We start from the raw sequence: 70,500 nt of genomic DNA, 5'->3' as shown, positions 1-70,500 counted from the left end.
ACATACTTCCCACCAAATTTATGCCTTTCTTTATTATTATTTATCCACAAAAAATATATATTTTTTATTTATAGCAATTAACATTTACTATTCAATATTATACTTATTTACAAAAATATCCCAACTACCTACACACTCAATTTATCGAGATTTTTTTACTTTATTAACTATACTTTTTAAAATATCTATACTTTGTGCCATAATCAACCAATATAATATTATATTTATTAAAACTCGTGTCCAATCCAAATGAACATATATTTAGCAATCCGAAGAAGTATTAATTAGGGTGTATTCTCTATCAAATTTTATCAAAATTTTACTATTCACCAAAAACCTTTTCCTCCAAAAATATTAAATCAAACACCTAATTTTTTATTTTTTTTAAAATTTTATACTAAAAATCATTTTTACATTCAAAATATAATATCAATACCTATTTATATCACAACATACATCTATTTAAATTTAAAAAATTTTACTATTCAAATCTCAAAACAAATCCAAACCTTCAAACAAATACACCCTTACAAAAAAAAAAAAAAAAAAAAAAAAAAAAAAGAAAGAAAAAGTGAAAGCACACACATGCGTATCTATAATAAACTCACAATAATTGGTATCAAACCAAGTCAGTGATTTGATGAGAAAAATAAATAAATAAATAAAACCATTGGTGCATGCATGTTGTGACAAGCAAATGAAAACATATGTGTTGTGGGCATGTATGTATTTATATGGAATTGCATTGACTTGTTCTAAAGCACTAAAGCAGACTACTACTTTTACATGGCCAATGAATTTGAAATATCCAAAAATCCAAATCAATTAAATCAAATTACAAGCATAGGTTTAAAAAGAAAATGACAAATGCAAGAATATAAAGCCAAAGGTGGATAAAAATAGACCCTTTTAATGTTATTTCCAACTGCTCTTCTTTTCAAGAAATTCAGCTGCTTTTACTTTTAATTTCTTTCTTTTTAGGACTTAGATATACTAAACTATAAAAGTAATTATTTTTGCTTGTTTTGATGTTTACAGGTAAAGGTGCAAAAGGGAACCAAAGTTTAGGCAAATTAAAGAAAAACCTATCAATGCCAGCTTCAAATTTGTTATCTTTTTTTTAAAAAAAATAAAAAATAAAAAATAAAAAAATAGATTCCACCCTATTCATCTCATCATTATTGTAATATATTGACTCACAATCAATAGCAGATTTATAATACATTCATCACTCTATACGCTAATTATATGTTTACTTTAATATATTATCTTGTTGTACCAAATGACTAATAGGTAGAATAATTTTATAATACAAAATAAACAAGTAGATATTTTAATTTTAATTTTTCCTATGCAATCATTACAATTTCCTATAAAAATGGGCTATTTCATCTTAAAGAACTTCACATTCGAACCACTATTCAAATAAAAAACTAAAATCAGAAAACAAAACCAAATTCCAAAAGAACACATATTCCTAGTAAAATAACCTTCTAAACCAAACTCATTTTTTCATCTTTCTAAAAGCATGCATTGGTTCTTGATTTCTTATCTTGTACAACAATGGCACTTTTACACTAGTGATAAAAAAGTCCCAAAAGAAAGAAAAAAGAAAAGAACTATAAACACTATGGCCAATTTATTTCCGGCAGCAAAATCCCAAACAATCTCTGAATTCTAAAATCATGCCAAGCACACATTAATAATAAGCAGCAAAGCCATTTTCTAGCAACTAAAGCAAAGAGCAAAATAAGGCAAAAATAAAAAAAGGGTTCTTGGAATAAGTTTAAACATGACTTGGCCCACCAATCAATCCCATGCACACCACCACCTCAAATAATCTTTTTCCCCCTCATTTTCTGGCTTTTAATTACAGAACAAAATGCACGTACGGAATGCAATAAAGTAGACTAATAGAGGTATAATTAATTGGCATTGGCAGATCAGTATGAAATTATTATCTACCAGCAGTAGTGTAGTGATTGGAGTGTATATTATAATGGCTAGTACCTACAGTTACTACCAAACAATCAGAAGAATCTTTCACTGTCAACAAGGAGTTCCCTCCAAAACTGTGCTCCCATTATTGGTTCCAAAGGAATATTACTACAACATTGCCATCAGAGATAAGTCCAATAGGGTCAAAAGTTAGTGGCCTCTATGGTTTTACAATTCTTTCAACTTATGATAATTGTCCTTTTCCTAGGTGGGTCTTCTAAATATTGATCTATGAAAGCAAAGAGTTCTTAACTTGAAGTCACATGAAGATTTCTATGGGCCTAAAACTGAAAATTGGGTTGCTGTTTCATCTGTCAGACAAGCTGCTTTTCAAAAGATTTCATGTGGGATCAAATGTCTAATCTTATTTCTTCAGTTAGAATATCTATTCAAATTATTTGAAATTTTAAAATTGAATTTTGAATCTAGCAGTAAATGGGTCCAAACTCAAAGGATGGTGTTTCCTTGTGAAACAGACACAATTTACAGGGAACTTTTAAAGAATTACAGCAGCATGTTTTTGGTTGTATTGGGACACAAGAACAGCCTATTTTACATGGGTAAGGGCACAAGATACAAACACTTTATTTAACAAGAGAAACATACCTTTTTTGCAGGCCTGGCTGAAACAGGATTGCGAAAATTCCAGATGTCTGGGATGAGCTAGGTTATTGTTGGATTGCAACATATACAATAGGATAGAATTATGGAGAATAGACTTGAATAAAGTAAAACGTACCGAGTTGGAGAATGGCCATACTCTAGCAGGTATCTCACTGCTCATTGCCACTGCAGCCAACAGCTCATCATGGAATTCGCAAAGTTCTCATTTCAAAGATCACTCATTTTGGCTATCTGACTCGGCCTCAGATGGTGGAAATGGAGCAGCAGCAACATTTTCGGCGCCTTCATTTGTATTACTGGATGGAGAGTCTACACTCTCGGAATCATTAGGGAGAAGAGGAGCTTCTCGCAGTTGTCCACTTAGCAAACCAAACATTAACTCGTGCATCTCATTTGCTGTCATAATATCAAATCTGTGCTCTGAGGTGTGCTGCTGATTAAACCGACCAGGAAGCTTAGAAGAGGTGGTGTAGCAATCTTTACAAAGGTCATAACCTATTTTGTCTGGACAATCCTTGCAATGGTATCTATCTCCAATCATAGGATACATCTGCAGGTATAGTTTCGAAGAATTAATGAATCCTGGTCTGTGAAAATAACTTGTAATGACTGCTAACTGTAAGGTGTGAAGGCTAATTCATGGTGAGAAAGCAAACAATGAACATCAAATGGTCCAAATATTGTAGAGTGGAAGAACCAGTCATTTTCTATCGCATGATGAGAATAAGAACCACACATATGCTCCTTTCACAGTACACCGAATTCCAAGATCCATGAGCCATACAGAAAAACAATCGGGCAGCCTTTTTGGCTCAAATTATAGCTTGGAAAAGAGTTTATATTTTGCAAAAATGAAGAAATATATACATATATATATATGCATGCATTAAGAGTTGAATGATGCATAAAAGAGAAAATATATGCGAACATCAATTATTTCAAGACGGATATTATGCACAAAGCCCCATAGGAAATAAGAAGGCAAACTCATCCAATTCAATAAAGGCACAATCTACTTATAGCTTAAGTAACATATATGAATTCCCCTGTCGTATCCAAGTACTCAAAAGTATCATCAACCAGGTATGGTTCCATGAACCATTACACCATGCAGAAAAGTGTTCCTAAGCATTTAAACATGATCTTATACAGTACTAGTATGATAATCGTAACTGGTCAGGGACTGACAAGAAAATGAATACGTCATTGTGGGATCACACATTCATTATGCAAAACCTCCTTTGTGGTACACTGTCATCATTTTGTCATTCAAGGGAACAAAAAGAAGAAAATGGGTGATCATGTAAACGTAAGATGTATGAATTTAAATATCCTTGAAGGTTCAATTTCAACAGAGTTGGCAATACTCATATACTTCTTACCTGTGAATAAATAATAAAGATGTGGGAAAACCATATTTAGAACTTAGCAACATACCCCACAAGAATCACACCCAACTCCAATATGGACCTTTGAGTTGGCATTCCACCATGGTAAGGGGTCCTCTCCCGATGAAAATGAAATTTGTAAACCCCTTTTAGAAGCAGCTGACAAACCAAAAAACCACAGTAAGAATTAGAAATGGCTGAGAAGAAATGCAGGGAATATTAGTAAAAAACCAGCCATTGAGCCCATAAACAATTGTGACAGATAGGCATAATACACACACAGCACACACACACACACAAACACATATATATATATAACAAGGAAAAGCAGAACAAGAAATCTCTGTCAGAATTGGCAACAGATACCAATTTTCTTGATAACATACATGTCTTTGAAGCTTCGTGATTGGATTTATCCTGTTTCATCAGTGAAGTGCTGCTTCTCAGCCCATATTCCTCAGGAAATTGTTCCTCCAGAAAATGATCAAACTCCAAGCATACTTTTGGAATGTCACCTGGATGTGGGGTCTCACAAACTTGACACTTCAAAACCTCATCTTTATTGATAACAATGCAGCAGGAACAGAATACTGGACAAGTTTCAATTCAAAGTTATTAACAAGGAAAAGAAAAAGGGTAATACTTAGAAACTGATCACAGTAGTAATTGTACAGAAAGAGGTGATTTGGATTTTTTACCATGACCACAATTGAGAATTGTCGGCCGGAAAAGCATGCGCTTGCAGGACTCACACAACACATCATCAATTTCAACCAGCTTGCAAGGTTCATTGCTTTGAGTCTGGTTTGAGTTTCTATCTTTCGGAAGGGAAACACTAGTTACAGCAGAATCTTTTAGGTGGTCTAAAGCAGCCAATACAAGTTCCTGCTGAACTGAACCAAACTGTATATGTCCCTTTGACCTCAAAGGCTTCTCTGCCATCAATACACATGGTTTTTGAGATGGATCTGCATCTGGCAAGCAGGGCAGTGATGCATCAGATGGCTTAGTTTCTGTTTTTTTTTGTTGTAATTGGTGAACAGGACCGTTGATCTGCGGGGAGAAGTAGCCCGTTTCCTTTTCCTCTTCTGTAAGGTAAAACCACCAAATGCGATAAGATGCACATGTGTAGGCACTAAACTATGGATCATCAGTTACCCAATGAGCTATAGATAAATGCTTTACCTAAAGTTTGTTCTTCCCTTCTCTTATAGGCACAGGGATACAATTTTAAGAGCAGCAAGTGGAGCTTCTGACATATACATGGAAAATGAAAATATTGATTCCTGCATATTGGACAACGGGACTTGTACAGCCCACTCATGGATTTATTAACACACCAGAAACACGAGATATGGCCACATGCTGCACCAGTGAAGCAAGAAAAATATAGTCGTAAAACATTATGTAATTCAGGTCTCCACCTATTCAGAATATATAAATTACCTAAAACAACAGGCTTGTAGAGCAGATCCCTGTAAAACAATAAGATGGCTCAACATCAAAAACCTTATTAGGCAATGAACACTAGAAATCAAAACAGAATTTAACGCTTAGGAATCAAACATAATTGTGATCATGTTGAGGATGATCCCTAACATATTGCCACAACAGGAAGAACAAAGTAAAAACAATATCCAAGTATCACAATATACAATTTGAAGATATATTTCCCAGGTGAGCTGCCTACGATAAGTGAAGCACAATCCACAACCTTCAACAAAGGTAACACGAAAAAGAAGGCAACAACCGCGTCGATAAGCGAACCCAACTTCCAATCCAACAAACATCCTTATAAAGTACCAAAAACTGTTCATATTCCTCAATAACAAATGAGCAGCAAACGAAGGGGGAGAAATTAAGCTAATGAATCTTCTGCGGAGGGAAATTATATTACCGACAAATGCAGCAAATAAATGCTTCGGAAATTTTCTCCGTTTCAACATCATCATCGTCTTCATCAGCTTTATCCATCATCATATCGCCAGATTTCTCTTGAACACCAATTCCTTCATCCATTTCGATTCGCCGGGGACCAAACGGCAAGAGAGGGATTGACGCCGAAGACTTAAAACGAACGATAGACACGCGAAATGAACATAGTTTATGTATATGGGCCCATTTATTGGGCCATAAGGCCCAATTACTTATATGGGCCCATTAAAATAAACATATGTAGGCCCAGTTTGTCTGATGGACTTCTACGGTTTTTTTTTTCTCTTTTTAGTTGTTTTATAATTGAATTTGGAAATTTGACAAGATTCCTTAGAATAAAATTTTAAGCTCAATATATGATTTTTTATTTTTTTAAAAATAAAATTACTGTTACAAAACTTCCAAAAGTATCTAGCAAATCCTTAGATTGAATCTTTCCATCTTTATATGCTATATTATAGTTATATTAACATAAATTTGTGCCAAACATATGATATGTGCAGTTTGTATGTTTGTTATGTTTTATCTATGTATATGTTTATTTGTCTTTATTACTCCATCCGTTCTGGATAAATTATCCAACGTTATTGTAAATACAAAAATTTAAGTAAAATATAATTAAAAAGTTTATTAATAAAAATAATTATAAGTTAACATTAAGATAACTAAATAATTTAATTAAAATTAAAAAAATTATAAATTATAAAATTTAAAATGCGATTCATATATATAATTATATTTCAAAAAAAAAATAACATTGGACGAACGAAAATAAAAAATATAAACAATTTATGTGGGATGGAGAAAATATTACATACGCTAGTCTAGTCAAATTAATATGTAAAATAGAGTTTATACTTGCTTAAAAGAATAATAAATATTTTAGTTAGACAGATAAAAAATTGAAAAAACAATTATTTTTAATATTACTCCCTTAGTTAATAATCTTATAAAAGTATATGTATTTTTTTCGCTATTATTACATTCTGTTTTACACAAATACACTCAGACTATACTTTTGAGACGGAGACAACCATATTAGTGAAAGTATATAAGAAATTTTGATAGCATAAAAATAATTGTACGTGTAATATATTCAAAAATGGTAAAAAAATAAATGTACTTCCGACTTCTCACATTATAGCTTCGAGAATACAAGATAATACCTCCTACTATGTTGTATAAATCCATAGTAATTTTTCCTTTACTGAAAACAAATACACATAATATTTCCTATATATATATATATAACTTATCTTGTATCCAAAAGAAGTTAAGGTCTAACATGACTGCAATTCTCCGGCAAAACATTGTTAAAAAGTCTAATGATGTTAGAGCAAACCTGAGGGAAAAAACTATCTGGCAATGTCTGAAAGGTCGTGGCGATCATCCCGATCGAGATTTACACTTTCCAGTTCGATATCAGCTCCTTCATTTGTGAAATGATCATCTGTAGGGATGTTAATGCCTGTGAAACCGAGCAGTATAGCAGCCCCTCCGATGCAATCCATGAGGTTCGGCGCATTCCCCTTCAACGTGTCCACAATCGCCGCTAACGGCACCTGAATTGAGAGACCTGCTGTTGCCACAGTAGTTGTTGTCAGGAGCACGGCCTTTGCCCACAAAAAATCGCTCAACACATTGTCGAACAACCCTGAAATGCAGTGAGTTAGTTATTGAAGGAATCTTTAGCATCGGGATCAGAAGTAAATTGAGATAAAATCAAGCGAAAAATTGAGCACTAGGGGCTCGCTGATCTTGCCAAGAGAAATTTTCATGTCCAAGAAAACAACATTTATGTTACGAGGCTAATGCAAGCTTGAGATAATCTATATTACTATACTAAAAGTTCTTCCCGATGACGATCTAATAAATTAAACCACGCAATATTAACTATTGTAAGAAAAGGACATTCCCATAACTTAGGTTGTGTTCTTTTGTGAATTTTACCACATGTTTTTACTATTCAAATTCTTTTTTTCCTCTAAAAATATCACATTAAACAATTACTCCCTCCGTGCGGCTCTAAGGGTCACAGTTATTTTTTGCGTAATGATCTTTGAATATTAATTATTATATCAAAACATAGTACAAATCAGAGCAAAATGACAAAAATACTTTTATTGGTGCCTTATAATACTGATATAATGATATTTGTACAAAAAATTATACAAATATAAGGATATTTTTAATGTTAGTACAATGACGCAAAATATAAATGAGACCTTAGAGCCGGACGAACGAAGTATTTTTTTTTATATACTCCATACTACAAATTTATTTTACATTCAAAACATCACATCAACCTCTATTTATATCATATCAAACAACTATTCAAATTTAACTTTTTACTATTCAAAAGTTCAAATCCAAAAACTAAAACCCACAAACTAACACACCCTTAGGCATCCACCAAAATAATACTGAAATCCATAGACTACTAGCATATAAATTCCTCAAGATCCAAAAATAATGGTAGGCCAAGAAGATTCGAAACAATGGGTAATCGAACTTAACAAAAAGAAATGCACATCGATTTAGTGATGACTTTCGAAAAAGGAGCTCTGGTACCATACCTTTACCAACAATTAGACTGATTTGCTTCCTGTTAACAGTGCTGAAGGGCTCAATCTTTGCAAAGTTAATTACAACGGCTACGGGGAGAAATAACAATACGTTGAACAAACCCAAGAATCCGAGAAATTGCGCCATGCTGACATGGCCTTGCACACTATCATCTTCATCTGGTAATTTCCTGCGAAGTAGGGTGACATATATAGCATAAAAAGCTGACGATAAAACAGCCAAAATATTTCCAAGAACAGGATTCGAGGCAACTGCAGTTGTTCCTGCTTCTGAATCTCCGAGGCTGACAACTACAGTTCCTCCCATGCAAAGCAACACACTGATCAGCTTAAGCCAAGTGAACTTCTCCCCCAAAAATATAAGAGCAACTAGAAAGCTGAACAAGCTCGATGAACTGCTTAGGATGGTATTCGACTGTGCATCAATAAAAAAGAAACTTCTTGTTACACCAGCTTTGACATGGTAATATAAATCGTATCAGATTTCAGTTCAAAATTTTACCGTCACCGTAGTGTATTTGAGAGATACATTAAAAGCCAGCTGCGCCAAGAAATAGAAAGGGCATATCGACAGGCTAGCTTTCGCAACTCTCCGGCGTGTCCAACGCCCTTTTGGATCCAATTCTTTACTGTAAAAACCCTCAGGAACTCGATTTTGGACCAAAATAGCATCCTTTTCAAGGTGATCAACATTGTCCTTTTGTGCAGGTGCATCTGGATTCAAATCCAATCCGTTAGCTAGAGCTACATTCTTGTCATTTTCAAGAAGAACAGCTCTCTCCATATCCCCTGTCTTTTGCAAACCAGTAACCTCCCGATTCCGACTCTTCCAGAACAATAAGCCTCCATGGTTATCTTCCAAATAACGACCAATTTCAACTAGAGGTATATACACTACAAACAATGCACTGCAAATGTATGTTACAAGAAACGGCGAAACTCCGGCATCTACAACTGATTGAACCACAAAACTAGCAGCAATCCATATCACTGCAACTGCAAATATGTAAATCAATCCTAAAATCCATTTCCATGCGTTACTTTTCATCAGTCCTATGTCCAAAACAATTTCAGAACTCAAATTCTAACGATATACAATCAAATAGGTCTTAATATTCCCTTCAGAACCTCAAAACCTGTCCAGACCCGATCGGAATAAAAGAACTCCAACAGCAAAGTAGAGAAAATCTGGAAAGAAGAAGGAAGCCAATGGTGTCACAGTACAATTTGGAAATCAACAAAAGACATCAAGATCAAAAGCAGAAGACACAAAACCGTTAATCGGAACCGCGTCCAAGTAAACCTAGAACTTTTAGATACTTAAATTACATCATGCATCCAAAATCTCGAACAGCAATCATCGATTGAAAAAGGGAAATTCACAAAATCACTAAACGACGAAGGAAAGAAACAAATGAATCTGAAAAAAGGCACACCAGTTGCGAATGTACAATCTGCCAACGCGTATGATCCTCCGTCCGGAAGCAGAATTTGGGGAAAATCTCCATGTGAAAGAGACCGAATAGGCAAAAGACGATCAATGGCAGATTCGGTTTGTCGCCCTACCCATTTAGAGTTAATGGACCATCCACCCGACGCTTGTTGCCCGACCCATTTAGAGTTAATGGACCATCCACCCAACCCATGTCCGGTTAATGGATCATCAAATGCCACACAGTGACACGGTCACACTTTTTTTTTACCTTAAATTTAAATTTAATGTTTTAAAAGTTGTTTGAGAATTATTAATTGATTCATGCTCTTTTAACTTATTTGATAAATCAAATAATTAATTTTTCAAAATATTTGATAATTAATTTTATAAATATACATTACCATTTTGCAATAATCTTTTTATTCTAATATTTTTTAAATTATTCTTAAACGCTAATCTTATTATGCACATAAATATTGATTAGATGGAAACACTAAAGGGTAACTACTATGAGTTCTATCTAAAAAGAAAAATTCATATTATTTACATACATATTAATATGAAAAATGTTAAATTATAAATATTTTTGTTCATTAAGAATACTAAATTTTTTAATAATCAGTATTCAAAAAAAAATGCATGGAAAAATTTAAAAGTTTGTATTTCAAACACAAATCAAATTATTCAGATTTTGGATAAAATATCTTGTTTTTTTTTTCTTCACAAATAAAAAATTAAATCAAAACCAAAAAACCCATTAAATGTGTTCTTTTAAAAAGAAATACATAGTTTTTCTAAAAAAATAATAATATATGACACATATTCATTATTTTTATATTCTGTACATAATTTTTCATATCTCAAAGTTAAAAAAATATTCATTCAAATTATGCAACCACCAAACACGCCCATTGTTTTTTATTGTTTACACAATATTCAAATAAAAATAAATTTATTCATATTTTTAACAATCACTAACAATAAAATTTTTACCAAATCGAGAATAATGTTGAATTAAAGCAAACATACTCATACCATTTTAAGAATGTATGTTAAATGTCAATTTTTATTCAAAGTTATATATATTATAAGTATTTTTAAAATACTTAAATAATAAATAATTAATTAGTGTATATGTATAGTAACATGGTTCGTACTTAATATGGTTAGTAGAATAATTACGTATGAAATTATAGTTATTTGGAATGAATGAATGATGTTGAATACTTTATTTTAGATACAGTATTAAATACTCTATCCGTCCAGCTAGAAAATATATATATTTTTATTTTAGGACGTCCAATTACAAAGTAAATATTTCATTAAATATCTCACTTTTTTTCTACAAATATCATTACTTTACATCACATCGTTATTTTTATAAAAAAAAACAAGAGCAAAAATGTCATTTTACTACTTTTAACTACCTATTATAATTAAAATACTATTATTTCTTAAATACCGCGCCAAAAGTAAATGTTTACTTTGTGTGTGCACGGAGGGAGTTTTTATATTTATATTTAACATAATTAATATATTTGCGTTATTATAATACTCCCTCCGTCCCATAAATATAGTTTTAATTGGGTTGAACACGAGATTCAATGAATATTGATATTACATCGGTAGTTGGCAAAAAGTATGAATAAAAGACTTTTTTGCCTTTGTGAGTGTATTAGTGTAAAAAGTAGTGGCAATTGTGTAATAAAAATGAAAAAAATAAGAATAGTTTATGGTGATATGATTATTTATGAAAACAAAACTATTGTTTTTTAGACGGACAAAAATGGTAGAGTAACTACTGTCGGAATCCTCTATGACGGTTGTATTAACGTCATTTAGGACCACTCTTTATTATTATTCTTAATTAGTTACTAATCCTCTAGAGTCTTCATTGTACATAAATTAATATTGAAGAGCTCTGGTAACAGATTAATTTCTTTTTATTATTATAAAATTAATCTATATTGAATAAAATAAAATACTAAATAGTTTAAATTACATAAAATATTAATTATATTATTAATTTAATATAATTCAAAATATAATGGTAATATATTTAACAATATTATTAAATTAGTGTAAATATATTAGGCAAAATTGTCCATAATTCTTTTATGGTTTCGAAACTCAGCGTAAATTCCTCCTCTACTTTAAAAATTACATGACGTCCCCTTATACTTAAAAAAATGTTGCATGAAACCACTTTGCGGTTTCGAAACTCAGCATAAATCACCATTTTACTTTAAAAAATTGCATGACACTCACTTATACTTTAAAAAATATTGCATAAAATCCCATGCTATGCAAACATATAGATAGGAAATCATCTTCTTATCACACGAAGAAAGTTTCATGGTGGTGGGGTTTCATGCAACGTTTTTTAAAGTGTAAAGGGTACCATACAATTTTTAAATTATATAGAAATTTTAAACTGAATTTCAAAACCACTTGGGAGTTATAAGCAATTTGACCAATATATTAAAGGCCATATATATAATAAGTTTGTTTTGTGTTTTGATTTGAAAAGATTAGTTTGATACAACGACCATGAAACTAGCCCTTGAGTTTTGAAGGGCAAAAAATATGAATTTATTCTAATAATTCAAAATTTTTTTTTTCTTTGGTGCAATGGTGTAAAGAAAAGGAAAAAAAAAAAAATACCGAGCAAAAATAATACTTCATCCCTAAATATCGTGCAATATTTTTTTTTGTATGTCCCAAACACCCTGTAATATTTCCAAAATAGGAAATAATTAATTATACTAAATCTCACTCCACGCTTTATCCTATCACATTATCCAAATAAAAAAATAAAATATATATTTCTCTCTCTATCATGTCACCTAATTTCTAAATTATCATACTTAATACTACCCACCTAAAAATCCGTGCCCAAAACAAATATTGCACCTTATTTGGAATTGAGAGAGTATATGTTTGGAGTAAAAAAAAAATTAATAATAACTATATAAATTTTATTCTTTTTTACAAAAAATAATTAAATATTAAAAGACAAATCAATAAAACTAATAAATTTCATTATTTTTTACAAAAAATAAAAATAAAATAAAATTTTGGAAGGGAGGGGGTAAATTACTAAAATACATTAAATTTATTGTTTTTAAACTAAAAAATACATTTTGGGGGGATATAATATATATATTATATTAACTTTTTGGAATAAATATATTAATTTATTTTAGAAAAGAATCAAACTCTTAATGAAATAATGAATTTAGTTTTAATTATAAATAATTTTCAATATCACACAATTATTAATAAAAATATAGTGTGTTCGCTTGGTTGTGTTTGTTTGAAAGTTTAAATTTTGAATTTGCATTTGCATTTTTAGTAATAAAAAACTAAATTGAAATAAAAATATAAATAGTTATTGATGTAATAAGTTAAATGAAAAATCAATTTATGATATAATAATATAAATAAAAAATAAAAAAATAAATATTTGATTAAATTCATTTGAAGAAAAAAATTTTTATTGAAAAATATAAAATTTATAAAAAAAAAATCAAGGAAAAAAAATTATTTTTAGTTACCATATAATAAAAATTCATGAATTTTGGTCCCAATATAAAATTTTTATCAATTTTGGTCCCAATATAATCAAAACTTATCGGTCCCAATATAAAATTTTTATCAATTTTAGTCTAACTATAATAAAAATTCATCATTTTTGTCCAAATATAATCAAATATTATCTTTTTTGGTCACACCATCAACAAACCGACGGAAAATGCTAACGTAGACTTATAAGATCGTGCAATTTCTTCAAATATAAATATAAGGTTTGATTTATTTTCACGTCAGCATTTTCCGTTGGTTTGTTGACAGTGAGACCAAAAAAGATAAAGTTTGATTATATTTGGACAAAAAATAATGAGTTTTTGTTATATTAGGACTAAAATTGATAAAAATTTTATATTTAGACCAAAAATAATGAGTTTTGGTTATATTAGGACCAAAATTGATTAAAATCTTATATTCGGACCATAATTGATAAATTTTGGTTATATTAGGATTAAAAATAATTTTTTCCCAAAAATCAAATATGATATACCTTAGGTTTCAAGTTCGAATTTCACTGTGCATAAGTCATTATTTAGAATTCTAAAAGATCTTTTACAGTGGTGGCAGTGGGCTGAAGTCCAATATAATAATTAGTGGGCCGAAGCCCAATTGATACAGAGGCCCAAGAAGCCATATTGGCCCAAAAGTGTGTATATATATATAGAGAATAAACTGTTTTTTTAGTCCCGTAATTGGACCCTCTTATCATTTTAGTTCCGTAAGTGGAGCCTGTCGCAAACTAGTCCCATAAATGAAGAATTTTCGCTGTTTTAGTCCTCCGGCGCCGGAGACGCCCGCGTAGCTCGCCGGAGGTGACGTGTTTGCCAGGTCAATGACACCTGGGCGACACGTGGATTTTTTTAATTTTTCTAAATTTTTTTATAACTTATTTTTAAATTTATTTGTATTTTTTTATTTTTTTTATTTGGTCTAATTAAAAAAAATTAAAAAACAATAAAAAAATGAAATAAATAAATAAATCCACGTGTCCGTCAGGTGTCGCTGAACACCTGGCGGACACGTCACCTCCGGCGAGCCACGCGGAGCGTCTCCGGCGCCGGAGGACTAAAACAATGAAAATTTTTCACTTATGGAACTAGTTTGCGACATACTCCATTTACGAGACTAAAATGATAAGGGGATCCAGTTATGAATTAAAAAAAATAGTTTACCCTATATATATATATTTAGCACAAAGATAACCTTTTTAAGTTTTTTCAAATTTCAATTAAAAATTACATATAATTAATAATAAAAATAGACTAATTCATTTAATGTATAAGACATCACATTAAACTTTTCTATAACACAAACTAAAACCACTTGCTTCATGAGTTCAAATCTCATTTCTTATAATTTAATTTACCTGGATGTGTTCACACAAAACATATAACATATATTATATTAACTAAAAAAAGAGTAAAATTAATAATTTAATACAAAATAATATTTATTTATTTTTTATGTATAAATCTTTGAATGATAATACATAATACAATTCAAGAGAAAAACAAAAATATTTTTATTAGCATTATATAATATAAATATAATCAATGCAAAAATACTTTTAATGTTAATATAATGATGAAAAATATATATATATATATATTGTTACGAGATGGGATAGTACTCCATCTTTCTCATATCTATATATATTTATTTGCTTTTTGCACGAAGTTTTAGAAATATTAGTATTATAATATAATAAAGTATAAATAAATGTAAAAAGATTAAATTAATCTTATTAGTATTGTATGATATAAAAGTAATGACATTTGTGTAATATATTGTAAATTGGAAGGATATTTGTAATGTTAGGTAGACAGTACAATTACTTATAAAAAAACAAATGAATACTTTATTATGGGACATACCAAAATGAAAAAAATAGATAAATTGTCAAAGGACAGATGAAGTATTTTTACAAATATTTTTACTTTAACGTCAAATTATTATTTTTACACAAAAAAAAATATTTAAATTATATTTATATTACTTTTAACTATTCATTACAATTATTTCCTAAGCTATTGTGCAAAAAAGTAAATATTTATTTTCAAAATTGCCTAAGAGAATAAAAAACTAGTAAAAATTTGTAAACAAACTCAATATAACTGTCATATATGATATATAATATATTATGCCTAAAATTTTTTTAATATTCAATATAAAATATTAGTTTTTAAATTATTAATAAGATTTTTTATACCTCATATAAAAAAATACTTCAAATCAAAATACTAAATAATATATTCAATATAATATATTAAATAATTTTAAATATTTTTTAAAGATAATTATTTCATGAATAGTTTTACAAATACATTTTTAAAATATAGATAGAACTAATTTGAATTATATTTTTAATTAATATATAAACTAAAAACTATAAAATTTGTTTCTATTAAAAATATAATCTATAAATTAAATTATCAAAAATATATAGGTATATATATATATATATATACTACTCTTACCTTATTTATTATGATTATTATTTTAATTTTGGATGTTATTTTTGTAACCTTTTAATATTTTTTAGTTATAACATTTAATCCTTATAATCCTAAATAAAACTTATAAAATTATTTTATACAAAAATTAAAGGTAAAATTATAAATAAAATAAAATAAAATCAATCAAAGTTATATTACAATACTTCAAACTAAAATTAACACAATAAATTATATTACAATACTTTTGGTCATTATCTATACATGAATTATATCCATATAAGGTTTTGTTTCCACAATTTATATAATATATTAAAATGTTATTGTTATTATCATATCAAATTACAATAATACACTATTGACATATATATAATTTTGGCACAATGGAACACGCACGTGTCTATATATTTATATATATATACATCTCTATGTCACTCTCACCATCTTCATCATCTTCTCCACACACAACAACAAATATACATATACGCTCATATACATACATACATATATATATATATTATATTGATCTGTAAAAAATGGCGATGAACAAACAAGCTCTCGTCCTCTTTCTCGTCACCATTTTGCTCATCGCATTTGGTTTGTATCTACTTTTATTGTTAAATTTATCAGACATAATTACTTATAATCTATTTGTAATTTAGAAAGTCTGCATAATTTTTTTCGTGATTTAAAAAACTTTGCAACCTTTCCTCATATTTACCGGTTCTAAATTATAAGGAAAAATCATATAATTTTTTAAAACCATAAGTAAATTATAAGTAAATTGATTTACTACCGTAATTTGTTTTATCATAATAGTTATTGATAATATATTTTTTTTATTGCAGCGGTCGATTCCGAAGAAATCAATGGACAAAGCATGAGAAATGATAATAATAATAATAATAATATATTTGCAAGTTCATGCAAAGTTGACAAAGATTGCGTGAAAGTGTGCGCAAAAAATTGTCAGAGCATCCAATGCCATGAAGGCATCTGTCTTTGTACTAACTGCATCAAGCCTAATTAATCGTCAATTATATGTACGCGTAATAATATTATATGAATTAATAATACGTGCATGCATGCATACGTGCTTTTATTTTGAAAAATAATTATTTTATCTTTAAAACATCATAACTAATAACAAAATATAGCATAGAGTAGACAAAATAACGAATCATATAGTCCTTGTCTCAACTAAAACCATTTTTTTTTTACAATTTTTATTTGTTACACAAAAAATATTTACTTATTTTTTATTATATTAAGATCAATTATACATTAATAAAAAAATACTATTAATTTTGACATAAATTATAAACATACTATTACAAATACACATAATATTATCTCGTAAGGGATGACGTGGTGGTGTGGGGGTAAACATGTGACCGTGAGGTCGTGAGTTCAAACCCCGACACCTTCAGGTCCATCAATGTACAATCATAATATAATTTTATTTTTATCAATTTTAGTGTCACTATAAACAATTTCAATCATTTTTTTTTAATATTATAAACAATTTCAATCAATTTTGGTCATATTATAAACTATTTCAATCAATTTTGCTCCCACCATAAAAAAAAACTAACGGAAATTGCTGACGTTGACGTTACAGAGTTGACGTAGAAACTACACGACCATGTACAATCATAATATAATTTTTTTTATCAATTTTATTGTCACTATAAACAATTTCAATCATTTTTGGTAATATTATAAACAATTTCAATTAATTTTGGTCATATTATAAACTATTTCAATCAATTTTGTTCCCACTGTAAAAAAAACTAACGAAAATTGCTGACGTTGACGTTGCAGAGTTGACGTAGAAACTACACGACCATCTACAATCATAATATAGTTTTATTTTTATGAATTTTAGTGTCACTATAAACAATTTCAATCATTTTTTGTAATATTAAAACAATTTCAATCAATTTTGGTCATATTATAAACTATTTTAATCAATTTTGCTCCCACCGTAAAAAAACTAACGAAAATTCCTGACGTTGACGTTACAGAGTTGACGTAGAAACTACACGACCATGTACAATTATACTTGGCCTTGTACCTCTATATTTTGCTCTAAAACTTTATTTTTTTTGTTATATATATATATATATATTGTTTAAAAATATTTTGTATTCAGAATAGTTGATATAGTTAAAATGGAAAATATCAAGAGTAATCCTATTATAAGTAAAATGTATCGATTTTAGTTCAAATATAAACCTTATCGAATATGTTATGTTAGAAGATTTTGCCTAAAATTTTACTATTCATCAAAATTTTTCTCAAACAAACATCTAATTAACAACTACTACTTTTCTTATCTTTTTATATTATATTACAATTTTATTTTAAATTTCAATAGAATTTCAAATAGTTTCAACATAGACATATATAATTATTTTGAAATGTAAAGTTAATTTGAATACTATAATAAAAAAATAAATAAAAGATAGTTGTGTAATTAAATATATTTAAGAGGAAAAATTTTGGTAAATACTAAAATTTAAGGCAAAATTTCCAAAAAACATATTCAATAAATTTTTATATTTGGACTAAATTTGATACATTTTAATTATATTAAAATTACTATTGATTTTTATCATTTTAACTATATCAACTATTTTAAATTTAAAATATTTTTTTAACTGTCATATATGATATATATTATATTATGCCTAAAAAAATTTTAATATTCAATATAAAATATTAGTTTTCAAATTATTAATAAGATTTTTTATTCCTCATATAAAAAATACTTCAAACTAAAATACTAAATAATATATTCAATATAATATATTAAATAATTTTAAATATTTTTTAAAGATAATTTTTTCATGAATAGTTTTACAAGCATATTTTTAAAATATAGATAGAACTAATTTGAATAATATTTTTAATTAATATATAAACTATAAACTATAAAATTTGTTTCTATTAAAATTATAATCTATAAATTAAATTATAAAAAATATATACGTTTCTATATATATATACTACTCTTACCTTATTTATTATTATTATTATTTTAATTTTGGATGTTATTTTTGTAATCTTTTAATATTTTTTAGTTATAACATTTAATCCTTACAATCCTAAATAAAATTTTAAAAATTATTTTATACAAAAATTAAAGGTAAAATTATAAATAAAATCAATCAAAGTTATATTACAAATACTTCTAACTAAAATTAACACAATAAATTATATTACAATACTTTGGTCATTATCTATACATGAATTATATCCATATAAAGTTTTGTTTCCACAATTTATATAATATATTAAAATGTTATTGTTATTATAATATCAAATTACAATAATACACTATTGACATATATATAATTTTGGCACAATGGGACACGCACGTGTCTATATATTTATATATATATATATATACATCTCTATGTCACTCTCACCATCTTCATCATCTTCTCCACACACAACAACAAATATACATATACGCTCATATACATACATACATACATATATATATATATATTATATTGATCTGTAAAAAATGGCGATGAACAAACAAGCTCTCGTCCTCTTTCTCGTCACCATTTTGCTCATCGCATTTGGTTTGTATCTACTTTTATTGTTAAATTTATCAGACATAATTACTTATAATCTATTTGTAATTTAGAAAGTCTGCATAATTTTTTTCGTGATTTAAAAAACTTTGCAACCTTTCCTCATATTTACCGGTTCTAAATTATAAGGAAAAATCATATAATTTTTTAAAACCATAAGTAAATTATAAGTAAATTGATTTACTACCGTAATTTGTTTTATCATAATAGTTATTGATAATATATTTTTTTTATTGCAGCGGTCGATTCCGAAGAAATCAATGGACAAAGCATGAGAAATGATAGTAATAATAATAATAATATATTTGCAAGTTCATGCAAAGTTGACAAAGATTGCGTGAAAGTGTGCGCAAAAAATTGTCAGAGCATCCAATGCCATGAAGGCATCTGTCTTTGTACTAACTGCGTCAAGCCTAATTAATCGTCAATTATATGTACGTGTAATAATATTATATGAATTAATAATACGTGCATGCAGGCATACGTGCTTTTATTTTGAAAAATAATTATTTTATCTTTAAAACATCATAACTAATAACAAAATATAACATAGAGTAGACAAAATAACGAATCATATATTCCTTGTCTCAACTAAAACCATTTTTTTTTTATCATTATTATTTGTGACACAAAAAGTATTTACTTATTTTTTATTATATTAAGATCAATTGTACATTAATAAAAAAATACTCTTAATTTTGACATAAATTATAAACATACTATTACAAATACACATAATATCATCTCGTAAGGGATGACGTGCCGGTGTAGGGGTAAACATGTGACCTACACATAGTTCGCCTAGATCAATTTTACTGTTGAAAGATTTTGTCTAAAATTTTACTATTCATTAAAATATTATTTTTTTTTCTCTCTTTTGATTTATTCTATTTATTTGTTGAGATATGTTAATCGAACAATTCGATTGCTACTGTAATTTATCTTTCATCCTATGTATTTTTATTTTTATTTTTTATTGTATTCACAAGGTTTGACGTTTTAGGAGATAGTGCAATCTGGATGCTGAAAATGTTCACGAATAGTCAGTTGTTGCGTCAATCATCAAATTCGTTAAGTTTTTTTTAAATTTTTTATATTTATATTTATTTTGATTTTGTAATTATAATTATTTTATAATATTTGGATAAGTGTTGTTAACTTATATAAATATGAATAAATTATTATATTAAATTTTATTGTTGATTTTAAATGTTTAATTATTTGGATAACTTTTTATAATATTCAGATATTTTGTGATAGTTAAAAATATTATATATATTAATTAAATATTCTTGAATTATTTTTATTTGTATACATATATTTGCGTATTTATTTTATTATTTATGTGTATTATTTTGTTAGTGTTAATGTTTTAATATTTTTGTTAATATTCTAATACTATATTTGGTAATTTTATAAATAAAATTTCACAATTTTTAGGCATACAGAAGGAAGAAAAAAAAATAGAAGATAAAAATGCAGCAGATCATATATACAATGCAGATAACAGTGCAAGAAACAAAAAAAATATCAAATAATAAGAACTTAATTTTTTATTTTAGTTTTAAATGTGTGTTGTTTGTTGTTTTTCGTGTTAATTTTCTAATAATTTTTTCACCTTATACTATTTTTGGTAAAAATGAAGATGAAAATATATTTTTTTTTTTGTACAAGATGCAAATATTAAATATGTGTGGTTTTTCAAATGTCATTGTTATAATATTTTTTTTCACAATTTTTAGACATAAACAATGTAAATATAATATTTTTATTATATTTCTTTTGATTTTTTTATATTTAATCTTATCATTTTTTTAGAAGATATCAATTATTATGAGTATTTGTTTATACTTTTTTACTTTTATTTTTTTTCTTATTATTGTGTATAAATAATTTTATATGAATTTATTTTAGTATATTTTATAATACTTCAATTGTCACATGTTCTGCAAATTAATCAAAAAGTGATTAATTATTTTTATTTTTTATTAAATTTTACAAATATTTTAATTGTTATTTGTTCCCTAGAGAAAATTTTGCAATTTTTTTATTTTTTATTTTTTTGTTGATTGTTGGCTTTTTTAAAAAAAATTTAAATTATATATTATTATATTATAAATTTTATAATTGTACCATACATAACAAGCTAGTTTGTTACTAATTTCATCAAACTTTTATGGGAATTTGTAATGTAAAAGCAAGGTTAAATTATCATTCTTTAGTCTCGATATATATTTTATTTATTTTGGACAGATTTTTTTTTTTAATTATATAATTTGATAGGTTTTTTCTTTTTAACCTCTTGTCGTTATTATTTTTTTAAATAAGTTTACAAATTATATTTAGACAAAATAAAAAATAAAAATAAAAATCCAGATACAAACAAAGTAAATGAAAATTGCAGAAATTTTAAAACATCTCAAATGAAAGATATATATAATAGTAAAAGATTGAAATATATTTAAATTTATTCAAATGTGTCTATATATAATATATAATAAATTAATTAATAAAGGGTCTGATGACAACCAGTACAAACGCAACCTCTTGCAATGCATTGGATATTCTTACATCCTTTAGGGCATTGTTTGATGCATTCTTTATCATTCAAGCAAGGTACACTTCCACTTCCACTTCCACTTGCTAATATTTCATTGCTATCTTTCAATTTCAAGCTTCTTCCATTAATCCCTTCTGAATTTGCTGTTACTGCAACATATATATACATATATATATATATATTTATATTAATCATCAAAAATAATTAATATTATTATATATATACACATAAATACAAACAAAGAAAAAAAAAGAGATAAAAAGATGATAAGTTTAATATTTTTGGAAAAAAAATATAATTATATATATATATAAATGATTTTTACACTAAAAACTAATGACTTGGCTTGAGGCCCATTAAAAATAAATAAATAAATATTAAAGTGTTATAAATAATACTTATTTTGTTCCTTATTAGTAAAAATAATTATAGATTAAAATTAAAATAACTAAATAATTTAATTAAAATTTTAAAAAAATAAATTTTATAATTAGATTTTTTTGAAGAAAATAACAAATTATATAAAATAGACAAAAATAAAAACGATGGACAAATAATGTGAAATGAAGAGAATATACATATATATATATATAAAACAGTTATAGTAAATTACTATACAAATGCAAAATACAAAGACAATACAATTCAAATTTATTAATAATTTTAAATTGAAATTAATAATATTTATCATATACACTTTTTAATAAAATAGATTATTTTTTAATAAAATATTGTATCAAAATATTATTTAAATAAAAATTCAAATCAATGTTGAATTTGAAATAATAACTAAACAAATCTAAGTGCGTACCGATTGCCACGAATAAAAGAGCTGCGAAGAGGAAGGCTACAGATTGTTTGTTCATTGCCATTTTTTATATATATATATTTTTTTTATATTTTTATATATTTTTATTTGTTGTGTGTACTTTGGTGATGGTGTATTTTTATAGACCATAGTGTTGGAAGGAAGAATGGGATTACTGTAATTATCAAATCATATATATATATAGTCTATTTATTATATTGTCTAAACCTTCAAATAGATTAAATGGATTAACTTATTATTATTATTATTATTGTTATTATTATTATTATTATTATTATTTTGCACAGTAAATCTCACTAATTACAACAATTCACTAATACATTGCCTTCAATAAAAATATATTGGTGAAATTTATGAATAATGACCCAAATTTGTGATGAATTTTTCAGCAAGATTATATGTACATATGAAAGTAGACGACTTTAAATAGGATTAGAATGAATCGAACACTAAATTAAATTCACAAAATCATAGGATATATATAATATTATTATATTTTGACTATATAATACTCTCCAATCCCAAATAATATGTTGATGTTACTATAGATATGAAAATGTAGGTAAAATATAATCAGTAAGTCGTTAAAAAATATATAAGTAACAATAATTATTGTATAATAAAAATAATTAAAATTAAAAAAATTATAAATTTTAAATGTAATTAAAATATACAATCATATTTCTTTTTTAAAAAAAATAATATGTAAAACGGAGGAGAGAGTATCATAGGTTAATTTAGAATTATTTTGAATAATTTTTAAAAAGCTATTCTATCTGTGCCAATTCAAAGAAATTATCTGAAATTTTATAGTAAATAAAAAATAATAATACTCTTTCATCCTTTTATCATTTTAATTTATCTAAATAAAAATTTATTGATCATTAATAATAAAAGTATTAAACAAATATACAACGTTACACACCTCAGATCATTTACTGTGGTGATATTTAGTGCTGAGGCATATGAAATTAGAAAATAGTTTGACGATATATATATATATATTATATGAGGTATAAAAAATTATGCATATAATATAAAAATAATAAATATATGTAATATATTAATTTGTTTTGAAAAGTGTATATATATATATATATTTTTATTTTATAAAAAAGAATATGTTCTCATTATTCTCAAATGATTTTCTGTTAGGGTGTGTTTGTTTAAGGTTTGGATTTTGAGTTGTATGATGTGATATAAATAGGTGTTGATGTGATATTTTGAATATAAAATTAATTTTTTGTATAATATAAAAAATAAAAAATAGTTGTTTGATTTGATATTTTTTGGGGAGAAAAAATTGAGATGAATAATGTATTTAAAATCCAATCCTCCAAACAAACATAAATTATTACTATTATTATTATTATTAATCAGTTCTCTAGAATATTGTAAAAAGGTTCTTCAGGCGTCCAACTCATCGCCGGCGAATTCACACTACGAACAGTATGAATTTACTCATGATCGATCGAATCTCTATCACAGAATTACAGAAACATCAGAGAGAGAGAGAGAGGCAGATAATTTCGATCGTGTTTAACTTTCCTTCGTTCTCCTGACCACAATACACAAGCTCCAACTAGGTTAAATTCAATTGGAGGTTTGCTTCACAAATTACTCAAATATGCAACAATAAACTCACATACACAGATATATATGGTTATATGGTATGCAATGCAGTTGTGCTTGTATAGGAAAATTGAGGAAGGAATAAATGCCTTTAGATATATATATTTGTGTGTTTGTTTGGGGGTTTGGATTTTGAGGTAGGATTTGAATAGTTGTATGATGTGATATAAATAGGGTTTGATGTGATGTTTTGAATGTAAAATTGATTTTTAGTATAATATAAAAAATGAAAAATAGGTGTTTGATTTGATGTTTTTGAGGGGAAAAAAATTGGATGAATAGTGAAAATCCATCAAAATCCTTCAAACAAACACACCCTTAAGAGGAGGATGTTGATGAGATACAGAGCAGAATGTAACAAACTTCACACAAAAGCAGAATTAATGGAGACTGACTGACTGACTACTGATGTATGTATATGTGATTTAACATTAACGATATTGATAACAACTCTAGGCGATATTCCTAATTTCTTCTTCCCCAATGACTGACCGATCACAACCGCCGGCGTCGATCTGCAACTATTTCATGAGTTATAATTAAAATTACCTGTTGCCAATAGGATTTGGTCCGCTCGGAATTTCACGATAGTATCTATCATCACCGACTGCAGAGTAACCAATATTTGCACCTCCATTTCCAATAGGTTGTTCCGACGAAAATGGATACGAATTAGACCGCCGTGGATTCATCGCCCTAGCGACCGCCTCGTCTGAGGAAACCGCGTCGGAATTCACGAGCAGGAAGGAGAGGAGGCAAAGCAAGAGAAGCAAACCGCAGAATCTTCTGGAGAATTCGCGAGCGGAGGAGGAGAGAAGTCTCGTCTGATTTTCCATGCGATCCGTAAGGAAAAAGCTTCCAATCTCCATTGATGAGAATGTGAATCTATTGAGAAAGAGAAAGGACCTTTATTTTTATTTTTATTTTTATTTTTTTAGATGACAAAAAGGAGGGTTTGGGTTTTCGTACACTTCATTGTATTTTTATTTTTATTTTTTTTGGATTTTTTGTTTTTTTATTCACTTTTTTAAAAAAAATATTAATGGACTGTGTGTTTATTTTTATTTTAAATAAAATATTACTACCTCCTTTCCAATTGTAGGAATTTAGGGTTTTTTTTATTGTTGATTTTTTAATATTAATTATTATATCAAAATATAATATAAATTAAAAAAAATTTGTAAAAATATTTTTATTAGTGTCTTATAATACCAATAGAAAGATATTTATACAAAAATTTATACAAATTTAACATGTACATTTTTATAAGAATATTATTTTCTTTTACAAAATATTATATCAAAAAAACTATTTAATTTAAAATTCAAAGAATATTTTATTTAAAATTAATTTTAAACTACAATTAAACCAACTCTTAGGTGTGTTTGTTTATGAGGTTTAAAAAGGTTTTACTATTTCAAAAAAATAATTCCTAGAGAAGTAATAAAATATACTCCATATAAATACATATTTATATAGCATAAAATAATTATTTTAATTCAAAATTTTATAATTTAAAACTTAAAATTCAAAATCCACCTACAAACACACCCTAACTAAAATTAGTGCTTCCTTAGTCTACTAAGAGTGTGTTTGTTTGGGGTATTTGATTGGATTTACACTACTCATTTAATTTTTTTCTCCCAAAAATATCAAATCAAACACCTATTTTTCATTTTTTATATTATACTAAAAATCAATTTTACATTCAAAACATCACATCAACACCTATTTATATCATATCATACAACTATTCAAATTCAAATTTTTTACTATTCAAATCTCAACTCAAAATTCAAACCCCCAAACAAAATCTCTATTTTTCTTTTTTTGTTTGTTCATTTTCTAACAATAATAAATAATTCTTGCATATTTATTAATTTATACGTATTTTAATATTATATTTATTTATAAATATATTACAATTACTTATAAATTAAATTATCAAAAAATTCTCTTTCTTTTATTAATTAACTCATAATCTCTTAAAATATACTTCCTCCGTCCCTTAACAATTTATTCATTTTTTATTTTGGTCAGTTCCATAATAAAGTATCAATTTTTTATTTTTTTTCGTAATTGTACTATCTAACTAACAATACAAATGCTCTTCCAATTTACAATATATTACACAAATGTCATTACATTTATATCATACAACACTAATAAAGTTAATTTAGTCTTTTTACTTTTATTTCTACTTTAGTCTAATATAATACTCCCTCCGTCCCACATAATTTGTTCCTATTTTCTATTTTCGCCCGTCCCACGTAACTTGTCTTTTCTATTTTTGAAAATATAATTATACACTTTAATCGCATTTTAAATTTTAAATTTTAAATTTTATAATTTTCTTAATTTTAATTAAACTATTTACTTATCTTAATCTATAATTACTTTTACTAAATAATAATTATTTTTATTAATACATTTCTTAATTACTTACTAATTATACTTTACATAAATTATCGTCTCTACAGTAATACACTCATATTACATGGGACGGAGGGAGTACTAATATTTCTAAAACTCCGTACAAAATGCAAATTGATACATAAATATTGGACCGATGAAGTATTTAATTTATATTATAATCAATCAATATAATACTATATTAATTAAAATTCATATCAATCTCAAATTATCATACATATTTGAAAATACTATTTAACACAGTTTTTAATTATTTTATTATAATTTTATAAAATATCGTATCAAAATATTATTTAAATTAAACTTTTATTATTATAAAAAATTAACCAAAGAAACCTTAAGTTCACAATTATAAATATATATTTTTCTAATAAAATATTTAATAAAAATAAATAAATATTTTATCAATATCTTTCAATTTAAAAAAAAACTCTTATTTTAAAGTTTTAATTTAATTAATAATTTATATTCTCTCCGTCCCATATAATTTATCTCTATTTTATATTTTTGTCCGTCCCATATAACTTGTCCTTTCTTTTTTTGGAAATATAATTATACACTTTAATTACATTTTAAACTTTATATTTTATAATTTTTTTAATCTAAAATAAAGTATTTAATTATCTTTATTTTAATCTATAATTATTTTTACTAATATATTTTTTAATTACTTACTAATCATATTTTACCTAAATTCTCGTGCCTACAATAATACGTCCAAATTAGCTAAGACGAAGGGAGTATGATATTTTGTAAATATATACTTAGAAAAAAGAAATCTAAAAAGAAACTAACTTTGTCACTTTTCAGATTATGCATCTTTCATTCCCAATTATTTCATCTATCATCAAAGGGAAAAATAACAATATGGATTCGTTTCAATATATATATATATATATATCTTTTGACTTTTGGAGATGAATTTAGGGTGTGTTGCTTTACTGGGTTCGGTGAAATTTGGGTTTGAGTTTGATTTTTATTTGAATTTTGGAATGAGTTTGAATTTTGTTGTTTCTTTTGTGTTTGAGTTTGGTCGGGTTTTGAGAGTTTTGATGGGTATTGATTTGATGGATAATGAATAAAATAATATAACATCCCCTTGTGTTTTTATTAAAAATGCATAAAATACTCTATGTTTTACTTATCGCGTGAAACTCCTTATGTTAATATAAAATTTGCACGAAACACACTCTTTGTCAAAAACTTGATTATAAATAAAGACATAAATTACGTAAATTTATATAAAAAAAAATGTAAAATATCTTAAATAATCTTTTTGGATAAAATAAATAAATAAAAATTGAATAATCTTTCATTTTATAGCTTTTTGGAGACAAATTATTATTAAAAATAAATGCTTGATCAATTATTCATTTATTTATTTTATTCAAAAAATTTAGTAAGATATTTTACGTTTTTTATTCATATAAAATTTGTGTAATTTAGGTATTTATTTAGAATTAAACACCAGTTTTGGACAAGAAGGGTGTTTCGGGCAAACTTTATATTAACACAAGAGGGTTCACGCAATAAATAAAATACAAAGTGTTTTGTGTATTTTTAATAAAACACAAAAGGGTATTATATAATTTATTCAATAATATAAATGTGTGTATTAAATTTAATTGATAAAATTTATATTGTATGACCGATTATGAATTTTAATGTACCCAATATATATTTAAATTTTTATTTATTTGTATTATAGCAAATTTTATTATCTACAAAATATATTGCATATATTTTTAGAAAGTATTATTATTTAAAATATTAAAAGTTATTTTTCTATGCAAAATTGTATTTTAATTTATTTTTTTTTAAAAAAAAGAGAGAATGACAGCTTTTGCGGCCACGGTCCGCTGTCGGCCGTCACAGGAGTTGTCCCTCATAACGTAAAATTCGTATTCAAACCCAAATTTACAGTGTTCGCACAGTAATTTTCTTCAAAATTGAGTAAAAGAAACACACCCTTAAATATATTATTTCATCCGTTGAAGTCAAATGTATTTATTTTTATATATTTGTATGTTAATATTTTATAAATATACAGTAGAACAATGTAAAATATATTTTATCATTGACTGTAATATAATTAAAAGAACAAAGATAATAAAATAAATGATATTTTGATATTTAATTGAAATATATTTTTACTAAAAAAAAATAGATAAACTTAACTAAGACAAGACGAAAATGACAAAATTGATACTTTTGACTCGGACGAAGAAATAATATTTTATAGATATGTAGGTATAAAATCTTTTTTATTCTTGACGATAATGATACTAAAAAAATAAATACAAAAAATAAAGATACGATATTTAGTTGAAAATATTTTTACTTAAAAAAAAATTAATACATTTGATTTAGACAGATAGTAAAGAAATGAATATATATGATTCGGAGAAAGTAAATATTATTTTATTTAATGAAATATCATATAAAAAATATTATTTAAATTAAAATTATAAATTTTTAATCAAATCAAAACAAAATTATAAAGAAATTAAATAAAATAAAAAATATATCGAATGGCTAAAACGGTGACGCGGCACTGTCTCTATTTCACGGGACAGTTAGGAGTTTAAAGTCAATGAAGTGGAAATCATAACAAAAATAATTAAGGTCACGGTTGGTTGCCTTTTGGCTTATAATGTTTCATAAAAGTAAGTAATAAATGTTAAAGTATAAAAATATAATATTTTTTTACTTAAAAAAAATAAGAATATTTTTCAATAACAACTTAAAAAGGAAAGTGAGCATAAAATTGAACGATAGAGGAAGTAGATTGAATCGAAATAATTTTCAGCTTTTGAGAGGATATGCTCCTTTTTTTTTTTTTTTTAATAAAATAGTTTCAATATTTTTGCAGTCCTATATCATTATTGTGAATTATTCTAAAAAATTGCATTATATTTTTAATAAAATATAATGTTTAAACAATTATTTAAATTAAAACCCAAAATAAATTTGGAGAGAACACATGTTTTGTCATTTTTAAATGTTTTGGAGTTTTAACCAAATTTAAGAATATAAAAGTTTGAGCTTTGTTTACATAAATAAATATTTATATGTATATATATATATTAAAATTAATATTACTTATATTAGTGTCTTATAATACTAATAAAAATACATTTGTATAGAAAAAAATTATATAAATATAAAAATATTTTTAATATTAAGTACAATGACGCAAAAAGTTAATGTAATCCTTGGAAGTGGACACCTAAACGAAAAGAATATTTCTTTTAAAGTATTTTAAATTTTATAACAACGGGAGGAAAATTAAAAATTATGTATATAATATTTTATATGTAATTGATACTTATATACATGTAAATTGCAATATAAGATAATTGTATGCTTTGTATTTTAGATAAATACATTTTATTATTTAAATGAACGTTACAATTAGTATATAATAAAATCGAAAAAATATATATTGATTATAAATATTTAAAGTTTGGTAATTATAACAAATAGGGGTGGTGGCGCAGTTGGCTAGCGCGTAGGTCTCATAGCTGAAGAGTTATCCTGAGGTCGAGAGTTCGAGCCTCTCTCACCCCATTAATTATTTTTGTTTATATCCGCCCGGATTTGGGTCGGGCGACCCGAAATCTAGATTTGGCCCAGTTTACCCTAACCTTTTTGTTAGGCCCAAAATTTCGAACCCTATCCCTAATTTCAATTTGTGGATCGGTGATTTCACTCTCCCTTAAGCCCTGCAATTCATGGCGGCTCGACCAAGGGTTTAGAGGATTCGATTAGCTATTTCTCTCTCTCTGCCTTGTGCAACTTCAATTGCGCCTCGGTTTCTTTCATTCTCGTCCGTCCGCGCCTCCTCGGAAAGCTTCAGCTGGATCGAGATTGTAAGTTCAGCATCTTCAATTTCTTTTAATCATTACTCAATAGTGTGGGAATGGTTCAAGTATTTACGGAAATTTTGATTTTTTTTGACGTCTTTGCGGTTTTGTTGTTCTCTTTTTATATAATCTGTTGTTTGTTTGAATTTCGTGTTAATCGTCTACCTCGGAAAAATCGCAGCCTTCCAACACTAATCTTCTCCCGCTGCTCTGCACCAAACGCAACTCAGCATATAAACGATAAGATGGTGAAGAAAAGCAAAAGTACAGTGTTCTTCAATTTTCTTACCTTTTGGCTCAACGATTTTCGGTGTATGATTCTTACGTTTTTCTGCTGTACTTCGTGTTGTTATTGTTGTTGTTACCGCAGAGAGCAAGAGTAAGAGGGTTTCGCTGAAGAAGAAGTACAAGATAATAAGGAAGGTTAAGGAGCACCACAAGAAGAAGGCCAAGGAGGCCAAGAAATTAGGCCTCAATAAGAAACCTAAAGTAGAGAAGGATCCTGGGATTCCCAATGACTGGCCGTTCAAGGAACAGGAGCTCAAGGCCCTTGAGGCCAGACGTCAGCGTGCACTCGACGAGCGTGAGGAGAAGAAAGCAGCTCGTAAGGAAAGGGTAAGGCTTCTTTGAAGTCTAATTTATTTATTTTTATTACTGTTACAAATCGAATTTGTTTTCAATCCTTAGTTTTTCTGTTACAAATCTCTTTGTTCACTTTGCAGGCACAAAAAAGAAAATTGGGTTTATTAGATGATGAAGAGATGGAGGATAAGAGTTCAATGGAAGAGCTAAGGGACAGCAATGATTCAGTTGTAAAATCCAAAAGTCATGGTGTGTGGACAACAACTTTTATCATATTTGGTTGAAGAGAATGTTCTTAGATCTTTTATACATTCTGGTTGGTTTTAATTTCAATATATATGTTTCAGATCACTCAGAGAGGGCTTTCTACAAAGAGCTGGTAAAAGTAATAGAAGCTTCTGATGTAATTTTGGAAGTTCTTGACGCACGAGATCCCTTGGGTACACGATGTGTTGATATGGAAAAGATGGTGATGAAGTCGGGGCCCGAGAAGCATCTTGTTTTGCTTCTTAATAAGATCGGTACGGTGCATGTCATTACAATTTACACACCAAATTGGTATATATTGTAATGCTTTGAAAATATCCCATGGCGTATTCCATTATATCATGTAATGCCTAACTTATGGGTTCAATCCCTTAAAGTTTGTGGCTCTATCTTCTGTGAATATATTGTTTGTCATACAAAAAGTATATTCGTGCTAGCCTTAGATGCAAGGTTAGTGCATTATTGAAAAACATACATTTAACAGCTGTGAATTTTTCTTTAATACAGATCTTGTACCTCGGGAAGCAGCTGAAAAGTGGCTGAAATATCTTAGAGAGGAGTTACCAACAGTGGCCTTTAAATGCAGCACCCAAGAACAGAAGTCGAACCTTGGATGGAAATCTGCACCAAAGGCTGGAAAGCTGGGGAAAGCTGGCAAGACAAACAGTGGAGAAAATAATCTTCTGCAAACAAGCGATTGTCTCGGGGCTAAAACTCTAATTAAATTACTGAAAAACTACTCAAGAAGTCATGAGGTAGAAAATCGTAACTGTATACATTTGTTTAGACTTTATTCACCTATCTACGGTGTCATTGATTATTGAGTTCTTATGCAGATTAAAAAATCCATCACTGTGGGTATTATTGGGCTACCTAATGTCGGTAAAAGTAGTCTAATTAACAGCTTGAAAAGGTCACATGTCGTCAACGTTGGTGCCACTCCTGGGCTGACAAGATCTATGCAAGAAGTTCAGCTGGATAAAAATGTTAAATTGTTGGACTGTCCTGGTGTTGTAATGCTTAAAACCACTGGGAACGATGCGTCTGTGGCTCTTCGTAATTGCAAGAGGATTGAAAAATTAGATGATCCAGTTGGTCCTGGTGAGACCGATCATTCTAGACTTCCACTGCCATTTACCATAATTGTCTAATTATCATTATTTATTGTCTATTTTAAATGTGCAGTTAAAGAAATCCTCAAGCTTTGCCCAGACAGCATGTTGGTAGCACTATACAAGATCCCGAGTTTTTATTCCGTCGATGACTTCCTTCAGAAGGTTGCGACCATTAGGGGAAAGCTTAAAAAGGGTGGTATTGTCGATGTTGACGCTGCTGCTAGAATTGTGTTGCACGACTGGAATGAAGGTATATGACGTTCTTTCATCCAATCTACGTTGGAAATTCTGTCGAGGCATCTAATTTCATCTGAGTAATCAATACAATCTAGTGGAAGGTCCATATGTATGTATATGTTTTGGTCATGAATTATTAGAAGTACCTTGCAACGAGCATAATAAAACAGCCTTTTTTTTATGTGAGTTACGAGACCACAGGGTTAAAAGGTGAAAATGATGCTAAATCTTCTTAAATTGAGGTTAAATCTAAGTGTTAATTGGATGCCCAAACTCATATTTGTTCAGAATTTTATGTTAGCGAATAATGAGAGGGATGAATTAGGAATTCCAAGTCTTTTATTAGTAATTTGTTACTTTGTAAATGCAGGTAAAATACCGTATTATACGACACCTCCGGTTCGGAACTCGGAGGACCCTTCAGAGGCAAAGATTGTCACTGAACTCGGAAAGGAGTTCAATGTGGACGAAGTATATGGAACCGAATCTTCATTTATCGGCAGTTTGAAGTCTGTTTCCGATTTCAATCCTGTCGAAGTTCCGGCTAATGCTCCTTTCAACTTTGATTCGACAATGCTGGAGGTTTGCTATTTCCCCACATTGCCTTAAACCTAAATTGCAAAACTTTTACAAGAATCACCATTAACTTTTTTATCAATGCAATTAACATATGTTCAAAATAGTTTGATCGATATCTAATGCAGGGTAATGAAGAACTGCAAAGTATTCCTGAAGGCCGAGGAGATGATCAGCCGATGGAAGAAAACAAAGAAGAAGAAGAGGAGGGTGTAGCCGAAGATGAGAAAAGTGGACATAGCAGCCGAAAGCAGAACGAGAAGCTGTATGGCGAGGAAGGTATGCTTAATACAAAGCTGAGAAAAGCTAACAAGAAAAGGCAGAAAAGGGAAACTCAGGCAGCTACTGCTGCTGCTGCCATGGAAGATGATGATCTTAATGAAGATTATGACTTTAAAGTCGATTATGTCGCAAAGGATGCGACTATGGTCGACGATGATGGTGAAGATGGCGGTGGTGATTCAACAAGTTTGAACAATAGATTTGAACTGCCTTCTGAGGTTGATTTGGATAATGCATAGAGAAGAAAAGAAGAAATGTTTGATGGTATGATCTATTGATATGTCTGAGCTATCATTGATATTTCATGTTAAAATAGACTGCATACTATTTATATACATATATATATATATATGGTAAACAGAATATTGTTTTGTAGTATCAAATTTTGGTTTTGGAATTTAATTAATTGAGTTGTTTTCTTGGAATTTTGTGAGGACCTTTTGGTGCTCTATGTTGGTTTTTATTGTCTTTGAGGTGAGATAATTTTTTGGTATCATAAATTGGAAATTGTGATCCATCAAACCATATATACTTATCATTTAAAATTATCTTTATTTTTTAAATTTCGTGCTTAATCCAAATAAAATTAGTTTTGAAATGAAATTTAGATAATTATTTGAAATATAAATATAAATTTGATTTTTGGGTGTAAATTTAAATTTTAGTATCTTAATAAATAAAAATTTAAGGAATTTTAATTTTAATTAATTTATTTATTTATTTTATGTTATGGGGAGATCTTTGATTGATGCTTAGACAATTCATATACTAATTCAATCTTGAATTGAAATAATCTTGATGTTGATATGATGTTGCATTTTCTGGAAAATAATTAAATTTCTCTGGCACACCGTATAAAAATATCAAATCAAACAACTATTTTTTATTTTTTATATTATATTTAAAAATTAATTTTAAATTCAAAAATCAATCCATATTTATATCTGGTCGTACAACTATTCTAATTCAAATTTTTTACCAAATTTAAATCTCAATCCAAAATCCAAATCCCCATATTATTAAAGCAAATTTATAACAGGTCCGATTTTCTCCATACTATATATGAAAATAAAAGGAAAGACATATCTATCAGCCTTATCTTCAAACACAGTAAATTAAACTCAGAACTAATCGAAAAAATGGACCATCATCAAGGATTGTTGAAATGATTTGCATCATAAAAAATTCACGTCCTCGTTAGAACACAAAGGAAGCAAAATAATAGGCTAACTTACCGTCAATCCGCGGCCATAAATGGATCGATATCGCCCATGTCAGCTACCAAAGGTTCCAGTTCTTCCAGGTTCTCATCTTCTTCTGCAAAATAAGTCGGAAAAGGAAGTAAAGAAACTTCCGGTTTCTTGTACACAGCATCCTTTATAAAAACAAAATTCCCCGTTGCACCAGGAACCTGCAAAGGCAATGTTATTTAGGCTCGAAATAAATTTCAATCTAGAAGATAATGTTTATTTAAATGTTAAGTCACAATCAAAAGAAAACAAATTTAATGTTTGGTGGATTTATTAGGATTTCCACTATACACTGAGATTTCCATCCAAAATACATCAAATCAAATTCCTATTTTTTGTTTTTTATATTATACTAAAAATCAATTTTGCATTCAAAATATCACATCCACACCTATTTATATCACCTCATACAACTATTCTAATTCAAAAATTTTACTGTTCAAATCCCAACTCAAAATCTAAACCTCCAAAGAAACGCACTCCTGAATTAGCTTCAGATTCATTGACATCTAGAGAAGATAATGTCTATTAAGATAGTAACAGTAAGAGACGATTCTAAAAATGACGATAGTGTTAGTGTGTATTTCTTCACTACGGCCTGTGTTTTGGAGTTAAAATCGAACGAAAGGGTTTATAGTAAGAAAATATAACCATACTTGGCCTTTCACCCACAGCAAGTTCCTTGCGGGGTCAACTTTGTAGACCCAAACATTTTTTACAGTTCTTTGCTCAACACCCATGTGTCCCGGCATCTTCTTCCCTTTAAAAACCTGTTGAAGGGCCGAAGAAAAAATAAGTTAGATGGATTTTAGGATTCTGACCAAAAATACTCCGAGCTTTAACTAAGGAAAAATGCACACCTTTCCAGGAGCATCCCTTTGACCAGTAGAACCAATACTTCTATGTGACAATGATGCACCATGAGATGCAGGCATACCTTTGAAGCCCCACCTTTTCATCCCACCCTACAATTACACAAAAATTAAAAACAAGAAATGATGATATAGTGGATTAGGGGAGTGTGTGAATGAGAAGACCTCATCATCTATCGGTGGATTAGGGGATCACGTCAAGTCATTATATATCTTGCATTTTCAAATCAAAGGATTCTGTAATTTAACCATTTGACGATGCCTTTCTACAAGTGTCATATAAATCATGTTTCCGAAGCTATTCTCCATTTCTTTTTCTTCTTTTTTTCTTTTTATTTTACACAATCTTCAATGCAATCTTTCTTCACATTCATATGGCAAGTCATACTTCAAACATAGAGCAAATTATGCGACATTCTTAATTATCTGGAAAATAAAATCTTCCTATATCTATTTTTGGCCAATAATCTCAACAACTACAAGACAATCAAATTGTCAAGGGATGATCAGAAGAGGGAGGGTGTTTGGAGGCTAAATTAGTGCAAAAAAAATCCAAAAAACAGAATTACTGCAACAGAAGACACAACTTAGTCCAAGAAAGAATACTCCAGTTACCTGAAACCCCTTCCCTTTAGTAATGCCAGTGACATCTACATACTGCCCTGGAACAAAGTGGCGTACATTGATAGAAGTTCCAACTGGAAGTAAAGCATCTTCGGTCACAGGAAACTCTTTTAGTTTTCTTTTCATGGATACTCCTTGAGCCCGAAAATGCCCTACTTCAGGTTTTCTCAAATGTTTCTCCTTCTTCTGTCCACACCCAACCTAGCTACCACCACACAATAAAACACATCAAACTATTTTTTAAAATCGAAATTCAGAAAACACCTGCCATATATGTCTAAGCAGCACATAAAACAGAAACGGCCCTAAACCACATGACCTCTTTAAAACATCCAAAACAACATAGACAGAGGTCAAGGAACATTCAATGGAACTTACAAATATTCAATCAACTTGATCACCCTACAAAAAAAAAATGCTGCAAGGAGGAATAAAATTGGGATCTTCGAATTGAAATACAATACAAACTTTTCTGTAAAGGACCTCTACATTAGTTCTGAACAATTGCAATTTCATAGATGTTAATGGCGTTGATATTTGATACCAAGAATGGAAAGCAGCAGAGGAATACAACTAAATAGTAAGCATTCGAGTCCTTTTTTCAAATCCCATTTGATTCCTCACATTTAGACGGTAAAAGCAAGTCTAGTCAATGAATCAGTAACAGCATTTTACCACATTAGCCACCTCCTGATATATCCCATTTCTCAGGCATACAGCAATTCAGACACAACTCCAACAACTAGATATTTGTTTGGAATACACAAACAAGAAATTAAAGAGAGAATACACAGAAGTTTGTGTAGTAACTGTAGTACCTGAAGCGCACAAAAACCTTCTTTCTCAGGGGTTTTGACTTGGGAAACGATGTTATCATCCAACCAAAGGATAGTAAAGGGAATTCTGGCGCCCCACTTATCCCATGATGCAGTCATTCCACATTTAACGGCTATGGCGCCAGTCCGTTTCGAGTTTACTGACATAACTCCGGGCTTCCCTTCGACAACTCGGGAGCTAAATGAATAATCCTTTTCAGCCTCAGAACTGAAGGTTCTCTGCAGAATGTCGTTATATGGAGCTGTAGGATGATGCGAGCGAGACCTAGGACAGATGAAGAGGAGCTGCCTGAGACGAGAAGCAGGGACTCTCGATGCCGCCATCATTGGCTTCCTTTTTCTCTGCACGGACAGAAATAATTAACACAACTTACAGTGCTAACTAAACCATATTTTGATCCAAGCATTACACATTTTCCTTAGTCCACACCATAGATAATTAAAATTATAAAAAATGAAAAATAATTCTCGACACATAATACAACCACAAATTCACCTCATAATTTATAACTTCCCTACTAACTAATATCAATTGTATGTTCAAACTAAATGAAAAAACGTGTGTGTGTGTTAGAAGAAATCGCCGAACTCGTTTCGTGCGCTTTGCTTTTCCGAAAATAAATAAAAAAATCATGTCCAAAACGATCTGATCAAATCCTATTTTCCATTTCAAAATTTCCAAATCCCAAAATACTCCAAAACATCCGGTAAGAGAAAATACAAAATAATAACAGCAAGCACACATCCAAAAACATTTAGGAGAAAACATACTCAGCCTGCTGCAGTAGGAGACGAAGCTGGATGAAGAAGAAGTAGAAATGGCGCTGCAGTGAGGGAACGGAGCCGGAGACGACGATTTGCTTAGACGACTAGGGCTGGATTTTGTTTTCACTGTTTGGGCTCTATCTTGGGCTTGGGATTACTATACTAAATGGGCCAACTTTAAACGGCCTTTTTGGGTATATATAGTAAAGAGAATTATGAGTTTGTTAATTTGCAATTTTTATTTATATAATTTTAAATATATATATTAAAAAATTTCAGAATTACATGATTTTTAAAAAAAATAATAATAATTCTAAAACAACACTTAGGTCTTGTTGTGGCAAATTTGGGTTTTGTAATGAATTGAATTAGGATCATTTTTTTGTTTAAGGGTGTGCTTGAGCTTTCGATTTTGAGTTAAGAGATTTGAATAGTATAAATTTTGTATTCAATATAAAATTAATTTTTAATATAATATAAAAAATAAAAAATAGGTGTTTGATTTGATATTTTTAAAAAAAAAAAATAGGATGAATAATAGAATTAAAATTCAATTCCCCAAACAAACACATCCTTAGTACCAATAATTGTAGGCGATGGTGTTGTAAAATATACATAATTGTAAGAAAGTTATACATTTTATTTATTTTTGGTAATTTTTATTATATTATATACAGTATATTATATATTTTCACATTTGTATGCTCTCGCTTCTAATTTTTATTTATTTTTTTAGAAAAAAACTTGTATATATACATAGGGTGTGTTTCTCCGACCTTAAATTTGGGGTTGTTCACCAATCCCCCAATAACGTCCAAGTATGCTTTTATTTTTATTTTTAATTTTTTTAAAAAAATTAAAATATTATTTAATATTTATTATAATTAAATTGAATAAAAATATATACAATATATATGTCATTTTATAGAGAATAAAATTTTTTATAATACAAATAAATAAAAATTTAAATATATATATGTTGGGTATAAAATAAATTATAATCAAATCATACAATATAAATTTTATCAATTAAATTTAATACACATTTATATTTAGAAAAAATAATATTTACTCCGTCCATCAAATTTATTTTTTTTTATAAATTTGACAGACAAAATGAATATATTTTTATCAAAAATTAATAGACTAAAGTATTAATTTATATTTAATACACAAATTAAACACACCTTTAGAATTCAAGATTAATACACATTATCTATTTATTTATTTATAAATAAAAAGAATTTTTACCCATATTGTTCTAATAAAAATATTCAACTCTCTCTTACGAAATATTTAAAAAATAACAAAAATTATTTCACAAAAAAAATTCATTTATAATTCCCAAAATACTTTCTCAATTCCAAATAATTAACAACAAAAATTTCACTATTTCACGAAAAAGGATTGGGTACTGATTAGTGTAATATAATTACACATAATATATTAATTATATAATTTATAAAATAAGTTAACATACTTAATTTTTTATACTAATTAGCTTATTTTAAAAATTCAGCACCCAATCCTCCCCCTATTCCACATTTATGTTTTTTTATTTATTTGTATAACATTCAAACCATAATCTTTATAATATTGAAAAAATAATAATTTAATTTAATCAAAGTATATATATTACAATTATAACTAAGGGTTTGCTTGGTTTTAATTTGAAATTAAATAATACTTAGAAATTTTTATTTAAATAATACTCCCTCCGTCTCAAATTATAGTCGTTGGCACGGAATTCAAGAAATATTAATATTATATTAGTAGTGGGTAAAAAGTACGGATAAAAGATTGCCATTGTGAGTGTACTAGTGTAAAAAGTAGTGGCAATTGTGTTCACAAAAAATTTTTAATATTAATATTATATTGGATTATAGTAAAAAAAAACAAAAATACCCTTATTAAGTATGGCGTAATATAAAAGTAATGACATTTGTGTAATATATTGTAAGTTTGAAATGATATTTATTAGATTAAATAGATAGTACAATTACTAAATTAGGAAATGATAACCTTGTTTTGGGACGGACGAAAATGAAAAACGGTAACCTTTCAAAGGGACGGATGGAGTATTTTTATTGAAATCATGCAAATGAATAGTGAAAAGTTTTGTTTGAAACCAAAACCAAACACACCCTAAATCATATAATGAAACAATATCTCATTGTTCAACTAGGTTCCTTAAATTTTGGTGAGCAGTGATAGCGATGCTTAGATTGTTGTGGAAGAAGAAGTTAGAAATGGGAAGGATGATATATGATTGTTGTTCAAATATGATGGAACAAAAACTCAATTGTGTTCAAATGATTCAAAACTTATATATAATCAACAGCAGATACTTTTACTTACTTGCCTCCATTTGAACAGTCAGTCCTCCTCCTCCTTTACCTCAGAGATTGAGGCTGATGATGATGATGATGATGACAACACAGCATCCGAAGCGACGCCATTGACAGTCGAAGATGAAGCTGTTTTGCGGAAAAGTCCCTGTGATCCCATAGCTTCGCGGGCAGCTTGTTCTTTTGCCCGTTGAGCTTTTTCTAGCACGTCGTCCTGCAGAACCATGACGACCTCATTAGAACATTCAACAACAACAATGTATGATCAGGATTGGTCCTATTTCGATAAGCTCTCCACCTTAAAAGTGCAATGAATTGATCTAAACAGGCGTAGAATGCCGAGTGACTGTAGCAATACCTGAAATTCTTGAATCTGCTTCTGCTGCTCGGCTTGCAGTCTGCCGATGACGCTAAGAAACTCTCCCACAGCCGACTCTACCCGCTCGTTGACAGCTTCTGCCACAGCCTTCCCCAAGAAAAATGCATCTAGAATTGTTCTGCTCTGGTTCTCACCTGCATAGTATATGCCTTTTTAGCTTTAAATGATGATTGAAATTCGAAAAACTACACGCTCTTCATCCAACTTCTTCATTTGTGAAGGAGCATTTTCAGGTTTTTCAACGCACATAAATTTTTGCACAAACACACACAGAGTACACACTCTAATCGAAGCAATCGATTCTGATACAAGAGCTATGGCAAGGAAAGCAATTCAACGGATAACAAAATTACAATCCATAGGAAGAACACAGACAGAATTCCGAAATCCTAAAAACAGAATCGAAATTCAAACGAAAGGACAATTCTGAAAATTAATACTGACGAGCGAATAAGAAGAAAAACAGAGCAATATTTCTGTACCTGAATCACCAGAACTACAATTGCACCTCAAATTAATCCTCGGAAAATTTGAGACAAGCTTGACGTTCGAGGAACAAAACGAGCCGCCGCCAATCGGGGCTGCAACTGAGCTAGGTCGATAGACTATCCGCCGCGACTGCACCGCCAACACAGACTGCGACGCCGCCGTCACAGCCCCCGCCATTCCCCCCTTCTCAATCCTTCAAATTCAACCTAAAGGAAGCTACGTTCGGATAAATATCCCTCCCGATCGCCGACTTTGTCCAGAAATTTTCCACTGGCATCGGGAATTTTGAAGAAAAATATATAAATACGTGTAAAGCGTGTCTATGGCGTAAACGCGACTTTACTTCACAATATGCACCAACCTATCTCTATGCAGAGGCCAATTTGGGAATTCCACATTGACGAAATTTGCAGAATAATGTATAAATATATGTATAAAGCGTGTTTCTTTGGTGTAAAACGCGACTTTACTTCACGATATTCACCGACCTATCCCGCTGTGGAGGCCAAATTGAGAATACAAAGACAAGTTTCGCAAAATAAGGAGTATATAAATATAATATATATAAAGCGTGTTTATGACATAAAACTCACTTTACTCCACAGTATGTACCATGGCATTGTTTGGTACGGGATTTTAACGAAACCAGCACAATTTTCTAAAAATATTATTTCTTCAGTTTTACATGATTTGTTCATTTTTTTTTTATTTATATAATTATATATTTTAATTATATTTTTTTATTTTAATTAAATTATTTAATAATTTTAATTTTAATTTATAATTATTTTTATTAATGCACACTTCTTACTAATTACTAATTATTAATTAAATAGTAATATTTAAAACTCTCTGTCCCATGACAAATTAGTTGGAACCAAGCTAATAATATATTACATATATTCATTATGTTTATAGTACTATCATTTTCCTTTGGTAAAATTGCTCATAAATTTTTATTTTTATTTTTTTCAAAATTCCACCTAAAAAATATCTATACTTTTAAGGGTGTGTTTGTTTGAGGGATTTGTTTGGATTTTCACTATTCATCCTATTTTTTTCCTCAAAAAATATTAAATCAAATACTTATTTTTCATTTTTTATATTATACTAAAAATCAATTTTACATTCAAAACATCACATCAATACCTATTTATATCACATCATACAACTATTCAAATTCAAAATTTTTACTATTTAAATCTTAACTCAAAATCCAAATCCTCAAACAAACACACTCTAAAAATATGGTATAACACCCCTTATACTTTTAAAAATATTTTTAATACTGTTCAATGCTAAAATATTGAAATTAAAAGAATAATTTGTTACATATAAGTTTACCAAATATCATGGCATATATACCAAAATATCAATGTTTCAATAATATTCAATGTGATTTGTGTGTCGAATTTAGTTTGCAGGGTATTAAATTTGACCGGAGGTTTAGCCAGTAAGCTACTTTCGAATAACGATTCCGGATTCCTACATTATTAAAAAAAAATCAATATCAATATTTTAATATATACCCAAAATATATATTTTGAGTTTGTTTATTTTGACACAAAACTTTAACTTTTTACTATTTAAATTTTATATTTTTTAAAAAATATTTTTTTTTCGCGCATAAAATATTTAATCTTACGTTATTTTAATTACAAACTTAAACCAAAATTTTTTCAAACCACTTCAAAGTAACATACCCAAAATTAAGAAACATGCCCAAAATTTTTTGTCCAATCCCTACTATGCACGTACCGATCTCTATGCAGAGGGCAAATTGGGAATTTCATAGTGACAGAAACAGAAGAATGGAATTCAAATTCATCAACGTCGCCGCATCGTCACGCGTCCTCTGCCGAGCGCATCTCGATGTACTCCACAAGCATTTTCACCGTATGAATACCATTTCCCACTGTTGAGTGCTCGCTTTTTGCGCTTTCTCGCTTTCTTTCTGCTTCTGTGTGCCTCTCTGTGGAGGCATTGTGCTAGGGTTAATCGGAGTGGAGACGAGGAGCACAGATGGGACAGCAATCCTTGATCTACAGCTTCGTGGCGCGTGGGACGGTGGTTCTCGCGGAGTACACTGAGTTCACCGGAAATTTCACCGGGATCGCGGCGCAATGCCTCCAGAAACTCCCCGCCGCCAACAATAGGTTCACTTACAACTGCGATGGCCACACCTTCAATTATCTGGTCGAGGATGGGTTCAGTAAGTGGCTGCGTCTCTGATCTGTATGCTCCGGGGATTCGATTCGTTTTATCCGATTTGATTTGTGGCTGCGGGTTTATCAAATTTTGTTTTTCAGTGGTTTCTCTTATTTTACGATTGATATGAAGAGATTTGAAGGATTTTGTGGTGGTTTTACTTGTAAGGAAGTTAGATCTTAGTCGAAGATGAGTGTTCATTTTGATTGTGGTTATTTCATTGTGCTTGTGAATCCTATCCTTATTTACTGCATCGTGTTGTGTTATTATGCATCAGTTCATATTTGTACTTAGGTTTTTTCTATACTCCTCTTTAGTTGTTTGATAGGCTTATGCAGTAGATGTTGTTGCACTGAAGTTCAGCATTTTGATCAACATTTGAGTTCACCTGATCACATTCAATGCTTGTCAATGGCGATCATTTTCGCAATATTTTATTCTGAAAAGGTTGTTTTTTGGCAAGTTTATGAACATTTCATAATTGTGCATTTCCCCGTAGTGAATTTTGGTTCCTTAGTTTTTTTTCACCATTTCGGCAACATGTTGACACACTTTTGTTGTGTTTCATCCATCTGTTAACATAAGCTGCATGTGTGGTAGATCCATGTACCAAAATGCATGGTATCAATATCATATAAATTTATATTGTAGGCAATTGTGTCAAGGATGAGGTGGTCCGTAGTGACCTAGGTTTCAGAATCATATTAATAGACTTTCTATATGAAAGCATGTCTAGAGATCTAAATGGACTTGCATGTGAGGTTGAATGGCTTTCTACAAACACCATTGTTGTCATAAATGTTGTATGTGGATGTCATTATAAATTTATGGAGACATCCATTGGTTTTGCACATGGTGCTATTTACTTCCATGTTTCCCACTTTTAATTTGGTTTTTGATGCAGCATATTGTGTTGTGGCTGTGGAATCTATTGGAAGGCAAGTTCCCATTGCATTTCTTGAGCGGGTTAAAGAAGATTTTACCAAGAAATATGGTGGAGGAAAGGCGGCTACAGCTGTAGCCAACAGCCTTAATAAAGAATTTGGGTAATCTTGCCACGCCTTGCTCTTTCAATATTTAGTCGACACTGTGATGTTTTTAGTTGAGACATTGTATTTGCTGTGCCGTACCTACGAATTAGACCCAAACTGAAGGAGCAGATGCAATACTGTGTGGATCATCCAGACGAAATCAGCAGGATTGCTAAAGTAAAAGCTCAGGTTTCCGAAGTCAAAGGCGTGATGATGGAAAACATTGAAAAGGTGCTACGAGTTTGGGGAATCTATTCCCTCGTTTTATCTTCTTTATCAGTTTGCAATTTCTGGTTATGAAATCGGATATGTTTTTGAAAATGGTGTCCTTCAACACTCATTTAATCTTGCAATTCTGGTTATACATTCAGGTTCTTGATCGTGGTGAAAAGATTGAACTTTTGGTTGATAAAACTGAGAATCTTCGATCCCAGGTATGTACTTCTTAATTATCTCGAATAATTTGTTTTGATTAAAAAAAAATGCAGATCTACCTAGGGTGAGGAATGAATTCAGTAGCTTGATGTTTACTATATATACCCAACTGAAATTGATATCAAGCTACTCGGTTCTCAAGCCAAGCTCGAGTATATAAGTTAGACAAACATCATAAATTTGTAGTTAAATAACTATCAATGAGCTGTTTTTTTTAAAAAAATAATAATAATAAAATTTAATTTTCTAGTCGGGCTTCAACAGCAAATGTGGACCACTTTAAGGATTTCATTGTCGATCTAAAATCATGATATGTCCAGTTTAGTTTTCTATTTTTACTCAAGAAGCCTTCACTTTATACCCCACAATTTTATTTTGTTTGTTTATTTGAATTCCTTTTAGTCGTATTTCCTTATTTATTCATTTGTGATTGAATTATTGGCTCATATTAAATTACGACCATTATGACAATGAGGTGTTCACTGCTTTGCAGGCGCAAGACTTTCGGTCGCAAGGAACCAAGATGAGGAGGAAGATGTGGCTGCAGAATATGAAGATAAAGTTGATCGTCCTCGCGATTATCGTCGCACTTATCCTTATCATTGTTTTATCCGTATGTGGTGGATTCAAATGCCACTAGCCTCTGTAAGTGTGTTGTCACACCTTCCCTTGGCTTTTACATTGCATTTACTATTTTTGCTTTAGCTTCCCATTTGGTGACCTCATCTTTGCCCTCTGTGCTCCAAACTGCATTTTGGCATACTATTTGTATAGTTGTACTCACATTATCTTCACCAATATATATACACATATATATATATATATGTATGGAATTAAATTAATTAGCTGTGTGTTCACAGCACATAAATATACTGACTGTGACTGTCAGTATATGGTTTGAATGAATATGGTAGGTGTTAGTGTTAATTCTTAGATTGTGCTGTTAATTTATATTTTAAATGTGTTGTGTTATTTATAGTTTATGTGATTGAGTTTAGTTATGCCATGTAATTATAGTACATGTTGTATAAATTATGTTGATTTTTGCATGTAATGTTAGTTTATGCGATTTATATTTTACAGTATATTTTGGAATTTGAATAGTACAATTTAAATTAGATTAGTTATAGGATGTGATTTAAATAGGTTTTTTATTTAATTTTTTTTAGGAGAAATTTTTTGATGAATAATGAATTTTTGGAAAAGTCTCATGAATGTATGTTCGGGGTATTTGATTATTTTTGAGAAAAAAAATAAAAAATTTGATAGAATAGTAAATTTTAGGAAGAATCTCCCGAACAAACACGCCCCAACACCCTAATGCAAATAGGGTATGCTATCCGATCATATTGAAAACGTATGTTTAATGTGCTATTTTAGCACTGTAACCCTCTCCACATACATACTAGTTTTTAGTTTATTTGCGATATTTTCACCCCTTTATTACAAATCCTGCATTTGTGCAAACCCACACAAACAAATATACACTACACCATACTTACATAAATTAACAGGCCAGCTGATCTCTAAACTGAGAAATCTGTTCGAAAATGGGGAGCCTTCTGGATCTCGTAGGCGCCCTTTCATTGATGATGGCGTCGAGCTCCTCCATGAGGGCGTCCTCGACGTCAAACAGCAGCCCCGGAATGATGTCCAGCGCCAGAGGGCAGTCTCCGGCAGGGTGCCTGGAATCCAATTCCAGGGACAACTCGACTGCCCTCTTCCTCGCCTTGGCGTCGTCCGAGCCTGCAACTTTGTGCTGCACCACCTCCTGCAGAACCGCCCCCGCCTCTTGCCACCGCTCCTGCTCCATCAGGCAGTGGCAGAGGTTCAGCGCCTTGTTGGCATCTGGATCGATCATCTGAGCTTTCCGGTACACCACTTCCGCCGTCATGAAATCTGACTTCTGCATATATGCCCACGCTAGATTCCCCTAATATATAATTTTACAAAAAAATGACAAAAATACTTTTATAATTTTGTAAAGCAAAATTCCATTAAATATAATATTATATGTTCATAATATTTTCACATGAAATGCTTTCTTATTAATTCATCAAATGTATTTTTCTTCTATAAAAAAATATGACACCAAACATATTAAAGGTGAGTTTATCGGGGGAGAGTTTGTGGAAATTCACTGTACACCCAAAGCCGTCATGTCTTTTTCTTCACCGACAGCTTGTAGCACAGTAGCTTATTCTTTTTTTCTTTTATTTTTTAAATTCAATAATTACAAGGGTCTGTAAACAACCTAATAAATAAAAATATTATAGTCTAATAAAATATATATCATATATATATATATTATTTTGTAAAAAATAATTTTTTTATAATATAAATAAATAAAATTTTTAAAATATATATTTTATATAATATAATTTTATAGTCAAATTATATCATTATTAATTTTAAAAATTTAAATTTATCAAATATATACATAAAGGAAACACATCAATTCTAATCCACCTGAAAATTTGAATAAAAAAAAAAAAAAAATCATACACAATTTCAATTTTCCCCCAATCTCCTATAGAAACACGCCCTAAACTTTTTACAATTTTATTTTTTCATCAAATATAACATTTCCTCCCATCACACGAAATAATTTTTTTTTTTTTTATAAAACATAACATGTAATTTTTTACTATTCTCAATTTTATTATTATATATATATATTTTTTTCTAAAACTTCAGAGACTAAGAAATATTTGAGAGAGAATTTTGAGTTAATTGGAGATGATGGTTCTGTATGTAACTTACAAGTAGCCTTGACGTTTCTTGCCGGACGGAAACCTGAAACTTCTTCCCGTGCGACCGCGCCGTCCTCGTCGGCCGGCCATGGAACGCCTCGCCGATGTATATAAGTCTCAGCTTATGCTTTAGCAGCGCTATTTGCTCATCAATTTTCCCGCATTTCTGCACCACACCATCGACAAATTCACCATTTCTGAACCTAACAATTTAATTGTATATTTTCTGCAGAGAGAGAGAGAGATTATTGATAGGTATGAACCTTGTACAAGTCGATGAGTACATTGTCGAGCGAAGGCTGTGAGTTTTTGGGGCAAAGGCTGCGGAACGATTTGATTGCTTCGATGGCCTGTTCTGGTCTGTTGAGCTGCTTCAAGACGACGGCCATGTCCTTGAGAGCACTGTCTACTCTATCTCCTGCATTTATGGCTTTCCAAAACCACACCACTGCTGTCTCCGGATCCTTCTCCACAACCTGATGGTTAACACATATATCGCCATCTTCAACATCCTTCTACATACTGTGTAATTACTGGCATGAAATATGGCAGATTTTTGGAGAGCGAAAACCCTAACTGAATTTTTCTGCATGTTCGCATGCAACTCAGGCTTGAAGATGCAATTGAGGTTAGATTCGATGAGTTTCAGTTGAAATTCAGGTAATTAAGCTTCACTTTGCGAAAAAACTCATCCACATAAACCCTAATTTATCGAACTCGTGGCATTACCGTTGCATTTTGAGTAAATTGGTAGGTGAGATTGAAATTTGGGGGAAAAAAACTTCGATTTAATCGATGAGATTTAAAAATTAACAACAGTTTGAAACCTGAGCGCGTTTGGCTCTGACGTAGGGGCCATCGCCAGATGGAACTTTGTTGATTACATGGAACAAATCCTTCTGATCTTTCTTCTCCGGACTACTGCTGCTGTCCTTCTTCGACCTGCCGCTGCACTCCATTGATTTACAGGTAAAAAAATTTAAAAATTCTTCAATCGGTCTTCTTAGCTATCCAGGTCAATAACTGGTTGATCTCCTTATCTGCAGAATGATTTATTGAAGGAGATGAGGAATTTTGGGGGAGACGAAGATCGACTTGGAGGAAACTGTGCCGGCGCTGCTGCATTCTAATATGCAGCGGCCGAGAGGGGGAATCTGGACGTGACGGACGTCCTGATTCATTCCTTCAAGGATCGCTGCATCTCTGAGTGACACGTGTCGGTTACACGGCATTATTTGATCCCAGGATAGTTGATACGGTAGCTATTTCTTAACCAGAAAATTTAAATTAGACAAAGGTTTGGGAAGGGTTGTAATTTTGAAAATTTTTGATAATAGTAAAAATTACTTTATCAGTCCAGCTAATTTGTCCTCCTTTAATTTAGGTAACGAGTTTTTAGGTATTGTACAAAGTGTATCGGTGAAAATAATTATAATTTAATAATTATAATTTAATAATAATAATTATAGGTTAAAATAGTTTAATTATAATAAAAAATTATAAATTATGATTTTTAAAATATGATTAAAGTGTATAATTGTATTTACAAAAATAAATAAATAAATAAATTATATGGAACGGACATAAATAAAAACAATGAACAAATTAAATAAGACAAAATAGTAAAATTTATATAATATTTTATGAAAAAATATGTATATTAATGTGATATTTCTTAAATCAATTATAAAAATTTTTAAAAGTATCTATATCATTCCTCGTATTTCAATAGATGTGTTTGGTTAGTAACACTTGAGGTAATAGAGTTTAGTGATTTAATGATAATAAATTATGATAGTACTCCCTCCGTCCCAAAAGAGACGTCTTATTGGATGTTGGCACCAGAATTAAGGAATAATAGTATTTAATTGAAAGTGAGTATAAAGTAAAATATAAAAGACTAATGAAGGATTTTAAAGGAATAATAGTATTTAATTGAAAGTGAGTATAAAGTAAAATATAAAAGACTAATGAAAGATTTTAAAAAGTAGATTAGAGTAATAATTAGAGACAGTTTGTAACATTAGGAATAATTTTGTTATAAAGTAGGGACCACAGTTACTAAATAAGGAAACAAGACAATTGTTTTGAGACGGACGAAAATGAAAAACCAAGACAACTCTCTTGGGACGGAGGAAGTATTATTATTTTTATATGAGCTGCGTAATTAATATTTTTTAAATAAGAATTAATGTATAATTAATATTTTAAAATATATGTTTAAACATTTCAAAAATTATATTTAGTAAAATACATGTTATATGGATATTATGAGTAAAAATTTATAGTAATATATTGAAATATATATATATATTTATTTATTTTATAGTAAAAAATAGAAAGTTTTAAAATTAGATAAAATTAATACTATTTGTTTATTAATTAAGAGAAATATAAATAAAGAAGTTATGAGATCCTATATTACGAAGTTAATTAAATTAATTTATATTTATTAAATATATTTTAAATAAATATAATTTATTAAAAATAAAAACATTTTTATTAATGGGACATTTCAATTGATTTGATGTAGAGAGTATTAACTATATGGTTTGGATTATTTTAATTTTATTATCTTTGTAGTGTGTAATATATGTAAAGGGTAAATTTAATAGCATGGACAATATTATTGTGAATTTTAATCTTTATCATATTAGCATGATCATTTGGCTTGTGTTTAGATGCAATTTTGGAGCAGTACATAGTAAAAATTTGAATTGAAAAATCTTATTAATTTAATTTTTTTATATAATATTAAAAATATATAATAATTTAATTTAAACCCAAAATTCAAATATTATTTTCTTTAATTTTGTTTGATTTACTAAAATTTCTCATCACTATGGTTTAAATGGAGTTTAATTTGTTTGATTTTTGTTTGGGACAGGAGTATGATTTGGAATATGATTTAAATAATATTTGAATTTGATATTTTATTAGAGAAAATAAAATTTGTTTATCCAATAAATTTTTTTTAGACATGATTCTCAATAAATATATATTTTTTATTATTTTACCGATAGTCAATATTAAATAAGTCCTCCACCCTAATTCGTTGTTGTTTACGTACAAGATTTGTATGATAGCGTATATCTTATTGCACACAATGGGGCGTGTATGAAGATATAAAAATGATGCATATCCCTACAAGTATAAGATTTTTAAATAAAACAATTATTTACATCATGTAATATGGTATCAGTGCCACAAGGTTAATAGTGATTATCTGGATTTGAAACTTAACCAAAAACACCAGGTTATATTCTTTTGTGGGTTTTAAGACAGGTTTTTTCTATTTAAATTCTTTTTTTTAAAAAAATATCAAATTAAATAATTAATTTTTTTTATATTATATTATGAATTTATTTTACATTCAAAATATCAAATCAAATACTATTTATATCACATTAAATAATTATTCAAATTTAATTTTTTACTATTAAAAAATCTTAATTCAAAAACTAAAATCCACAAACAAACACACATATGTTTTTGACAAATGCAATCACCCCAAAATTGTTACTTAAGACATTTCTCAATGTATCTTATTAAAAAAATACAATATATATACATGATTATAAATAATATACAATATATATTATTCATTCATAAAAATTCATTAATTTATGTAAAAATATTTTCTAGAAATTAGAAAATTGCTTTGTATTACTCATCCACATAAGAGACGGCAACATAAAACATAACTTAAATTTAAATAATCTAATATATAAATAAAATCAAATCTAAATCTTAATATACTAAATCTAAAATATTTTAATAATTTAATATAAAATACATTTATTATATGATCGATACACTCATATTTAAAATAATACTCCATTCGTCCCATATCTATATATTTATTTACTTTTTGCATAGAGTTTTGAAAATATTAGTATTATATTGGGATAAAATAGAAATAAAGATAAAAAAACTAAATTAACCTTATTAGTATTGTATGATATAAACATAATGACATTTGTGTAATATATTGTAAAGTGGAAGTGTATTTGCAATGTTAGGTAGATAGTACATTATTAAAAAAAAATGAATATTTTATTATGAACCAAAATAAAAAAATAGATAAATTATTAAGGGACTAGTAATAATAATAATAATAATAATAATAATAATAAAACAAGTCCGAACCTCTAACACAAGTTAGGACAGATGCATTTTCCAATTTTTTTTTATTTTTTATTATTCTTATTTATTATTCTTATTTTTTTATTTTTTTGTCTGTTGTTGCCGTCGTCCCTATTGGCATAAATATTAATTGAATTTTATCCTCAATTCTTACAACACATGCCTCTGCTTGAAAATGTGTGGGACTAAAAATTCCAAGCATACCAATGATCTATTTGCATAGATGTATAGTATGGATTGTTTTTGTCACGTGATTTAAGGAATATTGATATTATATTGGCAGTAGGTAAAAAGTATAGGTAAAAGATTTTTTTGTCCTTGTAAGTGTATTAGTGTAAAAAATAGTGGCAATTGTGTAATAATAATAAAAAAATAACCGTAGTTTTATAGTGATATAATTATTTATGAAAATGAGATTATTGTTTTGGGACGAACAAAATAGGACTATTGTATTAGTACGGAGGGAGTATAATTTAGTTGTGGTTTGAAAAAAAATTGTATAAAATCTTCTAAAAGTTTCATAAAATTTTATTGTATTTTTTAAAAATATTACACATAATTTCTTTAAAAAAAAAATTTTGTGCAATATTTTGAAAACATAAAGAAATCTTATACAATTAAGGAGAATGATGCATATTTTCTAAACCACGAGTGGATTATAAGTATTTTTATCTAAGTTTATAAGAAAAAAATTTAATATGATATTATTTAATTATGAATAATGATAAAATTTTCAAAACTAATTATATAAGCCTAATCATAGTATTTGGAATTTACAATAATGGAGTATATGTTTATTATTATTATTTCTTTTATATATTATTTACTATCCAATTTTGTGTTCATATTATTTTTTCCTAGAAAATATTCAAAATAAAATATATATATTTATTTAGTAATTGCATTGTTTATCTAAGTATTAAAGAAACTCATATAATTTATAATATTATATTAATATTATTATTTTTATATTACAATACTAATAGAATTTTTTTTGCTTTTTTATTTGTATTATATACAAATATAATACTCCATTCGTCTCATTAAAAGGTTACAATTTTTCATTTTCGTCTGTCCCAAAACAAGATTATCATTTCCTAATTTAGTAATTGTACTACCTAATTAACATAATAAATACCCTTTCAACTTACAATATATTACACAAATGTCATTACTTTTATATTACACCATACTAATAGGAGTATTTTTGTCTTTTTTACTACAATCCAATATAATACTAATATTGAAAAATCTACGTAAAAAAGCAAACGCCACTCTTCCAACGGGACGGAGGAAGTATTACTATTTTACATATATAAATATATATATATAGAAAACAAACGAATGTCTGTCAATACTATTTTTTTAAAAAATAATAATATAAATATAAAATATTTTATACAAAAATAAATAATAAATAATAATAATAATAATAAATATTTATTATAAAAAGTAAAAAGGTCAAAGTCAAATATTCAATTTAAAATAATATGTTTTATATTTTTATACAATTTTCTAAAAAAAAAAATATATATATATATATATATCATGGACGGGTGTACTGAGTAAGTGTATACTACTCTTAGATTGGTTAAAAATACTTCTAGAAAACAATTACCCAAAGTTGATTGCATTTGGTTGAACCTAGTCTTATTTTAAGGACACATACATTATAATGTTGCAAATATTATTTATAATAATCAAGCTGTAGTAACTTGTGATTATATATAAACATTAATATATATTCCATTATATATACAAAATATAGAAATTCATAATATACTGACGTGGCATGTGTCATTGGATAAGCAATTATTTGAGACTTTAATGTGCAATGAACCTGGACATGCCCATGCGACTAATTCCAACTTATACTCACAAACTAATTTATGGGAAATTAATCGGCAGTGTTTACTTTTATTTTGAGATATTTGTGTGTTTTATATTTAAATTTAATTTTTTAGAATAAAATAATTTTAGATTTATGGTTATGTTCATAAAGTTTTAGTGCAACTTCCATCTTTTATATCTTTATTTTCCTAAAAATTAATATATACATATATATTTAACATTTTATGTTTTTTATAAACTAATTTATGTTAATTATATATAAATATAAATTTTTTATTCATAGGTATTATATAAAGTTTATTATTATATTTAACATGCTTCAATTATTAATATTTATAATTTTTTTTATTTTTTTTTTAAAAAAATCATTGTAAAGAAAATAAATTGAAAAAGAAGGACCAATAATCTTGGAGAGCTCATTCATATCCGTTAAGTTTGATGATACTTTCTCCGTTTCCTCCGTCTCGATACGATATCACACTGTAGATACGAAAATTTAGGAGATACTTGATTAGTAAATACTTCAAAATGTATTAGTAAAAATAATATTATAATATAATAAAAATAATTAATAATATAATTAAAATATATATATTTTAAAATATGATAAAAATATGTAATATTTTCCTAAAAAAAAATAACATAAAATGTGAAAGAGAACAAAATAAAAAATATATACTACATATTATTATTTTAATAAGAAATCCACTTTGGTCTTTGTTAGAATAGTTTATTTTAAATTATCCATTTAGGTTACTATCCAATGGCCCAACGTAGACAGTGGATTTATTTATTACTAACTCTCTTCACTTAATAAATTAAATTGAAATTTACTTGTTAGGTATTAATTTTTAAATATTAATATTATTCCTCCATCTTACATTTGGGGATTTTCTTGTAGATTAAAAATAATATTTCTTTCGTCCGTAACAAAGTATTTATTTTTTTCATTTCAGTCCGTCATAACAAAGTATTTATTTCTTTTTTTTTTTTTTTTTTAGTAATGATACTATCTACCTACCATTACATATTCTCTTACAACTTACAATATATTACACAAATATCATTACCTTTATATCACACAATACTAATAAAATTATTTTAGTCATTTCTAGTTTATTCCTACTACATCTCAATATAATACTAATATTTCTAAAACTCCGTATAAAAATGGACGGATGTATTATTATTTAATATTAACTATGAGTTGTAATTGCATGTTTTGTTAATTCATTATAAATTATTATGATAAACATTCTTTAGTCTCACTTATTGTTATTTTTATCATATCAACTATGGAAAGTTTGTCTATATTTAATATGCAATTGTTGAAAAAAAATTAAAATTATAATTGAAATATTGACATTTATACTGATATGACTATTATATTTTAATGGATTAGTCAATAATAATTTTCAATATCAAATCCTAATACGAATTTAAAATTGTATTTTATTATTACAATATTGATATAATATTTTTTTTTGTTTTTCCATTAAAATTTCTATTTCTTTTATACTAATCATTTTCGCTTTTTTCCCTCTTTTTTTTTTTTTGTATTTTATCTTTGTTTTTTAATTGTTTTTCTCGTATTTTTTTTCTTTCTTTCTATTTGGCCGCCCTCGTTTTTGCTCCCTCCTTCGTCCTAATGCTCTAATTTGTTAAATGATATTTTTGCTCTAACTAATATTATAAAATATGTATTAATCGCTATTAAGTACAGCATAAACCTAAAAGTTAATAATAGTAATTATTTTACTTTATTTTTTTTATTGTATATATGTTGAAGTTGTTGAAGAAAATAGGATATTGAAATTATATTTTCTGCGTGCTCAAAGGATAAAAAATAATTATCATAATTTATATTATTAAATAATATAATTATATAAACTTAAAATTTAAGTATCAAACATGAAAATAAAGAAAAAATAATTAAATATGAAGTACACTACTTAATGTCAAAATATAGAAAATTACAGTCATGTAAGAAATGGTCTAGTGGCGTGGAAAGTGAATTTGTGATTGTTTGGTTCATGGGCCAAAATAGTATTTTAAATTAATACAATGAAGTAACTACATATTGTCTTAAATAATATTGTATGTTTTCAATTAACACAACGACACCTTAGATCATCCGCAATGGCGAGGAGATGAGCACTACATCACAATTTTTTTAAAAAACAAAAGTAAAGATTGATAGACTTGCTTCCCAACATCTCGGCAGGTATATATGTATATATATATATATATTATATATTATATATGTTTTATTTTTGTAATTTTTATTGAATTTATTATTATATTTAAATTTTGTACTCCCTCCGTCCCATTGAAAGGGTGTCATTTTCTATTTTCGTTCGTCCCAAAGGAAGGTTACCATTTCCTAATTTAGTAATTGTACTACCTACCTAACATAATAAATATCATTTCAACTAACAATTTATTACACAAATGTCATTACTTTTATATTATACCATACTAATAGGGGTATTTTTGTCTTTTTTATTACAATTTAATATAATACTAATATTTAAAAATCTACGTGCAAAAAGCAAACGCCACCCTTCCAACGGGACGGAGGGAATAATATTTTTATAATTCATAATATTTTGTATACTACAAATTTGATACCAATATTTAATATATTTTATCAATTTAAAATTTAAAATATATAAATACAAATTATATAATTCTATTGAACAAATCAATATTAAAAAATTTAATTTAATTTATTAAATAAAATATAATTATAAATTTTTAAGCAATTAAATAATATAAAATTATATTAAATAATAAATATATTTAGTTTATAATTAATTATACATACATAATTGATAATAAGATAATAATATAAAATAAAAGACAAGATAATTTAAATAATATAGAACAAAATACATATAATTTAAACAATATTTAAAACAACTCTTGGAACAATTTAGCCTCTTCAGTTGTGTCATTCGAGCAAATTGTGATGCAACTTCTTTACTTTAAGCTCGTAGTTCTTCAAAATCATTGGAGGAAAGTGAATTTGAAAATTTCTTCAGTGCCCGTTTGCTTTTATTTTTACACGTTTCACACCCAGAGGACGAATTGAAGGAGATTCTTCTACTCCATTACTACGTGGTGTTGTTGGATTTGATTTAGACGAGTATCCACCATCTTCATTAGTTTTAGTTCTCTTCGGGCCAACTCCACTGTCATAAGATGGTTCATTGACAATATTTGTACCACGATGACTGGTACTCCATTTTGGCTCAAGTTTTAATTGATATGCCTTATTCAAGACATCATTAAAAGATTCTCCGCTCATTATTTGTTGGTTAACTTGTTAAAAGCACTCAACAAATTTTGAAACGGCTTTATTTATCTTTTACCAACGATTATTGCATTGATTTACACTTCTTGATACCCCTGCTTCACATTTGTTATCATTAAAATATTGAGAATTTTTTTTCCAAAAAGTAGTACATTTTTTATCAGTGTCTATTAGTGCATCTTTGCTTATGTTAAGTCATCCACTAATAAGAATCAAATCTTCTTCATGAGTCCACCTTCTTTTGGTCTCTGTCGTTGGAGCTATGATTTGTACGTCATCTTCATCTTGTTGATTGGCTTGTGTGCAGAATTCAAAAATATTTTTCATTTGTATACTTTGTTTAAAACCCATCGATTGGGGATGAAATGAACCTTGAAATGATTGGAAATTTTGAGGATTAAAATAACCTCCAGATGATTGAAAATTTTGAGGATAGTAGTAGTGTGGATGAATAGAAGAATATGATGAAGCGTAGAAATTTGGGACAGATGTTTGAAAATTTTGAGTAACATTAGGATTGAAATAGTTTCGCGAATAATCTTGATTTCCAAGCATGTTCGTAAAACTTTGAAATGAAAAAAGCTTTTGAGAATTGGAAGATTTTTTAGAGTTTTGCTCCATTGTTAAAACTTGAATGTAGAGTAATGAGAGAAAATATAAAGATCTTAGATGAAACTTTGTGTGTTTTCTTTTGTAAAATACAAGCATATTTATAGAAAAACTTAGACACTCTATAACTTATATATTATTTATATATATTATGTCCTGTTAAATCAAATCAATTTATTTTTGGCTTGTTTAATTTTTTAAAATGCATTGTTATATCACATTACAATATTTATTTTTATCATTGTAGTAGTGATCAATCATTTCAAGTTTTGTCTTGTTAAGCTTTATTAATTGTATTGTTAGATCACATCATAATTTATTATTTTACTAGATATGTTTGAACACACATGCATTGTTAGATCATATCATAGTTGATTATTGTACTAGGTAGCTTTAAACACATTTGCATTGTTATATCACATCATTGTTTATTGTTGTACTATTTAGTTTTGAAAACACTTATTGTTAGATCATATTATAGTTTATTATTATACTAGATAGTTTTAAACACACTCACATTGTTATATCACATCATTGTTATTATTGTACTATGTAGATTTAAACACACTTGCATTATTATATCACATCGCTATTATTATGTGTCATCAAATTTATTTTCAATTATTTTATTATTGTACTATTTATTTTACATATTTTTAAATGCATTATTATTATTATTATCATTTCACATCATTATTTAACTATGTAACTTTAAACACACTACTATTGTTATATCACATCACTATTGTTATATGTCATCAAATTTATTTTGAATTACTTTATTGTTGTACTATTTATTTAATTACTTTTAAATATTATTATTATTATTATTATTATTATTATTATTATTATTAGTATTATTTATTTCATATAATATAAACTATAAATACCCTCTGTTGGCAAAAATTCTGCATTATACTTCACTTCAAAAAATATTTGTAACAAACAACTTTGTTACAAAAAAATGTCAAATTCATTTCAAACAATTTCGAGTTCAGACTCCGGTGAGGAGGATGTGATTTCTTTCAATTTGTGGATGCAATTCCAACATATTCAAGATGTTATCACTAACCACGAAGAGGAAAATCAATCACGCCGAAGAACATACATTGAGAGAAATCGTGAAGAATGTCACAACCGTTTGTTCAACGATTATTTTTCTGAAAATCTTGTCTATACAGATTTTCAATTTCATCGTAGATTTCGAATGAGGAGGCATGTCTTTATGCGCATTGTAGATCGTCTAACAACAAAAAATGAGTTCTTCCAATAACGTCAAGATGCAACGGGAAGGCTTGGTTTATCGCCATTACAAAAATGCACGGCTGCTTTGCGTGTGTTGGCTTTTGGTGTAACTGTTGATGTTGTAGATAACTATATTCGTATTAGAGAGAGTACAACAAGAACGTGTGTAAAAAAGTTTGTTGAATGAGTCATTTCAATATTTGGTGAGGAATATTTAAGAAGGTCAAATGCAACAGACCTACAACGATTGTTGTATGTTCCAGAAGAATGTGGTTTTCCAGAAATAATAGGAAGTATTGATTGTATACATTGGGAATAGAAAAATTGTCCAGCGGCTTGGAAATGCCAATTTTCACGTGGAGATCATGGCAAACCAACTATCGTATTAGAAGTCGTGGCATCGTATGGTCTATGGATTTGGCATTTCTTTTTCGGAGCACCAGGTACATGCAATGATATTAATGTACTTAATCAATCTCCGATTTTTAATGAGTTGTTGAATGGTAAGAGTCCAGAAGTAAGTTTTATTGTCAATAATCACCAATATAATATGGATTATTATCTTAAGGATTAAATATATCCTCCATGAGCGACATTTATCCATAATTTCTTTAAAAAAAAAATTTTGTGCAATATTTTGAAAACATAAAGAAATCTTATACAATTAAGGAGAATGATGCATATTTTCTAAACCACGAGTGGATTATAAGTATTTTTATCTAAGTTTATAAGAAAAAAATTTAATATGATATTATTTAATTATGAATAATGATAAAATTTTCAAAACTAATTATATAAGCCTAATCATAGTATTTGGAATTTACAATAATGGAGTATATGTTTATTATTATTATTTCTTTTATATATTATTTACTATCCAATTTTGTGTTCATATTATTTTTTCCTAGAAAATATTCAAAATAAAATATATATATTTATTTAGTAATTGCATTGTTTATCTAAGTATTAAAGAAACTCATATAATTTATAATATTATATTAATATTATTATTTTTATATTACAATACTAATAGAATTTTTTTTGCTTTTTTATTTGTATTATATACAAATATAATACTCCATTCGTCTCATTAAAAGGTTACAATTTTTCATTTTCGTCTGTCCCAAAACAAGATTATCATTTCCTAATTTAGTAATTGTACTACCTAATTAACATAATAAATACCCTTTCAACTTACAATATATTACACAAATGTCATTACTTTTATATTACACCATACTAATAGGAGTATTTTTGTCTTTTTTACTACAATCCAATATAATACTAATATTGAAAAATCTACGTAAAAAAGCAAACGCCACTCTTCCAACGGGACGGAGGAAGTATTACTATTTTACATATATAAATATATATATATAGAAAACAAACGAATGTCTGTCAATACTATTTTTTTAAAAAATAATAATATAAATATAAAATATTTTATACAAAAATAAATAATAAATAATAATAATAATAATAAATATTTATTATAAAAAGTAAAAAGGTCAAAGTCAAATATTCAATTTAAAATAATATGTTTTATATTTTTATACAATTTTCTATAAAAAAAAAAATATATATATATATATATATCATGGACGGGTGTACTGAGTAAGTGTATACTACTCTTAGATTGGTTAAAAATACTTCTAGAAAACAATTACCCAAAGTTGATTGCATTTGGTTGAACCTAGTCTTATTTTAAGGACACATACATTATAATGTTGCAAATATTATTTATAATAATCAAGCTGTAGTAACTTGTGATTATATATAAACATTAATATATATTCCATTATATATACAAAATATAGAAATTCATAATATACTGACGTGGCATGTGTCATTGGATAAGCAATTATTTGAGACTTTAATGTGCAATGAACCTGGACATGCCCATGCGACTAATTCCAACTTATACTCACAAACTAATTTATGGGAAATTAATCGGCAGTGTTTACTTTTATTTTGAGATATTTGTGTGTTTTATATTTAAATTTAATTTTTTAGAATAAAATAATTTTAGATTTATGGTTATGTTCATAAAGTTTTAGTGCAACTTCCATCTTTTATATCTTTATTTTCCTAAAAATTAATATATACATATATATTTAACATTTTATGTTTTTTATAAACTAATTTATGTTAATTATATATAAATATAAATTTTTTATTCATAGGTATTATATAAAGTTTATTATTATATTTAACATGCTTCAATTATTAATATTTATAATTTTTTTTTATTTTTTTTTAAAAAAATCATTGTAAAGAAAATAAATTGAAAAAGAAGGACCAATAATCTTGGAGAGCTCATTCATATCCGTTAAGTTTGATGATACTTTCTCCGTTTCCTCCGTCTCGATACGATATCACACTGTAGATACGAAAATTTAGGAGATACTTGATTAGTAAATACTTCAAAATGTATTAGTAAAAATAATATTATAATATAATAAAAATAATTAATAATATAATTAAAATATATATATTTTAAAATATGATAAAAATATGTAATATTTTCCTAAAAAAAAATAACATAAAATGTGAAAGAGAACAAAATAAAAAATATATACTACATATTATTATTTTAATAAGAAATCCACTTTGGTCTTTGTTAGAATAGTTTATTTTAAATTATCCATTTAGGTTACTATCCAATGGCCCAACGTAGACAGTGGATTTATTTATTACTAACTCTCTTCACTTAATAAATTAAATTGAAATTTACTTGTTAGGTATTAATTTTTAAATATTAATATTATTCCTCCATCTTACATTTGGGGATTTTCTTGTAGATTAAAAATAATATTTCTTTCGTCCGTAACAAAGTATTTATTTTTTTCATTTCAGTCCGTCATAACAAAGTATTTATTTCTTTCTTTTTTTTTTTTTTTTAGTAATGATACTATCTACCTACCATTACATATTCTCTTACAACTTACAATATATTACACAAATATCATTACCTTTATATCACACAATACTAATAAAATTATTTTAGTCATTTCTAGTTTATTCCTACTACATCTCAATATAATACTAATATTTCTAAAACTCCGTATAAAAATGGACGGATGTATTATTATTTAATATTAACTATGAGTTGTAATTGCATGTTTTGTTAATTCATTATAAATTATTATGATAAACATTCTTTAGTCTCACTTATTGTTATTTTTATCATATCAACTATGGAAAGTTTGTCTATATTTAATATGCAATTGTTGAAAAAAAATTAAAATTATAATTGAAATATTGACATTTATACTGATATGACTATTATATTTTAATGGATTAGTCAATAATAATTTTCAATATCAAATCCTAATACGAATTTAAAATTGTATTTTATTATTACAATATTGATATAATATTTTTTTTGTTTTTCCATTAAAATTTCTATTTCTTTTATACTAATCATTTTCGCTTTTTTCCCTCTTTTTTTTTTTTTTGTATTTTATCTTTGTTTTTTAATTGTTTTTCTCGTATTTTTTTTCTTTCTTTCTATTTGGCCGCCCTCGTTTTTGCTCCCTCCTTCGTCCTAATGCTCTAATTTGTTAAATGATATTTTTGCTCTAACTAATATTATAAAATATGTATTAATCGCTATTAAGTACAGCATAAACCTAAAAGTTAATAATAGTAATTATTTTACTTTATTTTTTTTATTGTATATATGTTGAAGTTGTTGAAGAAAATAGGATATTGAAATTATATTTTCTGCGTGCTCAAAGGATAAAAAATAATTATCATAATTTATATTATTAAATAATATAATTATATAAACTTAAAATTTAAGTATCAAACATGAAAATAAAGAAAAAATAATTAAATATGAAGTACACTACTTAATGTCAAAATATAGAAAATTACAGTCATGTAAGAAATGGTCTAGTGGCGTGGAAAGTGAATTTGTGATTGTTTGGTTCATGGGCCAAAATAGTATTTTAAATTAATACAATGAAGTAACTACATATTGTCTTAAATAATATTGTATGTTTTCAATTAACACAACGACACCTTAGATCATCCGCAATGGCGAGGAGATGAGCACTACATCACAATTTTTTTAAAAAACAAAAGTAAAGATTGATAGACTTGCTTCCCAACATCTCGGCAGGTATATATGTATATATATATATATATTATATATTATATATGTTTTATTTTTGTAATTTTTATTGAATTTATTATTATATTTAAATTTTGTACTCCCTCCGTCCCATTGAAAGGGTGTCATTTTCTATTTTCGTTCGTCCCAAAGGAAGGTTACCATTTCCTAATTTAGTAATTGTACTACCTACCTAACATAATAAATATCATTTCAACTAACAATTTATTACACAAATGTCATTACTTTTATATTATACCATACTAATAGGGGTATTTTTGTCTTTTTTATTACAATTTAATATAATACTAATATTTAAAAATCTACGTGCAAAAAGCAAACGCCACCCTTCCAACGGGACGGAGGGAATAATATTTTTATAATTCATAATATTTTGTATACTACAAATTTGATACCAATATTTAATATATTTTATCAATTTAAAATTTAAAATATATAAATACAAATTATATAATTCTATTGAACAAATCAATATTAAAAAATTTAATTTAATTTATTAAATAAAATATAATTATAAATTTTTAAGCAATTAAATAATATAAAATTATATTAAATAATAAATATATTTAGTTTATAATTAATTATACATACATAATTGATAATAAGATAATAATATAAAATAAAAGACAAGATAATTTAAATAATATAGAACAAAATACATATAATTTAAACAATATTTAAAACAACTCTTGGAACAATTTAGCCTCTTCAGTTGTGTCATTCGAGCAAATTGTGATGCAACTTCTTTACTTTAAGCTCGTAGTTCTTCAAAATCATTGGAGGAAAGTGAATTTGAAAATTTCTTCAGTGCCCGTTTGCTTTTATTTTTACACGTTTCACACCCAGAGGACGAATTGAAGGAGATTCTTCTACTCCATTACTACGTGGTGTTGTTGGATTTGATTTAGACGAGTATCCACCATCTTCATTAGTTTTAGTTCTCTTCGGGCCAACTCCACTGTCATAAGATGGTTCATTGACAATATTTGTACCACGATGACTGGTACTCCATTTTGGCTCAAGTTTTAATTGATATGCCTTATTCAAGACATCATTAAAAGATTCTCCGCTCATTATTTGTTGGTTAACTTGTTAAAAGCACTCAACAAATTTTGAAACGGCTTTATTTATCTTTTACCAACGATTATTGCATTGATTTACACTTCTTGATACCCCTGCTTCACATTTGTTATCATTAAAATATTGAGAATTTTTTTTCCAAAAAGTAGTACATTTTTTATCAGTGTCTATTAGTGCATCTTTGCTTATGTTAAGTCATCCACTAATAAGAATCAAATCTTCTTCATGAGTCCACCTTCTTTTGGTCTCTGTCGTTGGAGCTATGATTTGTACGTCATCTTCATCTTGTTGATTGGCTTGTGTGCAGAATTCAAAAATATTTTTCATTTGTATACTTTGTTTAAAACCCATCGATTGGGGATGAAATGAACCTTGAAATGATTGGAAATTTTGAGGATTAAAATAACCTCCAGATGATTGAAAATTTTGAGGATAGTAGTAGTGTGGATGAATAGAAGAATATGATGAAGCGTAGAAATTTGGGACAGATGTTTGAAAATTTTGAGTAACATTAGGATTGAAATAGTTTCGCGAATAATCTTGATTTCCAAGCATGTTCGTAAAACTTTGAAATGAAAAAAGCTTTTGAGAATTGGAAGATTTTTTAGAGTTTTGCTCCATTGTTAAAACTTGAATGTAGAGTAATGAGAGAAAATATAAAGATCTTAGATGAAACTTTGTGTGTTTTCTTTTGTAAAATACAAGCATATTTATAGAAAAACTTAGACACTCTATAACTTATATATTATTTATATATATTATGTCCTGTTAAATCAAATCAATTTATTTTTGGCTTGTTTAATTTTTTAAAATGCATTGTTATATCACATTACAATATTTATTTTTATCATTGTAGTAGTGATCAATCATTTCAAGTTTTGTCTTGTTAAGCTTTATTAATTGTATTGTTAGATCACATCATAATTTATTATTTTACTAGATATGTTTGAACACACATGCATTGTTAGATCATATCATAGTTGATTATTGTACTAGGTAGCTTTAAACACATTTGCATTGTTATATCACATCATTGTTTATTGTTGTACTATTTAGTTTTGAAAACACTTATTGTTAGATCATATTATAGTTTATTATTATACTAGATAGTTTTAAACACACTCACATTGTTATATCACATCATTGTTATTATTGTACTATGTAGATTTAAACACACTTGCATTATTATATCACATCGCTATTATTATGTGTCATCAAATTTATTTTCAATTATTTTATTATTGTACTATTTATTTTACATATTTTTAAATGCATTATTATTATTATTATCATTTCACATCATTATTTAACTATGTAACTTTAAACACACTACTATTGTTATATCACATCACTATTGTTATATGTCATCAAATTTATTTTGAATTACTTTATTGTTGTACTATTTATTTAATTACTTTTAAATATTATTATTATTATTATTATTATTATTATTATTATTATTATTAGTATTATTTATTTCATATAATATAAACTATAAATACCCTCTGTTGGCAAAAATTCTGCATTATACTTCACTTCAAAAAATATTTGTAACAAACAACTTTGTTACAAAAAAATGTCAAATTCATTTCAAACAATTTCGAGTTCAGACTCCGGTGAGGAGGATGTGATTTCTTTCAATTTGTGGATGCAATTCCAACATATTCAAGATGTTATCACTAACCACGAAGAGGAAAATCAATCACGCCGAAGAACATACATTGAGAGAAATCGTGAAGAATGTCACAACCGTTTGTTCAACGATTATTTTTCTGAAAATCTTGTCTATACAGATTTTCAATTTCATCGTAGATTTCGAATGAGGAGGCATGTCTTTATGCGCATTGTAGATCGTCTAACAACAAAAAATGAGTTCTTCCAATAACGTCAAGATGCAACGGGAAGGCTTGGTTTATCGCCATTACAAAAATGCACGGCTGCTTTGCGTGTGTTGGCTTTTGGTGTAACTGTTGATGTTGTAGATAACTATATTCGTATTAGAGAGAGTACAACAAGAACGTGTGTAAAAAAGTTTGTTGAATGAGTCATTTCAATATTTGGTGAGGAATATTTAAGAAGGTCAAATGCAACAGACCTACAACGATTGTTGTATGTTCCAGAAGAATGTGGTTTTCCAGAAATAATAGGAAGTATTGATTGTATACATTGGGAATAGAAAAATTGTCCAGCGGCTTGGAAATGCCAATTTTCACGTGGAGATCATGGCAAACCAACTATCGTATTAGAAGTCGTGGCATCGTATGGTCTATGGATTTGGCATTTCTTTTTCGGAGCACCAGGTACATGCAATGATATTAATGTACTTAATCAATCTCCGATTTTTAATGAGTTGTTGAATGGTAAGAGTCCAGAAGTAAGTTTTATTGTCAATAATCACCAATATAATATGGATTATTATCTTAAGGATTAAATATATCCTCCATGAGCGACATTTATCCATAATTTCTTTAAAAAAAAATTTTGTGCAATATTTTGAAAACATAAAGAAATCTTATACAATTAAGGAGAATGATGCATATTTTCTAAACCACGAGTGGATTATAAGTATTTTTATCTAAGTTTATAAGAAAAAAATTTAATATGATATTATTTAATTATGAATAATGATAAAATTTTCAAAACTAATTATATAAGCCTAATCATAGTATTTGGAATTTACAATAATGGAGTATATGTTTATTATTATTATTTCTTTTATATATTATTTACTATCCAATTTTGTGTTCATATTATTTTTTCCTAGAAAATATTCAAAATAAAATATATATATTTATTTAGTAATTGCATTGTTTATCTAAGTATTAAAGAAACTCATATAATTTATAATATTATATTAATATTATTATTTTTATATTACAATACTAATAGAATTTTTTTTGCTTTTTTATTTGTATTATATACAAATATAATACTCCATTCGTCTCATTAAAAGGTTACAATTTTTCATTTTCGTCTGTCCCAAAACAAGATTATCATTTCCTAATTTAGTAATTGTACTACCTAATTAACATAATAAATACCCTTTCAACTTACAATATATTACACAAATGTCATTACTTTTATATTACACCATACTAATAGGAGTATTTTTGTCTTTTTTACTACAATCCAATATAATACTAATATTGAAAAATCTACGTAAAAAAGCAAACGCCACTCTTCCAACGGGACGGAGGAAGTATTACTATTTTACATATATAAATATATATATATAGAAAACAAACGAATGTCTGTCAATACTATTTTTTTAAAAAATAATAATATAAATATAAAATATTTTATACAAAAATAAATAATAAATAATAATAATAATAATAAATATTTATTATAAAAAGTAAAAAGGTCAAAGTCAAATATTCAATTTAAAATAATATGTTTTATATTTTTATACAATTTTCTATAAAAAAAAAATATATATATATATATATATATCATGGACGGGTGTACTGAGTAAGTGTATACTACTCTTAGATTGGTTAAAAATACTTCTAGAAAACAATTACCCAAAGTTGATTGCATTTGGTTGAACCTAGTCTTATTTTAAGGACACATACATTATAATGTTGCAAATATTATTTATAATAATCAAGCTGTAGTAACTTGTGATTATATATAAACATTAATATATATTCCATTATATATACAAAATATAGAAATTCATAATATACTGACGTGGCATGTGTCATTGGATAAGCAATTATTTGAGACTTTAATGTGCAATGAACCTGGACATGCCCATGCGACTAATTCCAACTTATACTCACAAACTAATTTATGGGAAATTAATCGGCAGTGTTTACTTTTATTTTGAGATATTTGTGTGTTTTATATTTAAATTTAATTTTTTAGAATAAAATAATTTTAGATTTATGGTTATGTTCATAAAGTTTTAGTGCAACTTCCATCTTTTATATCTTTATTTTCCTAAAAATTAATATATACATATATATTTAACATTTTATGTTTTTTATAAACTAATTTATGTTAATTATATATAAATATAAATTTTTTATTCATAGGTATTATATAAAGTTTATTATTATATTTAACATGCTTCAATTATTAATATTTATAATTTTTTTTTATTTTTTTTTTAAAAAAATCATTGTAAAGAAAATAAATTGAAAAAGAAGGACCAATAATCTTGGAGAGCTCATTCATATCCGTTAAGTTTGATGATACTTTCTCCGTTTCCTCCGTCTCGATACGATATCACACTGTAGATACGAAAATTTAGGAGATACTTGATTAGTAAATACTTCAAAATGTATTAGTAAAAATAATATTATAATATAATAAAAATAATTAATAATATAATTAAAATATATATATTTTAAAATATGATAAAAATATGTAATATTTTCCTAAAAAAAAATAACATAAAATGTGAAAGAGAACAAAATAAAAAATATATACTACATATTATTATTTTAATAAGAAATCCACTTTGGTCTTTGTTAGAATAGTTTATTTTAAATTATCCATTTAGGTTACTATCCAATGGCCCAACGTAGACAGTGGATTTATTTATTACTAACTCTCTTCACTTAATAAATTAAATTGAAATTTACTTGTTAGGTATTAATTTTTAAATATTAATATTATTCCTCCATCTTACATTTGGGGATTTTCTTGTAGATTAAAAATAATATTTCTTTCGTCCGTAACAAAGTATTTATTTTTTTCATTTCAGTCCGTCATAACAAAGTATTTATTTCTTTTTTTTTTTTTTTTTTTTAGTAATGATACTATCTACCTACCATTACATATTCTCTTACAACTTACAATATATTACACAAATATCATTACCTTTATATCACACAATACTAATAAAATTATTTTAGTCATTTCTAGTTTATTCCTACTACATCTCAATATAATACTAATATTTCTAAAACTCCGTATAAAAATGGACGGATGTATTATTATTTAATATTAACTATGAGTTGTAATTGCATGTTTTGTTAATTCATTATAAATTATTATGATAAACATTCTTTAGTCTCACTTATTGTTATTTTTATCATATCAACTATGGAAAGTTTGTCTATATTTAATATGCAATTGTTGAAAAAAAATTAAAATTATAATTGAAATATTGACATTTATACTGATATGACTATTATATTTTAATGGATTAGTCAATAATAATTTTCAATATCAAATCCTAATACGAATTTAAAATTGTATTTTATTATTACAATATTGATATAATATTTTTTTTTGTTTTTCCATTAAAATTTCTATTTCTTTTATACTAATCATTTTCGCTTTTTTCCCTCTTTTTTTTTTTTTTGTATTTTATCTTTGTTTTTTAATTGTTTTTCTCGTATTTTTTTTCTTTCTTTCTATTTGGCCGCCCTCGTTTTTGCTCCCTCCTTCGTCCTAATGCTCTAATTTGTTAAATGATATTTTTGCTCTAACTAATATTATAAAATATGTATTAATCGCTATTAAGTACAGCATAAACCTAAAAGTTAATAATAGTAATTATTTTACTTTATTTTTTTTATTGTATATATGTTGAAGTTGTTGAAGAAAATAGGATATTGAAATTATATTTTCTGCGTGCTCAAAGGATAAAAAATAATTATCATAATTTATATTATTAAATAATATAATTATATAAACTTAAAATTTAAGTATCAAACATGAAAATAAAGAAAAAATAATTAAATATGAAGTACACTACTTAATGTCAAAATATAGAAAATTACAGTCATGTAAGAAATGGTCTAGTGGCGTGGAAAGTGAATTTGTGATTGTTTGGTTCATGGGCCAAAATAGTATTTTAAATTAATACAATGAAGTAACTACATATTGTCTTAAATAATATTGTATGTTTTCAATTAACACAACGACACCTTAGATCATCCGCAATGGCGAGGAGATGAGCACTACATCACAATTTTTTTAAAAAACAAAAGTAAAGATTGATAGACTTGCTTCCCAACATCTCGGCAGGTATATATGTATATATATATATATATTATATATTATATATGTTTTATTTTTGTAATTTTTATTGAATTTATTATTATATTTAAATTTTGTACTCCCTCCGTCCCATTGAAAGGGTGTCATTTTCTATTTTCGTTCGTCCCAAAGGAA

At 27.4% G+C, this 70,500-nt stretch overlaps 8 protein-coding genes and 1 non-coding gene across 14 annotated transcripts; 3 read left to right on the top strand and 6 right to left on the bottom strand.

Moving 5' to 3' along the window:
* Positions 1-1,617: 1,617 nt before the first annotated feature.
* On the bottom strand, positions 1,618-6,093 carry LOC127258990 (E3 ubiquitin-protein ligase PRT1). Of its 2 annotated transcripts, XR_007840413.1 has the most exons (8): positions 5,908-6,093; positions 5,457-5,485; positions 5,196-5,375; positions 4,709-5,098; positions 4,397-4,600; positions 4,060-4,169; positions 2,738-3,172; positions 1,618-2,651 (listed from the first exon to the last, which is right to left on the bottom strand). XR_007840413.1 is itself a non-coding variant. In XM_051286100.1 (7 exons), the coding sequence occupies exons 1-7, from the start codon at positions 6,027-6,029 to the stop codon at positions 2,837-2,839; spliced, it is 1,371 nt and encodes a 456-aa protein (XP_051142057.1). In that variant the 5' UTR covers positions 6,030-6,093; the 3' UTR covers positions 1,618-2,836. The 2 variants fall into 2 exon arrangements, 1 of the variants encoding a protein (XP_051142057.1); XM_051286100.1 differs by having other exon boundaries at positions 1,618-3,172.
* Positions 6,094-7,007: 914 nt separating this feature from the next.
* Positions 7,008-10,070, bottom strand: LOC127259205 (uncharacterized vacuolar membrane protein YML018C-like). 2 transcript variants are annotated; one of them, XM_051286388.1, is made up of 4 exons: positions 9,967-10,070; positions 9,033-9,718; positions 8,522-8,945; positions 7,008-7,599 (listed from the first exon to the last, which is right to left on the bottom strand). In XM_051286388.1, the coding sequence occupies exons 2-4, from the start codon at positions 9,576-9,578 to the stop codon at positions 7,301-7,303; spliced, it is 1,269 nt and encodes a 422-aa protein (XP_051142345.1). In that variant the 5' UTR covers positions 9,579-9,718; positions 9,967-10,070; the 3' UTR covers positions 7,008-7,300. The 2 variants fall into 2 exon arrangements, with proteins under 2 accessions (XP_051142345.1, XP_051142346.1); XM_051286389.1 differs by lacking the exon at positions 9,967-10,070 and adding an exon at positions 9,806-9,952.
* Positions 10,071-24,447: 14,377 nt separating this feature from the next.
* On the bottom strand, positions 24,448-25,497 carry LOC127259038 (uncharacterized). Its single transcript, XM_051286176.1, has 2 exons — positions 25,185-25,497; positions 24,448-24,561 (listed from the first exon to the last, which is right to left on the bottom strand). Exons 1-2 carry the CDS (start codon positions 25,469-25,471, stop codon positions 24,543-24,545), a joined length of 306 nt encoding a protein of 101 aa, XP_051142133.1. The 5' UTR covers positions 25,472-25,497; the 3' UTR covers positions 24,448-24,542.
* Positions 25,498-30,553: 5,056 nt separating this feature from the next.
* On the top strand, positions 30,554-30,638 carry TRNAM-CAU (transfer RNA methionine (anticodon CAU)). Its single transcript is given in 2 exon segments — positions 30,554-30,591; positions 30,603-30,638. It is a non-coding gene; the product is annotated as a tRNA-Met (tRNA).
* Positions 30,639-30,774: 136 nt separating this feature from the next.
* Positions 30,775-34,418, top strand: LOC127259003 (guanine nucleotide-binding protein-like NSN1). 2 transcript variants are annotated; one of them, XM_051286115.1, is made up of 10 exons: positions 30,775-30,940; positions 31,116-31,198; positions 31,305-31,549; positions 31,657-31,765; positions 31,864-32,037; positions 32,291-32,538; positions 32,620-32,884; positions 32,969-33,148; positions 33,506-33,717; positions 33,840-34,418. In XM_051286115.1, exons 2-10 carry the CDS (start codon positions 31,180-31,182, stop codon positions 34,230-34,232), a joined length of 1,845 nt encoding a protein of 614 aa, XP_051142072.1. In that variant the 5' UTR covers positions 30,775-30,940; positions 31,116-31,179; the 3' UTR covers positions 34,233-34,418. The 2 variants fall into 2 exon arrangements, with proteins under 2 accessions (XP_051142072.1, XP_051142070.1); XM_051286113.1 differs by having other exon boundaries at positions 33,819-34,418.
* Positions 34,419-34,982: 564 nt separating this feature from the next.
* LOC127258913 (50S ribosomal protein L3-2, mitochondrial) lies at positions 34,983-40,822 on the bottom strand. Of its 2 annotated transcripts, none has more exons than XM_051285980.1 (6): positions 40,699-40,822; positions 37,558-37,917; positions 36,731-36,940; positions 36,104-36,208; positions 35,900-36,013; positions 34,983-35,404 (listed from the first exon to the last, which is right to left on the bottom strand). In XM_051285980.1, the coding sequence occupies exons 2-6, from the start codon at positions 37,900-37,902 to the stop codon at positions 35,231-35,233; spliced, it is 948 nt and encodes a 315-aa protein (XP_051141937.1). In that variant the 5' UTR covers positions 37,903-37,917; positions 40,699-40,822; the 3' UTR covers positions 34,983-35,230. The 2 variants fall into 2 exon arrangements, with proteins under 2 accessions (XP_051141937.1, XP_051141936.1); XM_051285979.1 differs by lacking the exon at positions 40,699-40,822 and adding an exon at positions 38,347-38,497.
* LOC127258914 (uncharacterized protein At4g13200, chloroplastic-like) lies at positions 40,496-41,835 on the bottom strand. Its single transcript, XM_051285981.1, has 3 exons — positions 41,550-41,835; positions 41,047-41,201; positions 40,496-40,902 (listed from the first exon to the last, which is right to left on the bottom strand). The coding sequence occupies exons 1-3, from the start codon at positions 41,731-41,733 to the stop codon at positions 40,717-40,719; spliced, it is 525 nt and encodes a 174-aa protein (XP_051141938.1). The 5' UTR covers positions 41,734-41,835; the 3' UTR covers positions 40,496-40,716.
* Positions 41,836-43,395: 1,560 nt separating this feature from the next.
* On the top strand, positions 43,396-46,050 carry LOC127259204 (vesicle-associated membrane protein 721-like). The gene is made up of 5 exons (XM_051286387.1): positions 43,396-43,768; positions 44,669-44,810; positions 44,906-45,026; positions 45,167-45,229; positions 45,724-46,050. The coding sequence occupies exons 1-5, from the start codon at positions 43,579-43,581 to the stop codon at positions 45,868-45,870; spliced, it is 663 nt and encodes a 220-aa protein (XP_051142344.1). The 5' UTR covers positions 43,396-43,578; the 3' UTR covers positions 45,871-46,050.
* A 454-nt stretch (positions 46,051-46,504) lies between these two features.
* LOC127258684 (protein SULFUR DEFICIENCY-INDUCED 1-like) lies at positions 46,505-49,071 on the bottom strand. 2 transcript variants are annotated; one of them, XM_051285628.1, is made up of 4 exons: positions 48,811-49,071; positions 48,247-48,459; positions 47,994-48,149; positions 46,505-47,136 (listed from the first exon to the last, which is right to left on the bottom strand). In XM_051285628.1, the coding sequence occupies exons 1-4, from the start codon at positions 48,940-48,942 to the stop codon at positions 46,738-46,740; spliced, it is 900 nt and encodes a 299-aa protein (XP_051141585.1). In that variant the 5' UTR covers positions 48,943-49,071; the 3' UTR covers positions 46,505-46,737. The 2 variants fall into 2 exon arrangements, with proteins under 2 accessions (XP_051141585.1, XP_051141583.1); XM_051285626.1 differs by having other exon boundaries at positions 46,507-47,163.
* Positions 49,072-70,500: the final 21,429 nt, after the last annotated feature.

Source organism: Andrographis paniculata, unplaced genomic scaffold (genome assembly GCF_009805555.1).
Source record: "Andrographis paniculata isolate CXL003 unplaced genomic scaffold, ASM980555v1 Contig5END, whole genome shotgun sequence".
Classification (NCBI taxonomy): domain Eukaryota; kingdom Viridiplantae; phylum Streptophyta; class Magnoliopsida; order Lamiales; family Acanthaceae; genus Andrographis; species Andrographis paniculata.
The sequence above is the reverse complement of the archived record's forward strand: the minus strand, read 5'-3'. Positions and strand labels throughout refer to the sequence as shown.

Coding starts and splice junctions, on each gene's coding strand:
- LOC127259204 (XM_051286387.1), top strand. CDS start 43,579: ATGGGACAGCAATCCTTGATCTACAGCTTCGTGGCGCGTGGGACGGTG. Junction 44,811..44,905: donor AGCCTTAATAAAGAATTTGG/GTAATCTTGCCA, acceptor CCTACGAATTAG/ACCCAAACTGAAGGAGCAGA. Junction 45,230..45,723: donor CTGAGAATCTTCGATCCCAG/GTATGTACTTCT, acceptor ACTGCTTTGCAG/GCGCAAGACTTTCGGTCGCA.
- LOC127258990 (XM_051286100.1), bottom strand. CDS start 6,029: ATGGATGAAGGAATTGGTGTTCAAGAGAAATCTGGCGATATGATGATG. Junction 5,486..5,907: donor TTTATTTGCTGCATTTGTCG/GTAATATAATTT, acceptor ATTGTTTTACAG/GGATCTGCTCTACAAGCCTG. Junction 3,173..4,059: donor TTGGGTGTGATTCTTGTGGG/GTATGTTGCTAA, acceptor CTATACCTGCAG/ATGTATCCTATGATTGGAGA.
- LOC127258914 (XM_051285981.1), bottom strand. CDS start 41,733: ATGGCGGGGGCTGTGACGGCGGCGTCGCAGTCTGTGTTGGCGGTGCAG. Junction 41,202..41,549: donor TTGTAGTTCTGGTGATTCAG/GTACAGAAATAT, acceptor TATACTATGCAG/GTGAGAACCAGAGCAGAACA. Junction 40,903..41,046: donor AGCAGATTCAAGAATTTCAG/GTATTGCTACAG, acceptor ATGGTTCTGCAG/GACGACGTGCTAGAAAAAGC.
- LOC127259003 (XM_051286113.1), top strand. Junction 31,550..31,656: donor AAGCAGCTCGTAAGGAAAGG/GTAAGGCTTCTT, acceptor TTCACTTTGCAG/GCACAAAAAAGAAAATTGGG. Junction 32,038..32,290: donor TTTGCTTCTTAATAAGATCG/GTACGGTGCATG, acceptor TCTTTAATACAG/ATCTTGTACCTCGGGAAGCA.
- LOC127258684 (XM_051285626.1), bottom strand. CDS start 48,942: ATGGAGTGCAGCGGCAGGTCGAAGAAGGACAGCAGCAGTAGTCCGGAG. Junction 48,150..48,246: donor TACTCATCGACTTGTACAAG/GTTCATACCTAT, acceptor GGTGTGGTGCAG/AAATGCGGGAAAATTGATGA. Junction 47,164..47,993: donor AAGAAACGTCAAGGCTACTT/GTAAGTTACATA, acceptor ATTATATATTAG/GGGAATCTAGCGTGGGCATA.
- LOC127258913 (XM_051285980.1), bottom strand. CDS start 37,902: ATGATGGCGGCATCGAGAGTCCCTGCTTCTCGTCTCAGGCAGCTCCTC. Junction 36,209..36,730: donor CTAAAGGGAAGGGGTTTCAG/GTAACTGGAGTA, acceptor GTGTAATTGTAG/GGTGGGATGAAAAGGTGGGG. Junction 35,405..35,899: donor TGCTGTGGGTGAAAGGCCAA/GTATGGTTATAT, acceptor TTGCCTTTGCAG/GTTCCTGGTGCAACGGGGAA.
- LOC127259038 (XM_051286176.1), bottom strand. CDS start 25,471: ATGGAAAATCAGACGAGACTTCTCTCCTCCTCCGCTCGCGAATTCTCC.
- LOC127259205 (XM_051286388.1), bottom strand. CDS start 9,578: ATGAAAAGTAACGCATGGAAATGGATTTTAGGATTGATTTACATATTT. Junction 8,946..9,032: donor TCAAATACACTACGGTGACG/GTAAAATTTTGA, acceptor ATTGATGCACAG/TCGAATACCATCCTAAGCAG. Junction 7,600..8,521: donor CAGTCTAATTGTTGGTAAAG/GTATGGTACCAG, acceptor ACTGCATTTCAG/GGTTGTTCGACAATGTGTTG.